This window comes from Mya arenaria, chromosome 9 (assembly GCF_026914265.1).
Source record: "Mya arenaria isolate MELC-2E11 chromosome 9, ASM2691426v1".
Lineage (NCBI taxonomy): Eukaryota > Metazoa > Mollusca > Bivalvia > Myida > Myidae > Mya > Mya arenaria.
Genome location: NC_069130.1, coordinates 73,481,359 through 73,553,447, shown reverse-complemented (window position 1 = coordinate 73,553,447; position 72,089 = coordinate 73,481,359). Strand labels below are relative to the sequence as shown.

General features: G+C 35.4%; 1 protein-coding gene across 2 annotated transcripts; it reads right to left on the bottom strand.

Annotated features, from left to right (window-relative positions):
* Positions 1–50,878: 50,878 nt before the first annotated feature.
* Positions 50,879–65,411, bottom strand: LOC128202974 (paternally-expressed gene 3 protein-like). Of its 2 annotated transcripts, XM_052904191.1 has the most exons (5): positions 64,954–65,411; positions 64,327–64,441; positions 61,305–61,531; positions 58,823–59,011; positions 50,879–53,790 (listed from the first exon to the last, which is right to left on the bottom strand). In XM_052904191.1, exon 5 carries the CDS (start codon positions 51,880–51,882, stop codon positions 51,283–51,285), a length of 600 nt encoding a protein of 199 aa, XP_052760151.1. In that variant the 5' UTR covers positions 51,883–53,790; positions 58,823–59,011; positions 61,305–61,531; positions 64,327–64,441; positions 64,954–65,411; the 3' UTR covers positions 50,879–51,282. The 2 variants fall into 2 exon arrangements, with proteins under 2 accessions (XP_052760151.1, XP_052760150.1); XM_052904190.1 differs by lacking the exons at positions 58,823–59,011; positions 61,305–61,531; positions 64,327–64,441; positions 64,954–65,411 and adding exons at positions 57,362–57,523; positions 58,569–58,766.
* Between the last annotated feature and the right edge of the window lie 6,678 nt (positions 65,412–72,089).

Genomic DNA, 72,089 nt, shown 5'->3' with positions numbered 1-72,089 from the left:
AATTATTGCAAATAAAATAATTGCCCTGAGATTCGTTGCAGAAGAAAACTTCTTTAGTGCCAATCTGGTGTACAGTCCCTTTAATGAAACCGACTCACTTTTTATTTCTTTTGCCTAGAGTGTAAATGTTAAAATGTCAAAACTATAAAAGAAAATAATGTATAATTAATTTATATTATGTATTATTAGATTTACAATTTCATACTCAAACATCAATATTCTTCGGTTAAGCACTGTCAACTGGCCAAATTTCAACCAGATAGCTGTATAATTCCAAAATCCAAATGTCACTGGTGTACGTTACATTCCCGAAATAAGAAAAAAAAACGCTATCTATAGAAAGATAATTATGTTTCAAACATCAGAGGAAGACTCCTAAAGAGATAACTCGGCTGTGCAGATAACTGCATCCACAAGCTCTCAAAGGAGTCCTCCAAGATGAGGATTAACCAAAAGATCAGCAGCCCCTTAAATAAACAAAGTGATATTCCATCAGTGGCTCTAGCAATTAATATGTGCAATACCCTTTGGGTACTCAAACATCAATATTCTTCAGTTAAGCACTGTCAACTGGCCAAATTTCAACCAGATGGCTGTATAATTTCAAAATCCAAATGTCACTGGTATATGTTACATTACCGAAATAAGAAAAAAAAACGCTTTTTATAGAAAAGATAATTATGTTTCAAACATCAGAGGAAGACTCCTAAAGAGATAACTCGGCTGTGCAGATAACTGCATCCACAAGCTCTCAAAGGAGTCCTCCAAGATGAGGATTAACCAAAAGATCAGCAGCCCCTTAAATAAACAAAGTGATATTCCATCAGTGGTTCTAGCAATTAATATGTGCAATACCCTTTGGGTTCATGGAAATGAGCTGGTCCTGTTAATTATTGCAAACAAAATAATTGCCCTGAGATTCGTTGCAGAAGAAAACTTCTTTAGTGCCAATCTGGTGTACAGTCCCTTTAATGAAACCGACTCACTTTTTATTTCTTTTGCCTTGAGTGTAAATGTTAAAATGTCAAAACTATAAAAGAAAATAATGTATAATTAATTTATATTATGTATTATTAGATTTACAATTTCATACTCAAACATCAATATTCTTCAGTTAAGCACTGTCAACTGGCCAAATTTCAACCAGATAGCTGTATAATTCCAAAATCCAAATGTCACTGGTATACGTGTAACATTCCCGAAATAAGAAAAAAAACGCTATCTATAGAAAGATAATTATGTTTCAAACATCAGAGGAAGGCCCCTAAAGAGATAACTCGGCTGTGCAGATAACTGCATCCACAAGCTCTCAAAGGAGTCCTCCAAGATGAGGATTAACCAAAAGATCAGCAGCCCCTTAAATAAATAAAGTGATATTCCATCAGTGGCTCTAGCAATTAATATGTGCAATACCCTTTGGGTTCATGGAAATGAGCTGGTCCTGTCAATTATTGCAAACAAAATAATTGCCCTGAGATTCGTTGCAGAAAAAAACTTCTTTAGTGCCAATCTGGTGTACAGTCCCTTTAATGAAACCGACTCACTTTTTATTTCTTTTGCCTAGAGTGTAAATGTTAAAATGTCAAAACTACATAAGAAAATAATGTATAATTAATTTATATTATTTATTATTAGATTTACAATTTCATACTCAAACATCAATATTCTTCGGTTAAGCACTGTCAACTGGCCAAATTTCAACCAGATAGCTGTATAATTCCAAAATCCAAATGTCACTGGTATACGTTACATTCCCGAAATAAGAAAAAAACGCTATCTATAGAAAGATAATTATGTTTCAAACATCAGAGGAAGGCCCCTAAAGAGATAACTCGGCTGTGCAGATAACTGCATCCACAAGCTCTCAAAGGAGTCCTCCAAGATGAGGATTAACCAAAAGATCAGCAGCCCCTTAAATAAACAAAGTGATATTCCATCAGTGGCTCTAGCAATTAATATGTGCAATACCCTTTGGGTTCATGGAAATGAGCTGGTCCTGTCAATTATTGCAAACAAAATAATTGCCCTCAGATTCGTTGCAGAAGAAAACTTCTTTAGTGCCAATCTGGTGTACAGTCCCTTTAATGAAACCGACTCACTTTTTATTTCTTTTGCATAGAGTGTAAATGTTAAAATGTCAAAACTACATAAGAAAATAATGTATAATTAATTTATATTATGTATTATTAGATTTACAATTTCATACTCAAACATCAATATTCTTCGGTTAAGCACTGTCAACTGGCCAAATTTCAACCAGATAGCTGTATAATTTCAAAATCCAAATGTCACTGGCATATGTTACATTCCCGAAATAAGAAAAAAAAAACGCTATCTATAGAAAGATAATTATGTTTCAAACATCAGAGGAAGGCCCCTAAAGAGATAACTCGGCTGTGCAGATAACTGCATCCACAAGCTCTCAAAGGAGTCCTCCAAGATGAGGATTAACCAAAAGATCAGCAGCCCCTTAAATAAACAATGTGATATTCCATCAGTGGCTCTAGCAATTAATATGTGCAATACCCTTTGGGTTCATGGAAATGAGCTGGTCCTGTCAATTATTGCAAACAAAATAATTGCCCTGAGATTCGTTGCAGAAGAAAACTTCTTTAGTGCCAATCTGGTGTACAGTCCCTTTAATGAAACCGACTCACTTTTTATTTCTTTTGCCTAGAGTGTAAATGTTAAAATGTCAAAACTACATAAGAAAATAATGTATAATTAATTTATATTATGTATTATTAGATTTACAATTTCATACTCAAACATCAATATTCTTCGGTTAAGCACTGTCAACTGGCCAAATTTCAACCAGATAGCTGTATAATTCCAAAATCCAAATGTCACTGGTATATGTTACATTCCCGAAATAAGAAAAAAAACGCTATCTATAGAAAGATAATTATGTTTCAAACATCAGAGGAAGGCCCCTAAAGAGATAACTCGGCTGTGCAGATAACTGCATCCACAAGCTCTCAAAGGAGTCCTCCAAGATGAGGATTAACCAAAAGATCAGCAGCCCCTTAAATAAACAAAGTGATATTCCATCAGTGGTTCTAGCAATTAATATGTGCAATACCCTTTGGGTTCATGGAAATGAGCTGGTCCTGTTAATTATTGCAAACAAAATAATTGCCCTGAGATTCGTTGCAGAAGAAAACTTCTTTAGTGCCAATCTGGTGTACAGTCCCTTTAATGAAACCGACTCACTTTTTATTTCTTTTGCCTTGAGTGTAAATGTTAAAATGTCAAAACTATAAAAGAAAATAATGTATAATTAATTTATATTATGTATTATTAGATTTACAATTTCATACTCAAACATCAATATTCTTCAGTTAAGCACTGTCAACTGGCCAAATTTCAACCAGATAGCTGTATAATTCCAAAATCCAAATGTCACTGGTATACGTGTAACATTCCCGAAATAAGAAAAAAAACGCTATCTATAGAAAGATAATTATGTTTCAAACATCAGAGGAAGGCCCCTAAAGAGATAACTCGGCTGTGCAGATAACTGCATCCACAAGCTCTCAAAGGAGTCCTCCAAGATGAGGATTAACCAAAAGATCAGCAGCCCCTTAAATAAATAAAGTGATATTCCATCAGTGGCTCTAGCAATTAATATGTGCAATACCCTTTGGGTTCATGGAAATGAGCTGGTCCTGTCAATTATTGCAAACAAAATAATTGCCCTGAGATTCGTTGCAGAAAAAACTTCTTTAGTGCCAATCTGGTGTACAGTCCCTTTAATGAAACCGACTCACTTTTTATTTCTTTTGCCTAGAGTGTAAATGTTAAAATGTCAAAACTACATCAGAAAATAATGTATAATTAATTTATATTATTTATTATTAGATTTACAATTTCATACTCAAACATCAATATTCTTCGGTTAAGCACTGTCAACTGGCCAAATTTCAACCAGATAGCTGTATAATTCCAAAATCCAAATGTCACTGGTATACGTTACATTCCCAAAATAAGAAAAAAACGCTATCTATAGAAAGATAATTATGTTTCAAACATCAGAGGAAGGCCCCTAAAGAGATAACTCGGCTGTGCAGATAACTGCATCCACAAGCTCTCAAAGGAGTCCTCCAAGATGAGGATTAACCAAAAGATCAGCAGCCCCTTAAATAAACAAAGTGATATTCCATCAGTGGCTCTAGCAATTAATATGTGCAATACCCTTTGGGTTCATGGAAATGAGCTGGTCCTGTCAATTATTGCAAACAAAATAATTGCCCTCAGATTCGTTGCAGAAGAAAACTTCTTTAGTGCCAATCTGGTGTACAGTCCCTTTAATGAAACCGACTCACTTTTTATTTCTTTTGCATAGAGTGTAAATGTTAAAATGTCAAAACTACATAAGAAAATAATGTATAATTAATTTATATTATGTATTATTAGATTTACAATTTCATACTCAAACATCAATATTCTTCGGTTAAGCACTGTCAACTGGCCAAATTTCAACCAGATAGCTGTATAATTTCAAAATCCAAATGTCACTGGCATATGTTACATTCCCGAAATAAGAAAAAAAAACGCTATCTATAGAAAGATAATTATGTTTCAAACATCAGAGGAAGGCCCCTAAAGAGATAACTCGGCTGTGCAGATAACTGCATCCACAAGCTCTCAAAGGAGTCCTCCAAGATGAGGATTAACCAAAAGATCAGCAGCCCCTTAAATAAACAATGTGATATTCCATCAGTGGCTCTAGCAATTAATATGTGCAATACCCTTTGGGTTCATGGAAATGAGCTGGTCCTGTCAATTATTGCAAACAAAATAATTGCCCTGAGATTCGTTGCAGAAGAAAACTTCTTTAGTGCCATTCTGGTGTACAGTCCCTTTAATGAAACCGACTCACTTTTTATTTCTTTTGCCTAGAGTGTAAATGTTAAAATGTCAAAACTACATAAGAAAATAATGTATAATTAATTTATATTATGTATTATTAGATTTACAATTTCATACTCAAACATCAATATTCTTCGGTTAAGCACTGTCAACTGGCCAAATTTCAACCAGATAGCTGTATAATTCCAAAATCCAAATGTCACTGGTATATGTTACATTCCCGAAATAAGAAAAAAAAACGCTATCTATAGAAAGATAATTATGTTTCAAACATCAGAGGAAGGCCCCTAAAGAGATAACTCGGCTGTGCAGATAACTGCATCCACAAGCTCTCAAAGGAGTCCTCCAAGATGAGGATTAACCAAAAGATCAGCAGCCCCTTAAATAAACAAAGTGATATTCCATCAGTGGCTCTAGCAATTAATATGTGCAATACCCTTTGGGTTCATGGAAATGAGCTGGTCCTGTCAATTATTGCAAACAAAATAATTGCCCTCAGATTCGTTGCAGAAGAAAACTTCTTTAGTGCCAATCTGGTGTACAGTCCCTTTAATGAAACCGACTCACTTTTTATTTCTTTTGCATAGAGTGTAAATGTTAAAATGTCAAAACTACATAAGAAAATAATGTATAATTAATTTATATTATGTATTATTAGATTTACAATTTCATACTCAAACATCAATATTCTTCGGTTAAGCACTGTCAACTGGCCAAATTTCAACCAGATAGCTGTATAATTCCAAAATCCAAATGTCACTGGCATATGTTACATTCCCGAAATAAGAAAAAAAAACGCTATCTATAGAAAGATAATTATGTTTCAAACATCAGAGGAAGGCCCCTAAAGAGATAACTCGGCTGTGCAGATAACTGCATCCACAAGCTCTCAAAGGAGTCCTCCAAGATGAGGATTAACCAAAAGATCAGCAGCCCCTTAAATAAACAAAGTGATATTCCATCAGTGGCTCTAGCAATTAATATGTGCAATACCCTTTGGGTTCATGGAAATGAGCTGGTCCTGTCAATTATTGCAAACAAAATAATTGCCCTGAAATTCGTTGCAGAAGAAAACTTCTTTAGTGCCAATCTGGTGTACAGTCCCTTTAATGAAACCGACTCACTTTTTATTTCTTTTGCATAGAGTGTAAATGTTAAAATGTCAAAACTACATAAGAAAATAATGTATAATTAATTTATATTATGTATTATTAGATTTACAATTTCATACTCAAACATCAATATTCTTCGGTTAAGCACTGTCAACTGGCCAAATTTCAACCAGATAGCTGTATAATTTCAAAATCCAAATGTCACTGGTATACGTTACATTCCCAAAATAAGAAAAAAAAACGCTATCTATAGAAAGATAATTATGTTTCAAACATCAGAGGAAGACCCCTAAAGAGATAACTCGGCTGTGCAGATAACTGCATCCACAAGCTCTCAAAGGAGTCCTCCAAGATGAGGATTAACCAAAAGATCAGCAGCCCCTTAAATAAACAATGTGATATTCCATCAGTGGCTCTAGCAATTAATATGTGCAATACCCTTTGGGTTCATGGAAATGAGCTGGTCCTGTCAATTATTGCAAACAAAATAATTGCGCTGAGATTCGTTGCAGAAGAAAACTTCTTTAGTGCCAATCTGGTGTACAGTCCCTTTAATGAAACCGACTCACTTTTTATTTCTTTTGCCTAGAGTGTAAATGTTAAAATGTCAAAACTACATAAGAAAATAATGTATAATTAATTTATATTATGTATTATTAGATTTACAATTTCATACTCAAACATCAATATTCTTCGGTTAAGCACTGTCAACTGGCCAAATTTCAACCAGATAGCTGTATAATTCCAAAATCCAAATGTCACTGGCATATGTTACATTCCCGAAATAAGAAAAAAAAACGCTATCTATAGAAAGATAATTATGTTTCAAACATCAGAGGAAGGCCCCTAAAGAGATAACTCGGCTGTGCAGATAACTGCATCCACAAGCTCTCAAAGGAGTCCTCCAAGATGAGGATTAACCAAAAGATCAGCAGCCCCTTAAATAAACAATGTGATATTCCATCAGTGGCTCTAGCAATTAATATGTGCAATACCCTTTGGGTTCATGGAAATGAGCTGGTCCTGTCAATTATTGCAAACAAAATAATTGCCCTCAGATTCGTTGCAGAAGAAAACTTCTTTAGTGCCAATCTGGTGTACAGTCCCTTTAATGAAACCGACTCACTTTTTATTTCTTTTGCCTAGAGTGTAAATGTTAAAATGTCAAAACTACATAAGAAAATAATGTATAATTAATTTATATTATGTATTATTAGATTTACAATTTCATACTCAAACATCAATATTCTTCGGTTAAGCACTGTCAACTGGCCAAATTTCAACCAGATAGCTGTATAATTCCAAAATCCAAATGTCACTGGTATACGTTACATTCCCGAAATAAGAAAAAAAACGCTATCTATAGAAAGATAATTATGTTTCAAACATCAGAGGAAGACCCCTAAAGAGATAACTCGGCTGTGCAGATAACTGCATCCACAAGCTCTCAAAGGAGTCCTCCAAGATGAGGATTAACCAAAAGATCAGCAGCCCCTTAAATAAACAAATGTGATATTCCATCAGTGGCTCTAGCAATTAATATGTGCAATACCCTTTGGGTTCATGGAAATGAGCTGGTCCTGTCAATTATTGCAAACAAAATAATTGCCCTGAAATTCGTTGCAGAAGAAAACTTCTTTAGTGCCAATCTGGTGTACAGTCCCTTTAATGAAACCGACTCACTTTTTATTTCTTTTGCCTAGAGTGTAAATGTTAAAATGTCAAAACTACATAAGAAAATAATGTATAATTAATTTATATTATGTATTATTAGATTTACAATTTCATACTCAAACATCAATATTTTTCGGTTAAGCACTGTCAACTGGCCAAATTTCAACCAGATAGCTGTATAATTTCAAAATCCAAATGTCACTGGTATACGTTACATTCCCAAAATAAGAAAAAAAAAACGCTATCTATAGAAAGATAATTATGTTTCAAACATCAGAGGAAGGCCCCTAAAGAGATAACTCGGCTGTGCAGATAACTGCATCCACAAGCTCTCAAAGGAGTCCTCCAAGATGAGGATTAACCAAAAGATCAGCAGCCCCTTAAATAAACAATGTGATATTCCATCAGTGGCTCTAGCAATTAATATGTGCAATACCCTTTGGGTTCATGGAAATGAGCTGGTCCTGTCAATTATTGCAAACAAAATAATTGCCCTGAGATTCGTTGCAGAAAAAAAACTTCTTTAGTGCCAATCTGGTGTACAGTCCCTTTAATGAAACCGACTCACTTTTTATTTCTTTTGCATAGAGTGTAAATGTTAAAATGTCAAAACTACATAAGAAAATAATGTATAATTAATTTATATTATGTATTATTAGATTTACAATTTCATACTCAAACATCAATATTCTTCGGTTAAGCACTGTCAACTGGCCAAATTTCAACCAGATAGCTGTATAATTCCAAAATCCAAATGTCACTGGTATATGTTACATTCCCGAAATAAGAAAAAAAACGCTATCTATAGAAAGATAATTATGTTTCAAACATCAGAGGAAGGCCCCTAAAGAGATAACTCGGCTGTGCAGATAACTGCATCCACAAGCTCTCAAAGGAGTCCTCCAAGATGAGGATTAACCAAAAGATCAGCAGCCCCTTAAATAAACAAAGTGATATTCCATCAGTGGCTCTAGCAATTAATATGTGCAATACCCTTTGGGTTCATGGAAATGAGCTGGTCCTGTCAATTATTGCAAACAAAATAATTGCCCTCAGATTCGTTGCAGAAGAAAACTTCTTTAGTGCCAATCTGGTGTACAGTCCCTTTAATGAAACCGACTCACTTTTTATTTCTTTTGCATTAGAGTGTAAATGTTAAAATGTCAAAACTACATAAAGAAAATAATGTATAATTAATTTATATTATGTATTATTAGATTTACAATTTCATACTCAAACATCAATATTCTTCAGGTTAAGCACTGTCAACTGGCCAAATTTCAACCAGATAGCTGTATAATTCCAAAATCCAAATGTCACTGGTATACGTGTAACATTCCCGAAATAAGAAAAAAAACGCTATCTATAGAAAGATAATTATGTTTCAAACATCAGAGGAAGGCCCCTAAAGAGATAACTCGGCTGTGCAGATAACTGCATCCACAAGCTCTCAAAGGAGTCCTCCAAGATGAGGATTAACCAAAAGATCAGCAGCCCCTTAAATAAATACAATGTGATATTCCATCAGTGGCTCTAGCAATTAATATGTGCAATACCCTTTGGGTTCATGGAAATGAGCTGGTCCTGTCAATTATTGCAAACAAAATAATTGCCCTCAGATTCGTTGCAGAAGAAAACTTCTTTAGTGCCAATCTGGTGTACAGTCCCTTTAATGAAACCGACTCACTTTTTATTTCTTTTGCATAGAGTGTAAATGTTAAAATGTCAAAACTACATAAGAAAATAATGTATAATTAATTTATATTATGTATTATTAGATTTACAATTTCATACTCAAACATCAATATTCTTCGGTTAAGCACTGTCAACTGGCCAAATTTCAACCAGATAGCTGTATAATTCCAAAATCCAAATGTCACTGGTATACGTTACATTCCCGAAATAAGAAAAAAACGCTATCTATAGAAAGATAGTTATGTTTCAAACATCAGAGGAAGGCTCCTAAAGAGATAACTCGGCTGTGCAGATAACTGCATCCACAAGCTCTCAAAGGAGTCCTCCAAGATGAGGATTAACCAAAAGATCAGCAGCCCCTTAAATAAACAAAGTGATATTCCATCAGTGGCTCTAGCAATTAATATGTGCAATACCCTTTGGGTTCATGGAAATGAGCTGGTCCTGTCAATTATTGCAAACAAAATAATTGCCCTCAGATTCGTTGCAGAAGAAAACTTCTTTAGTGCCAATCTGGTGTACAGTCCCTTTAATGAAACCGACTCACTTTTTATTTCTTTTGCATAGAGTGTAAATGTTAAAATGTCAAAACTACATAAGAAAATAATGTATAATTAATTTATATTATGTATTATTAGATTTACAATTTCATACTCAAACATCAATATTCTTCGGTTAAGCACTGTCAACTGGCCAAATTTCAACCAGATAGCTGTATAATTTCAAAATCCAAATGTCACTGGCATATGTTACATTCCCGAAATAAGAAAAAAAAACGCTATCTATAGAAAGATAATTATGTTTCAAACATCAGAGGAAGGCCCCTAAAGAGATAACTCGGCTGTGCAGATAACTGCATCCACAAGCTCTCAAAGGAGTCCTCCAAGATGAGGATTAACCAAAAGATCAGCAGCCCCTTAAATAAACAATGTGATATTCCATCAGTGGCTCTAGCAATTAATATGTGCAATACCCTTTGGGTTCATGGAAATGAGCTGGTCCTGTCAATTATTGCAAACAAAATAATTGCCCTGAAATTCGTTGCAGAAGAAAACTTCTTTAGTGCCAATCTGGTGTACAGTCCCTTTAATGAAACCGACTCACTTTTTATTTCTTTTGCCTAGAGTGTAAATGTTAAAATGTCAAAACTACATAAGAAAATAATGTATAATTAATTTATATTATGTATTATTAGATTTACAATTTCATACTCAAACATCAATATTCTTCGGTTAAGCACTGTCAACTGGCCAAATTTCAACCAGATAGCTGTATAATTCCAAAATCCAAATGTCACTGGTGTACGTTACATTCCCGAAATAAGAAAAAAAAAACGCTATCTATAGAAAGATAATTATGTTTCAAACATCAGAGGAAGGCCCCTAAAGAGATAACTCGGCTGTGCAGATAACTGCATCCACAAGCTCTCAAAGGAGTCCTCCAAGATGAGGATTAACCAAAAGATCAGCAGCCCCTTAAATAAACAAAGTGATATTCCATCAGTGGCTCTAGCAATTAATATGTGCAATACCCTTTGGGTACTCAAACATCAATATTCTTCAGTTAAGCACTGTCAACTGGCCAAATTTCAACCAGATGGCTGTATAATTTCAAAATCCAAATGTCACTGGTATATGTTACATTACCGAAATAAGAAAAAAAACGCTTTTTATAGAAAAGATAATTATGTTTCAAACATCAGAGGAAGACTCCTAAAGAGATAACTCGGCTGTGCAGATAACTGCATCCACAAGCTCTCAAAGGAGTCCTCCAAGATGAGGATTAACCAAAAGATCAGCAGCCCCTTAAATAAACAAAGTGATATTCCATCAGTGGCTTCTAGCAATTAATATGTGCAATACCCTTTGGGTTCATGGAAATGAGCTGGTCCTGTTAATTATTGCAAACAAAATAATTGCCCTGAGATTCGTTGCAGAAGAAAACTTCTTTAGTGCCAATCTGGTGTACAGTCCCTTTAATGAAACCGACTCACTTTTTATTTCTTTTGCCTTGAGTGTAAATGTTAAAATGTCAAAACTATAAAAGAAAATAATGTATAATTAATTTATATTATGTATTATTAGATTTACAATTTCATACTCAAACATCAATATTCTTCAGTTAAGCACTGTCAACTGGCCAAATTTCAACCAGATAGCTGTATAATTCCAAAATCCAAATGTCACTGGTATACGTGTAACATTCCCGAAATAAGAAAAAAAACGCTATCTATAGAAAGATAATTATGTTTCAAACATCAGAGGAAGGCCCCTAAAGAGATAACTCGGCTGCTGCAGATAACTGCATCCACAAGCTCTCAAAGGAGTCCTCCAAGATGAGGATTAACCAAAAGATCAGCAGCCCCTTAAATAAATAAAGTGATATTCCATCAGTGGCTCTAGCAATTAATATGTGCAATACCCTTTGGGTTCATGGAAATGAGCTGGTCCTGTCAATTATTGCAAACAAAATAATTGCCCTGAGATTCGTTGCAGAAAAAAACTTCTTTAGTGCCAATCTGGTGTACAGTCCCTTTAATGAAACCGACTCACTTTTTATTTCTTTTGCCTAGAGTGTAAATGTTAAAATGTCAAAACTACATAAGAAAATAATGTATAATTAATTTATATTATTTATTATTAGATTTACAATTTCATACTCAAACATCAATATTCTTCGGTTAAGCACTGTCAACTGGCCAAATTTCAACCAGATAGCTGTATAATTCCAAAATCCAAATGTCACTGGTATATGTTACATTCCCAAAATAAGAAAAAAAACGCTATCTATAGAAAGATAATTATGTTTCAAACATCAGAGGAAGGCCCCTAAAGAGATAACTCGGCTGTGCAGATAACTGCATCCACAAGCTCTCAAAGGAGTCCTCCAAGATGAGGATTAACCAAAAGATCAGCAGCCCCTTAAATAAACAAAGTGATATTCCATCAGTGGCTCTAGCAATTAATATGTGCAATACCCTTTGGGTTCATGGAAATGAGCTGGTCCTGTCAATTATTGCAAACAAAATAATTGCCCTCAGATTCGTTGCAGAAGAAAACTTCTTTAGTGCCAATCTGGTGTACAGTCCCTTTAATGAAACCGACTCACTTTTTATTTCTTTTGCATAGAGTGTAAATGTTAAAATGTCAAAACTACATAAGAAAATAATGTATAATTAATTTATATTATGTATTATTAGATTTACAATTTCATACTCAAACATCAATATTCTTCGGTTAAGCACTGTCAACTGGCCAAATTTCAACCAGATAGCTGTATAATTTCAAAATCAAAATGTCACTGGCATATGTTACATTCCCGAAATAAGAAAAAAAAAACGCTATCTATAGAAAGATAATTATGTTTCAAACATCAGAGGAAGGCCCCTAAAGAGATAACTCGGCTGTGCAGATAACTGCATCCACAAGCTCTCAAAGGAGTCCTCCAAGATGAGGATTAACCAAAAGATCAGCAGCCCCTTAAATAAACAATGTGATATTCCATCAGTGGCTCTAGCAATTAATATGTGCAATACCCTTTGGGTTCATGGAAATGAGCTGGTCCTGTCAATTATTGCAAACAAAATAATTGCCCTGAAATTCGTTGCAGAAGAAAACTTCTTTAGTGCCAATCTGGTGTACAGTCCCTTTAATGAAACCGACTCACTTTTTATTTCTTTTGCCTAGAGTGTAAATGTTAAAATGTCAAAACTACATAAGAAAATAATGTATAATTAATTTATATTATGTATTATTAGATTTACAATTTCATACTCAAACATCAATATTCTTCGGTTAAGCACTGTCAACTGGCCAAATTTCAACCAGATAGCTGTATAATTCCAAAATCCAAATGTCACTGGTATATGTTACATTCCCGAAATAAGAAAAAAAAACGCTATCTATAGAAAGATAATTATGTTTCAAACATCAGAGGAAGGCCCCTAAAGAGATAACTCGGCTGTGCAGATAACTGCATCCACAAGCTCTCAAAGGAGTCCTCCAAGATGAGGATTAACCAAAAGATCAGCAGCCCCTTAAATAAACAAAGTGATATTCCATCAGTGGCTCTAGCAATTAATATGTGCAATACCCTTTGGGTTCATGGAAATGAGCTGGTCCTGTCAATTATTGCAAACAAAATAATTGCCCTGAGATTCGTTGCAGAAGAAAACTTCTTTAGTGCCAATCTGGTGTACAGTCCCTTTAATGAAACCGACTCACTTTTTATTTCTTTTGCCTAGAGTGTAAATGTTAAAATGTCAAAACTACATAAGAAAATAATGTATAATTAATTTATATTATGTATTATTAGATTTACAATTTCATACTCAAACATCAATATTCTTCGGTTAAGCACTGTCAACTGGCCAAATTTCAACCAGATAGCTGTATAATTCCAAAATCCAAATGTCACTGGCATATGTTACATTCCCGAAATAAGAAAAAAAAACGCTATCTATAGAAAGATAATTATGTTTCAAACATCAGAGGAAGGCCCCTAAAGAGATAACTCGGCTGTGCAGATAACTGCATCCACAAGCTCTCAAAGGAGTCCTCCAAGATGAGGATTAACCAAAAGATCAGCAGCCCCTTAAATAAACAATGTGATATTCCATCAGTGGCTCTAGCAATTAATATGTGCAATACCCTTTGGGTTCATGGAAATGAGCTGGTCCTGTCAATTATTGCAAACAAAATAATTGCCCTGAGATTCGTTGCAGAAGAAAACTTCTTTAGTGCCAATCTGGTGTACAGTCCCTTTAATGAAACCGACTCACTTTTTATTTCTTTTGCCTAGAGTGTAAATGTTAAAATGTCAAAACTACATAAGAAAATAATGTATAATTAATTTATATTATGTATTATTAGATTTACAATTTCATACTCAAACATCAATATTCTTCGGTTAAGCACTGTCAACTGGCCAAATTTCAACCAGATAGCTGTATAATTTCAAAATCCAAATGTCACTGGTATACGTTACATTCCCGAAATAAGAAAAAAAACGCTATCTATAGAAAGATAATTATGTTTCAAACATCAGAGGAAGACCCCTAAAGAGATAACTCGGCTGTGCAGATAACTGCATCCACAAGCTCTCAAAGGAGTCCTCCAAGATGAGGATTAACCAAAAGATCAGCAGCCCCTTAAATAAACAAAGTGATATTCCATCAGTGGCTCTAGCAATTAATATGTGCAATACCCTTTGGGTTCATGGAAATGAGCTGGTCCTGTCAATTATTGCAAACAAAATAATTGCCCTGAAATTCGTTGCAGAAGAAAACTTCTTTAGTGCCAATCTGGTGTACAGTCCCTTTAATGAAACCGACTCACTTTTTATTTCTTTTGCATAGAGTGTAAATGTTAAAATGTCAAAACTACATAAGAAAATAATGTATAATTAATTTATATTATGTATTATTAGATTTACAATTTCATACTCAAACATCAATATTCTTCGGTTAAGCACTGTCAACTGGCCAAATTTCAACCAGATAGCTGTATAATTTCAAAATCCAAATGTCACTGGTATACGTTACATTCCCAAAATAAGAAAAAAAAACGCTATCTATAGAAAGATAATTATGTTTCAAACATCAGAGGAAGACCCCTAAAGAGATAACTCGGCTGTGCAGATAACTGCATCCACAAGCTCTCAAAGGAGTCCTCCAAGATGAGGATTAACCAAAAGATCAGCAGCCCCTTAAATAAACAATGTGATATTCCATCAGTGGCTCTAGCAATTAATATGTGCAATACCCTTTGGGTTCATGGAAATGAGCTGGTCCTGTCAATTATTGCAAACAAAATAATTGCGCTGAGATTCGTTGCAGAAGAAAACTTCTTTAGTGCCAATCTGGTGTACAGTCCCTTTAATGAAACCGACTCACTTTTTATTTCTTTTGCCTAGAGTGTAAATGTTAAAATGTCAAAACTACATAAGAAAATAATGTATAATTAATTTATATTATGTATTATTAGATTTACAATTTCATACTCAAACATCAATATTCTTCGGTTAAGCACTGTCAACTGGCCAAATTTCAACCAGATAGCTGTATAATTCCAAAATCCAAATGTCACTGGTATATGTTACATTCCCGAAATAAGAAAAAAAAACGCTATCTATAGAAAGATAATTATGTTTCAAACATCAGAGGAAGGCCCCTAAAGAGATAACTCGGCTGTGCAGATAACTGCATCCACAAGCTCTCAAAGGAGTCCTCCAAGATGAGGATTAACCAAAAGATCAGCAGCCCCTTAAATAAACAAAGTGATATTCCATCAGTGGCTCTAGCAATTAATATGTGCAATACCCTTTGGGTTCATGGAAATGAGCTGGTCCTGTCAATTATTGCAAACAAAATAATTGCCCTGAGATTCGTTGCAGAAGAAAACTTCTTTAGTGCCAATCTGGTGTACAGTCCCTTTAATGAAACCGACTCACTTTTTATTTCTTTTGCATAGAGTGTAAATGTTAAAATGTCAAAACTACATAAGAAAATAATGTATAATTAATTTATATTATGTATTATTAGATTTACAATTTCATACTCAAACATCAATATTCTTCGGTTAAGCACTGTCAACTGGCCAAATTTCAACCAGATAGCTGTATAATTTCAAAATCCAAATGTCACTGGCATATGTTACATTCCCGAAATAAGAAAAAAAAACGCTATCTATAGAAAGATAATTATGTTTCAAACATCAGAGGAAGGCCCCTAAAGAGATAACTCGGCTGTGCAGATAACTGCATCCACAAGCTCTCAAAGGAGTCCTCCAAGATGAGGATTAACCAAAAGATCAGCAGCCCCTTAAATAAACAATGTGATATTCCATCAGTGGCTCTAGCAATTAATATGTGCAATACCCTTTGGGTTCATGGAAATGAGCTGGTCCTGTCAATTATTGCAAACAAAATAATTGCGCTGAGATTCGTTGCAGAAGAAAACTTCTTTAGTGCCAATCTGGTGTACAGTCCCTTTAATGAAACCGACTCACTTTTTATTTCTTTTGCCTAGAGTGTAAATGTTAAAATGTCAAAACTACATAAGAAAATAATGTATAATTAATTTATATTATGTATTATTAGATTTACAATTTCATACTCAAACATCAATATTCTTCGGTTAAGCACTGTCAACTGGCCAAATTTCAACCAGATAGCTGTATAATTCCAAAATCCAAATGTCACTGGCATATGTTACATTCCCGAAATAAGAAAAAAAAACGCTATCTATAGAAAGATAATTATGTTTCAAACATCAGAGGAAGGCCCCTAAAGAGATAACTCGGCTGTGCAGATAACTGCATCCACAAGCTCTCAAAGGAGTCCTCCAAGATGAGGATTAACCAAAAGATCAGCAGCCCCTTAAATAAACAATGTGATATTCCATCAGTGGCTCTAGCAATTAATATGTGCAATACCCTTTGGGTTCATGGAAATGAGCTGGTCCTGTCAATTATTGCAAACAAAATAATTGCCCTCAGATTCGTTGCAGAAGAAAACTTCTTTAGTGCCAATCTGGTGTACAGTCCCTTTAATGAAACCGACTCACTTTTTATTTCTTTTGCCTAGAGTGTAAATGTTAAAATGTCAAAACTACATAAGAAAATAATGTATAATTAATTTATATTATGTATTATTAGATTTACAATTTCATACTCAAACATCAATATTCTTCGGTTAAGCACTGTCAACTGGCCAAATTTCAACCAGATAGCTGTATAATTCCAAAATCCAAATGTCACTGGTATACGTTACATTCCCGAAATAAGAAAAAAACGCTATCTATAGAAAGATAATTATGTTTCAAACATCAGAGGAAGACCCCTAAAGAGATAACTCGGCTGTGCAGATAACTGCATCCACAAGCTCTCAAAGGAGTCCTCCAAGATGAGGATTAACCAAAAGATCAGCAGCCCCTTAAATAAACAAAGTGATATTCCATCAGTGGCTCTAGCAATTAATATGTGCAATACCCTTTGGGTTCATGGAAATGAGCTGGTCCTGTCAATTATTGCAAACAAAATAATTGCCCTGAAATTCGTTGCAGAAGAAAACTTCTTTAGTGCCAATCTGGTGTACAGTCCCTTTAATGAAACCGACTCACTTTTTATTTCTTTTGCCTAGAGTGTAAATGTTAAAATGTCAAAACTACATAAGAAAATAATGTATAATTAATTTATATTATGTATTATTAGATTTACAATTTCATACTCAAACATCAATATTCTTCGGTTAAGCACTGTCAACTGGCCAAATTTCAACCAGATAGCTGTATAATTTCAAAATCCAAATGTCACTGGTATACGTTACATTCCCAAAATAAGAAAAAAAAAACGCTATCTATAGAAAGATAATTATGTTTCAAACATCAGAGGAAGACCCCTAAAGAGATAACTCGGCTGTGCAGATAACTGCATCCACAAGCTCTCAAAGGAGTCCTCCAAGATGAGGATTAACCAAAAGATCAGCAGCCCCTTAAATAAACAATGTGATATTCCATCAGTGGCTCTAGCAATTAATATGTGCAATACCCTTTGGGTTCATGGAAATGAGCTGGTCCTGTCAATTATTGCAAACAAAATAATTGCCCTGAGATTCGTTGCAGAAAAAAAACTTCTTTAGTGCCAATCTGGTGTACAGTCCCTTTAATGAAACCGACTCACTTTTTATTTCTTTTGCATAGAGTGTAAATGTTAAAATGTCAAAACTACATAAGAAAATAATGTATAATTAATTTATATTATGTATTATTAGATTTACAATTTCATACTCAAACATCAATATTCTTCGGTTAAGCACTGTCAACTGGCCAAATTTCAACCAGATAGCTGTATAATTCCAAAATCCAAATGTCACTGGTATATGTTACATTCCCGAAATAAGAAAAAAAACGCTATCTATAGAAAGATAATTATGTTTCAAACATCAGAGGAAGGCCCCTAAAGAGATAACTCGGCTGTGCAGATAACTGCATCCACAAGCTCTCAAAGGAGTCCTCCAAGATGAGGATTAACCAAAAGATCAGCAGCCCCTTAAATAAACAAAGTGATATTCCATCAGTGGCTCTAGCAATTAATATGTGCAATACCCTTTGGGTTCATGGAAATGAGCTGGTCCTGTCAATTATTGCAAACAAAATAATTGCCCTGAGATTCGTTGCAGAAGAAAACTTCTTTAGTGCCAATCTGGTGTACAGTCCCTTTAATGAAACCGACTCACTTTTTATTTCTTTTGCATAGAGTGTAAATGTTAAAATGTCAAAACTACATAAGAAAATAATGTATAATTAATTTATATTATGTATTATTAGATTTACAATTTCATACTCAAACATCAATATTCTTCGGTTAAGCACTGTCAACTGGCCAAATTTCAACCAGATAGCTGTATAATTTCAAAATCCAAATGTCACTGGCATATGTTACATTCCCGAAATAAGAAAAAAAAACGCTATCTATAGAAAGATAATTATGTTTCAAACATCAGAGGAAGGCCCCTAAAGAGATAACTCGGCTGTGCAGATAACTGCATCCACAAGCTCTCAAAGGAGTCCTCCAAGATGAGGATTAACCAAAAGATCAGCAGCCCCTTAAATAAACAATGTGATATTCCATCAGTGGCTCTAGCAATTAATATGTGCAATACCCTTTGGGTTCATGGAAATGAGCTGGTCCTGTCAATTATTGCAAACAAAATAATTGCCCTGAGATTCGTTGCAGAAGAAAACTTCTTTAGTGCCAATCTGGTGTACAGTCCCTTTAATGAAACCGACTCACTTTTTATTTCTTTTGCCTAGAGTGTAAATGTTAAAATGTCAAAACTACATAAGAAAATAATGTATAATTAATTTATATTATGTATTATTAGATTTACAATTTCATACTCAAACATCAATATTCTTCGGTTGAGCACTGTCAACTGGCCAAATTTCAACCAGATAGCTGTATAATTTCAAAATCCAAATGTCACTGGTATACGTTACATTCCCGAAATAAGAAAAAAATCGCTATCTATAGAAAGATAATTATGTTTCAAACATCAGAGGAAGGCCCCTAAAGAGATAACTCGGCTGTGCAGATAACTGCATCCACAAGCTCTCAAAGGAGTCCTCCAAGATGAGGATTAACCAAAAGATCAGCAGCCCCTTAAATAAACAAAGTGATATTCCATCAGTGGCTCTAGCAATTAATATGTGCAATACCCTTTGGGTTCATGGAAATGAGCTGGTCCTGTCAATTATTGCAAACAAAATAATTGCCCTCAGATTCGTTGCAGAAGAAAACTTCTTTAGTGCCAATCTGGTGTACAGTCCCTTTAATGAAACCGACTCACTTTTTATTTCTTTTGCCTAGAGTGTAAATGTTAAAATGTCAAAACTACATAAGAAAATAATGTATAATTAATTTATATTATGTATTATTAGATTTACAATTTCATACTCAAACATCAATATTCTTCGGTTAAGCACTGTCAACTGGCCAAATTTCAACCAGATAGCTGTATAATTCCAAAATCCAAATGTCACTGGTATACGTTACATTCCCGAAATAAGAAAAAAAACGCTATCTATAGAAAGATAATTATGTTTCAAACATCAGAGGAAGACCCCTAAAGAGATAACTCGGCTGTGCAGATAACTGCATCCACAAGCTCTCAAAGGAGTCCTCCAAGATGAGGATTAACCAAAAGATCAGCAGCCCCTTAAATAAACAAAGTGATATTCCATCAGTGGCTCTAGCAATTAATATGTGCAATACCCTTTGGGTTCATGGAAATGAGCTGGTCCTGTCAATATTGCAAACAAAATAATTGCCCTGAAATTCGTTGCAGAAGAAAACTTCTTTAGTGCCAATCTGGTGTACAGTCCCTTTAATGAAACCGACTCACTTTTTATTTCTTTTGCCTAGAGTGTAAATGTTAAAATGTCAAAACTACATAAGAAAATAATGTATAATTAATTTATATTATGTATTATTAGATTTACAATTTCATACTCAAACATCAATATTCTTCGGTTAAGCACTGTCAACTGGCCAAATTTCAACCAGATAGCTGTATAATTCCAAAATCCAAATGTCACTGGTATACGTTACATTCCCGAAATAAGAAAAAAACGCTATCTATAGAAAGATAATTATGTTTCAAACATCAGAGGAAGACCCCTAAAGAGATAACTCGGCTGTGCAGATAACTGCATCCACAAGCTCTCAAAGGAGTCCTCCAAGATGAGGATTAACCAAAAGATCAGCAGCCCCTTAAATAAACAAAGTGATATTCCATCAGTGGCTCTAGCAATTAATATGTGCAATACCCTTTGGGTTCATGGAAATGAGCTGGTCCTGTCAAATATTGCAAACAAAATAATTGCCCTGAAATTCGTTGCAGAAGAAAACTTCTTTAGTGCCAATCTGGTGTACAGTCCCTTTAATGAAACCGACTCACTTTTTATTTCTTTTGCATAGAGTGTAAATGTTAAAATGTCAAAACTACATAAGAAAATAATGTATAATTAATTTATATTATGTATTATTAGATTTACAATTTCATACTCAAACATCAATATTCTTCGGTTAAGCACTGTCAACTGGCCAAATTTCAACCAGATAGCTGTATAATTCCAAAATCCAAATGTCACTGGTATATGTTACATTCCCGAAATAAGAAAAAAAACGCTATCTATAGAAAGATAATTTTGTTTCAAACATCAGAGGAAGGCCCCTAAAGAGATAACTCGGCTGTGCAGATAACTGCATCCACAAGCTCTCAAAGGAGTCCTCCAAGATGAGGATTAACCAAAAGATCAGCAGCCCCTTAAATAAACAAAGTGATATTCCATCAGTGGCTCTAGCAATTAATATGTGCAATACCCTTTGGGTTCATGGAAATGAGCTGGTCCTGTCAATTATTGCAAACAAAATAATTGCCCTGAGATTCGTTGCAGAAGAAAACTTCTTTAGTGCCAATCTGGTGTACAGTCCCTTTAATGAAACCGACTCACTTTTTATTTCTTTTGCCTAGAGTGTAAATGTTAAAATGTCAAAACTACATAAGAAAATAATGTATAATTAATTTATATTATGTATTATTAGATTTACAATTTCATACTCAAACATCAATATTCTTCGGTTAAGCACTGTCAACTGGCCAAATTTCAACCAGATAGCTGTATAATTCCAAAATCCAAATGTCACTGGTATATGTTACATTCCCGATATAAGAAAAAAAACGCTATCTATAGAAAGATAATTATGTTTCAAACATCAGAGGAAGGCCCCTAAAGAGATAACTCGGCTGTGCAGATAACTGCATCCACAAGCTCTCAAAGGAGTCCTCCAAGATGAGGATTAACCAAAAGATCAGCAGCCCCTTAAATAAACAAAGTGATATTTCATCAGTGGCTCTAGCAATTAATATGTGCAATACCCTTTGGGTTCATGGAAATGAGCTGGTCCTGTCAATTATTGCAAACAAAATAATTGCCCTGAGATTCGTTGCAAAAGAAAACTTCTTTAGTGCCAATCTGGTGTACAGTCCCTTTAATGAAACCGACTCACTTTTTATTTCTTTTGCATAGAGTGTAAATGTTAAAATGTCAAAACTACATAAGAAAATAATGTATAATTAATTTATATTATGTATTATTAGATTTACAATTTCATACTCAAACATCAATATTCTTCGGTTAAGCACTGTCAACTGGCCAAATTTCAACCAGATAGCTGTATAATTTCAAAATCCAAATGTCACTGGTATACGTTACATTCCCGAAATAAGAAAAAAATCGCTATCTATAGAAAGATAATTATGTTTCAAACATCAGAGGAAGGCCCCTAAAGAGATAACTCGGCTGTGCAGATAACTGCATCCACAAGCTCTCAAAGGAGTCCTCCAAGATGAGGATTAACCAAAAGATCAGCAGCCCCTTAAATAAACAAAGTGATATTTCATCAGTGGCTCTAGCAATTAATATGTGCAATACCCTTTGGGTTCATGGAAATGAGCTGGTCCTGTCAATTATTGCAAACAAAATAATTGCCCTGAGATTCGTTGCAAAAGAAAACTTCTTTAGTGCCAATCTGGTGTACAGTCCCTTTAATGAAACCGACTCACTTTTTATTTCTTTTGCATAGAGTGTAAATGTTAAAATGTCAAAACTACATAAGAAAATAATGTATAATTAATTTATATTATGTATTATTAGATTTACAATTTCATACTCAAACATCAATATTCTTCGGTTAAGCACTGTCAACTGGCCAAATTTCAACCAGATAGCTGTATAATTTCAAAATCCAAATGTCACTGGCATATGTTACATTCCCGAAATAAGAAAAAAAAACGCTATCTATAGAAAGATAATTATGTTTCAAACATCAGAGGAAGGCCCCTAAAGAGATAACTCGGCTGTGCAGATAACTGCATCCACAAGCTCTCAAAGGAGTCCTCCAAGATGAGGATTAACCAAAAGATCAGCAGCCCCTTAAATAAACAAAGTGATATTCCATCAGTGGCTCTAGCAATTAATATGTGCAATACCCTTTGGGTTCATGGAAATGAGCTGGTCCCGTCAATTATTGCAAACAAAATAATTGCCCTGAGATTCGTTGCAGAAAAAAACTTCTTTAGTGCCAATCTGGTGTACAGTCCCTTTAATGAAACCGACTCACTTTTTATTTCTTTTGCCTAGAGTGTAAATGTTAAAATGTCAAAACTACATAAGAAAATAATGTATAATTAATTTATATTATGTATTATTAGATTTACAATTTCATACTCAAACATCAATATTCTTCGGTTAAGCACTGTCAACTGGCCAAATTTCAACCAGATAGCTGTATAATTCCAAAATCCAAATGTCACTGGTGTACGTTACATTCCCGAAATAAGAAAAAAAAACGCTATCTATAGAAAGATAATTATGTTTCAAACATCAGAGGAAGGCCCCTAAAGAGATAACTCGGCTGTGCAGATAACTGCATCCACAAGCTCTCAAAGGAGTCCTCAAAGATGAGGATTAACCAAAAGATCAGCAGCCCCTTAAATAAACAATGTGATATTCCATCAGTGGCTCTAGCAATTAATATGTGCAATACCCTTTGGGTTCATGGAAATGAGCTGGTCCCGTCAATTATTGCAAACAAAATAATTGCCCTGAGATTCGTTGCAGAAAAAAACTTCTTTAGTGCCAATCTGGTGTACAGTCCCTTTAATGAAACCGACTCACTTTTTATTTCTTTTGCCTAGAGTGTAAATGTTAAAATGTCAAAACTACATAAGAAAATAATGTATAATTAATTTATATTATGTATTATTAGATTTACAATTTCATACTCAAACATCAATATTCTTCGGTTAAGCACTGTCAACTGGCCAAATTTCAACCAGATAGCTGTATAATTCCAAAATCCAAATGTCACTGGTATACGTTACATTCCCGAAATAAGAAAAAAACGCTATCTATAGAAAGATAGTTATGTTTCAAACATCAGAGGAAGGCTCCTAAAGAGATAACTCGGCTGTGCAGATAACTGCATCCACAAGCTCTCAAAGGAGTCCTCCAAGATGAGGATTAACCAAAAGATCAGCAGCCCCTTAAATAAACAAAGTGATATTCCATCAGTGGCTCTAGCAATTAATATGTGCAATACCCTTTGGGTTCATGGAAATGAGCTGGTCCTGTCAATTATTGCAAACAAAATAATTGCCCTCAGATTCGTTGCAGAAGAAAACTTCTTTAGTGCCAATCTGGTGTACAGTCCCTTTAATGAAACCGACTCACTTTTTATTTCTTTTGCCTAGAGTGTAAATGTTAAAATGTCAAAACTACATAAGAAAATAATGTATAATTAATTTATATTATGTATTATTAGATTTACAATTTCATACTCAAACATCAATATTCTTCGGTTAAGCACTGTCAACTGGCCAAATTTCAACCAGATAGCTGTATAATTTCAAAATCCAAATGTCACTGGCATATGTTACATTCCCGAAATAAGAAAAAAAAAACGCTATCTATAGAAAGATAATTATGTTTCAAACATCAGAGGAAGGCCCCTAAAGAGATAACTCGGCTGTGCAGATAACTGCATCCACAAGCTCTCAAAGGAGTCCTCCAAGATGAGGATTAACCAAAAGATCAGCAGCCCCTTAAATAAACAATGTGATATTCCATCAGTGGCTCTAGCAATTAATATGTGCAATACCCTTTGGGTTCATGGAAATGAGCTGGTCCTGTCAATTATTGCAAACAAAATAATTGCCCTGAGATTCGTTGCAGAAGAAAACTTCTTTAGTGCCAATCTGGTGTACAGTCCCTTTAATGAAACCGACTCACTTTTTATTTCTTTTGCCTAGAGTGTAAATGTTAAAATGTCAAAACTACATAAGAAAATAATGTATAATTAATTTATATTATGTATTATTAGATTTACAATTTCATACTCAAACATCAATATTCTTCGGTTAAGCACTGTCAACTGGCCAAATTTCAACCAGATAGCTGTATAATTCCAAAATCCAAATGTCACTGGTATATGTTACATTCCCGATATAAGAAAAAAAACGCTATCTATAGAAAGATAATTATGTTTCAAACATCAGAGGAAGGCCCCTAAAGAGATAACTCGGCTGTGCAGATAACTGCATCCACAAGCTCTCAAAGGAGTCCTCCAAGATGAGGATTAACCAAAAGATCAGCAGCCCCTTAAATAAACAAAGTGATATTTCATCAGTGGCTCTAGCAATTAATATGTGCAATACCCTTTGGGTTCATGGAAATGAGCTGGTCCTGTCAATTATTGCAAACAAAATAATTGCCCTGAGATTCGTTGCAAAAGAAAACTTCTTTAGTGCCAATCTGGTGTACAGTCCCTTTAATGAAACCGACTCACTTTTTATTTCTTTTGCATAGAGTGTAAATGTTAAAATGTCAAAACTACATAAGAAAATAATGTATAATTAATTTATATTATGTATTATTAGATTTACAATTTCATACTCAAACATCAATATTCTTCGGTTAAGCACTGTCAACTGGCCAAATTTCAACCAGATAGCTGTATAATTTCAAAATCCAAATGTCACTGGCATATGTTACATTCCCGAAATAAGAAAAAAAAACGCTATCTATAGAAAGATAATTATGTTTCAAACATCAGAGGAAGGCCCCTAAAGAGATAACTCGGCTGTGCAGATAACTGCATCCACAAGCTCTCAAAGGAGTCCTCCAAGATGAGGATTAACCAAAAGATCAGCAGCCCCTTAAATAAACAATGTGATATTCCATCAGTGGCTCTAGCAATTAATATGTGCAATACCCTTTGGGTTCATGGAAATGAGCTGGTCCTGTCAATTATTGCAAACAAAATAATTGCCCTGAGATTTGTTGCAGAAGAAAACTTCTTTAGTGCCAATCTGGTGTACAGTCCCTTTAATGAAACCGACTCACTTTTTATTTCTTTTGCCTAGAGTGTAAATGTTAAAATGTCAAAACTACATAAGAAAATAATGTATAATTAATTTATATTATGTATTATTAGATTTACAATTTCATACTCAAACATCAATATTCTTCGGTTAAGCACTGTCAACTGGCCAAATTTCAACCAGATAGCTGTATAATTCCAAAATCCAAATGTCACTGGTATACGTTACATTCCCGAAATAAGAAAAAAAACGCTATCTATAGAAAGATAATTATGTTTCAAACATCAGAGGAAGACCCCTAAAGAGATAACTCGGCTGTGCAGATAACTGCATCCACAAGCTCTCAAAGGAGTCCTCCAAGATGAGGATTAACCAAAAGATCAGCAGCCCCTTAAATAAACAAAGTGATATTCCATCAGTGGCTCTAGCAATTAATATGTGCAATACCCTTTGGGTTCATGGAAATGAGCTGGTCCTGTCAATTATTGCAAACAAAATAATTGCCCTGAGATTCGTTGCAGAAGAAAACTTCTTTAGTGCCAATCTGGTGTACAGTCCCTTTAATGAAACCGACTCACTTTTTATTTCTTTTGCATAGAGTGTAAATGTTAAAATGTCAAAACTACATAAGAAAATAATGTATAATTAATTTATATTATGTATTATTAGATTTACAATTTCATACTCAAACATCAATATTCTTCGGTTAAGCACTGTCAACTGGCCAAATTTCAACCAGATAGCTGTATAATTCCAAAATCCAAATGTCACTGGTATACGTTACATTCCCGAAATAAGAAAAAAAACGCTATCTATAGAAAGATAATTATGTTTCAAACATCAGAGGAAGGCCCCTAAAGAGATAACTCGGCTGTGCAGATAACTGCATCCACAAGCTCTCAAAGGAGTCCTCCAAGATGAGGATTAACCAAAAGATCAGCAGCCCCTTAAATAAACAAAGTGATATTCCATCAGTGGCTCTAGCAATTAATATGTGCAATACCCTTTGGGTTCATGGAAATGAGCTGGTCCTGTCAATTATTGCAAACAAAATAATTGCCCTCAGATTCGTTGCAGAAGAAAACTTCTTTAGTGCCAATCTGGTGTACAGTCCCTTTAATGAAACCGACTCACTTTTTATTTCTTTTGCATAGAGTGTAAATGTTAAAATGTCAAAACTACATAAGAAAATAATGTATAATTAATTTATATTATGTATTATTAGATTTACAATTTCATACTCAAACATCAATATTCTTCGGTTAAGCACTGTCAACTGGCCAAATTTCAACCAGAAAGCTGTATAATTCCAAAATCCAAATGTCACTGGTGTACGTTACATTCCCGAAATAAGAAAAAAAAACGCTATCTATAGAAAGATAATTATGTTTCAAACATCAGAGGAAGGCCCCTAAAGAGATAACTCGGCTGTGCAGATAACTGCATCCACAAGCTCTCAAAGGAGTCCTCCAAGATGAGGATTAACCAAAAGATCAGCAGCCCCTTAAATAAACAATGTGATATTCCATCAGTGGCTCTAGCAATTAATATGTGCAATACCCTTTGGGTTCATGGAAATGAGCTGGTCCTGTCAATTATTGCAAACAAAATAATTGCCCTGAGATTCGTTGCAGAAGAAAACTTCTTTAGTGCCAATCTGGTGTACAGTCCCTTTAATGAAACCGACTCACTTTTTATTTCTTTTGCATAGAGTGTAAATGTTAAAATGTCAAAACTACATAAGAAAATAATGTATAATTAATTTATATTATGTATTATTAGATTTACAATTTCATACTCAAACATCAATATTCTTCGGTTAAGCACTGTCAACTGGCCAAATTTCAACCAGATAGCTGTATAATTCCAAAATCCAAATGTCACTGGTATACTGTTACATTCCCGAAATAAGAAAAAAAAACGCTATCTATAGAAAGATAATTATGTTTCAAACATCAGAGGAAGGCCCCTAAAGAGATAACTCGGCTGTGCAGATAACTGCATCCACAAGCTCTCAAAGGAGTCCTCCAAGATGAGGATTAACCAAAAGATCAGCAGCCCCTTAAATAAACAATGTGATATTCCATCAGTGGCTCTAGCAATTAATATGTGCAATACCCTTTGGGTTCATGGAAATGAGCTGGTCCTGTCAATTATTGCAAACAAAATAATTGCCCTGAGATTCGTTGCAGAAGAAAACTTCTTTAGTGCCAATCTGGTGTACAGTCCCTTTAATGAAACCGACTCACTTTTTATTTCTTTTGCATAGAGTGTAAATGTTAAAATGTCAAAACTACATAAGAAAATAATGTATAATTAATTTATATTATGTATTATTAGATTTACAATTTCATACTCAAACATCAATATTCTTCGGTTAAGCACTGTCAACTGGCCAAATTTCAACCAGAAAGCTGTATAATTCCAAAATCCAAATGTCACTGGTGTACGTTACATTCCCGAAATAAGAAAAAAAAACGCTATCTATAGAAAGATAATTATGTTTCAAACATCAGAGGAAGGCCCCTAAAGAGATAACTCGGCTGTGCAGATAACTGCATCCACAAGCTCTCAAAGGAGTCCTCCAAGATGAGGATTAACCAAAAGATCAGCAGCCCCTTAAATAAACAATGTGATATTCCATCAGTGGCTCTAGCAATTAATATGTGCAATACCCTTTGGGTTCATGGAAATGAGCTGGTCCTGTCAATTATTGCAAACAAAATAATTGCCCTGAGATTCGTTGCAGAAGAAAACTTCTTTAGTGCCAATCTGGTGTACAGTCCCTTTAATGAAACCGACTCACTTTTTATTTCTTTTGCCTAGAGTGTAAATGTTAAAATGTCAAAACTACATAAGAAAATAATGTATAATTAATTTATATTATGTATTATTAGATTTACAATTTCATACTCAAACATCAATATTCTTCGGTTAAGCACTGTCAACTGGCCAAATTTCAACCAGATAGCTGTATAATTTCAAAATCCAAATGTCACTGGCATATGTTACATTCCCGAAATAAGAAAAAAAACGCTATCTATAGAAAGATAATTATGTTTCAAACATCAGAGGAAGGCCCCTAAAGAGATAACTCGGCTGTGCAGATAACTGCATCCACAAGCTCTCAAAGGAGTCCTCCAAGATGAGGATTAACCAAAAGATCAGCAGCCCCTTAAATAAACAAAGTGATATTCCATCAGTGGCTCTAGCAATTAATATGTGCAATACCCTTTGGGTTCATGGAAATGAGCTGGTCCCGTCAATTATTGCAAACAAAATAATTGCCCTGAGATTCGTTGCAGAAGAAAACTTCTTTAGTGCCAATCTGGTGTACAGTCCCTTTAATGAAACCGACTCACTTTTTATTTCTTTTGCCTAGAGTGTAAATGTTAAAATGTCAAAACTACATAAGAAAATAATGTATAATTAATTTATATTATGTATTATTAGATTTACAATTTCATACTCAAACATCAATATTCTTCGGTTAAGCACTGTCAACTGGCCAAATTTCAACCAGATAGCTGTATAATTCCAAAATCCAAATGTCACTGGTATATGTTACATTCCCGAAATAAGAAAAAAAAACGCTATCTATAGAAAGATAATTATGTTTCAAACATCAGAGGAAGGCTCCCTAAAGAGATAACTCGGCTGTGCAGATAACTGCATCCACAAGCTCTCAAAGGAGTCCTCCAAGATGACGGATTAACCACAAGAACAATAGCCCCTTAAATAAATAAAGACAAGAGGATTAAACAAAAGATCAGTAGCCCCTTAAATAAATATAGTGATATTCCATGAGTGGCTTTAGCAATTAATATGTGCAATACCCTTTTGGTTCATTCAAATGAGCTGGTCCTATCAGTTATTGCAAACACCAGAGTTTGGCCCCTGTAATATCCACAAACACTGTTACCTTCTATTTCTAAACAAATGTGATGCATGACTATTGATTGTTATACTCGCCAAACCCTCAGTCACCCAACAGTCATCTCAATTCAGTCGGAACAGCAGCTGTAGATCAATTAGATACAGTCATATAGTACTGTTCTATCACTTTTTGTCACAGCCTCAGCAGAACAAGTCCTAGAAATGTAGATAAAAGTGAAATTGAATAATAAATAGCTATATTTTCTAAAATGGAGATCAGACTCAAGTTGATCTTTCCACAGACATGATTTTAAGATAAACATGAACTAAAATACATGATACAGTGTGTATGTTATCTTTAAATTCCTTTGATTTTTGTGCATATATCATAGAAATACAAATCATAAACAATAGTAAGCTTCAAATTGGTAACTAAAGAAAAGCAAAAACTCTCTGTAAAACAGTTTTAACATTCATATCTCTTCACCCCCCACCAACTAGAGTTGGTCTGCATGATCAAGTGGACCAATCTCTGAGTCAAGAATTTGTTGATCAAACAAATGATTTCAGTGGAACCTGTTGGCCTAAGGCCACAGTTATTTTTACTATGTTTCATCTGGACACTAACCTGGCTTTTCACTTTTTTTCTGTATTTACATCCAGATCTTGGTCAATGGGGGACGGGGGACAGCGAGGTGGGGGGTCTGGCGGAAAACTGTGGTCTTGAGCCTATTTAAATAAAAAATAAAAAAACTGGTCTTGAGCCTATTTAAATAAAAAAAATAAAAACAGGCTACAAAACTCCACTAGTTTTTTTATATAAAAAATGTCATGAAGCCAAACTAAAATGCTTCAACTTGTCAAATTTATGTTTTTCTGATCCACTTATAAACAAAGGTAACAGAACTGTTCAATTTAACAAGAAACAATATTATTAGTGATCAATGTGTTTATAGACAGTAAAAACACCACAATATGCCAAATTGTCAAGGTGACTTGAAAAATAACTCACAAAATATATATAGGCATTTGCAATCTAATATAAACTACAGCTATCACTCTTGCAATGACTACACGATTGGCCTTGGTAGCCATCATAGTTCTGGAAGAGATTTTACAAAAATCCTACACCGTATTGTAAACCATTTCAGCACCAAATATGTCACAGAAAATTCCAGCAAGCGCCAGATTGACTTTAGGCTTTCTCAGAATTTAACGCCTATCTTTTTTAAACTTGCAGATTTTCCTTAATTTTTTGACATATCTTGTTCAAATTTAGACAAGTATTTATAAAAATACAAAAGACACTTTTACTTCTTTTGTACTGCAAATACTGATTGTGTAAATTTTCTTATATAGCAAAATATATTTCAAGAATATACATGAATATGCAATATTTCTTCATCGACAAAAACCAATCAGCATAAATATTTAACACTTGAATGATTTCCATATATAGTTTAAATATACACATGAACATCTAAATAATCCACCAATATTTCTTCGCAACACAAAGTGTGATTAATACCTTTTTCCAATCACACAGTCTGAAACCATTTATTATATCCTTTTTGACTAATATTTAAACAAGAGGGCCAAATGGCCCTGAATCGCTCACCTGTCATATATTGCACATTCTTCCATTATATACAAATATTGAAAACCTAAGCCTATGAACAAGGGGCGTGGCCAATTTTGACCCCAGGGCTAAAGTTTGAACAATCTTAATAGTGGTCCGATAAACGATGCTTCATACCAAATATCTAGGGCCTTCGCCTTTTGGTTTGGGAGAAGAAGATTTTTTAAGTTTTCATCATATACATATATAAGGAAACCCATGAATGCCCGGGTGGGGCCATTTTTTGACCCCAGGGCCAAAGATTGAACAATATTGGTACAAGTCAACTAGATGATATATCATGCCAAATATCTAAGCTCTTGTCACTACTTGATTTTACGTGTGTATCTATATATGTATATTTGTTATTAATTGTTGTATGTGGCCCATATTGAAATTGGTATGTGTATTAAATATGTTATCCAGTTTAAATTAAGACGTTACTTGTCTTTGTGAGTTCGGAGAAGATTTTTTAAGTTTTCACTATAACACATATAGAGAAAACCCATCAGCCCCGGGGTTTGGCCAATTTTGACCCCAGGGCCATAATTTAAACAAACTTTGTAGAGGTCCACTAGACGATGAATCATGCCAAATATCTAAGCTCTAAGCAACGTAAGTTCAGAGGAGATGATTTTTGAAGTTTTCAATATAAACATATAGAGAAAACCCATGACCGGGCGGGGCCAATTTTGACCCCAAGGCCATAGTTTGAACAATCTTTGTAGAGCTCCACTAGACGATGAATCATGCCAAATATCTAAGCTCTAGTCCAAGTAAGTTCAGAGGAGAAGATTTTTTAAGTTTTCACTATAAACATATAGAGAAAATCCATGACCCTCTGGGGCGGGGCCAATTTTGACCCCAGGGCCATAATTTGAACAATCTTGGTAGAGGACCATTTGGTGATCCTACCTACCATATATCAACGGCCTAAACCTTGTGGTTTGGGAGAAGAAGATTTTTAAAGTTTTTCCTTTTGGTTGCCATGGCAACCAAAGTTCTGCATGGAATTGAATTCTTTGAACAACTTTGATAGAAGACCACCCAAGGAACATCCCTATGAAGTTTTATTAATATTGGCCCAACGGTTAAGGAGATGTCTTTTAAGTAAATTGTTGACGGACGACGCACGACGCACGCCGCACGACGGACAAAAGGCGATCACAAAAGCTCACCATGTCACAAAGTGACAGGTGAGCTAAAAATATACAAAATCCGGCTTGTTTGATGTTTTTATGTAAATGGTAAAACTCATTGGATTGCATGAAGCACATAGGAATGTCAGTCAGGTTAATTTTTAGTGTTATCCTACTATCCACAAACATTGACTCATCGGTGACCAAGGCCTCCAGGAGCACGGCCTCCACCACGAGCACGCCATCGTTGCCTCATGGGGACAGGAATTTCATGATCCACTGCATCGTAGGAATCTGAAATATTAATAAGCAATATTACCTGGTATACATAAATGTTTATGTAGAATGCATTTCTGAAACAGTTTGATGATAACACAAGAAACATGGTGCTTATTTCTTGGCCAAACTTTATTTTTCCATTACTGTACATACATAGCATATGAATTAAATAAACACTACTCTGATCTGTAGCAAAATTAAAACAAACATGCATAAATCATTTTATTATTTTAAGGCAACAAATAATACAAACAAGAGCCGTCGTAAGACAGCGCGCTCGACTACGCCGCTTTGACTTAGAATACAATAACAATGTAATAATACCAAGTTTGGTCTCTTTATGTCAAACCTAACTAAAATTATTTGATACATAAGGTGACTTTGATGCTGCCCTCCCACCAGCCCGCCCAAACAATGACGCAAGTCATTCAAACAACTTGATTTCCCATTATGAAAATGTGGTTAAGAATATACAAATATGCCTTTCAAAGGGAGAAAAAAAAATAAAAAAAAATGGCCATAACTTGTATTTAGGCTTAAAACGGAGTTATGTTTCTTGTTGTAAGATGGTCGTAAATAATTTTGAATTTTATTAAGAGCATGTAATGAACGGTATATACAGTTTTTTTTATTAAAATCCCAACTTGCCCTTAACTTTTACTTGCCTAAAACTTTAACCTAAGTCAATCAGGGGCCATAACTTGAATTAGGGATATGGAATTATGTAACCTCATTGGGTGATGGTCCTGAACAATTGAGTGAAGTATTAAGTCAATTGAATGAAGGGTAAAGAAGTTATTAAACAATATCCCAACCTGCCCTAAGATTAAAGTTCCATAGTCAATCAGGGGCCATAATTTGTATAAAAGATAATATGGAGTTATCTAACCTCATTATGTGATGGCTCTGAACATCTGTGTGAAGTATTAAGTCAATTGAATGAATGGTATTGGAGTTTTAAGTGAAAATCCCAACTTGCCCTAAAACTTTAACCTGCCCTAAAACTTTAACCTAAGTCAATCAGGGGCCATAACATGTATTTAGGATAATATGGAGTTATGTAACCTCATTGTGGGATGGTCCTGAACAACTGTGTGAAGTATTAAGTCATTTGAACAAAGGATATGGCAGATTTCACGTTTTGGTGACCAAAAAGTTCCCGGCGAATATTGATTTTTAAAATTTATTGCAGATTTGTGATTTCAACATAATCTTTTACAGCAATATCTTATCTATCATATTTTAGAACATTTGCAATGATTTATTCATGCATTTTTATAAAAAAAAGAATTTTGTATCACCATACCATTTGTGCTAGTGTTACAATATTGCCGGTAAAAACTTGTTTTTTTTTAATATTTTGATCCAAAGAAGTATTTTGTCTTGCACTAAATGGTTCATTTATCTATAAAACAGATTGTACAGACAAAAAATAAAGATTGTTTCGTTTTTCTCAAATAAATTTATTGAAACAAACCCTAATTGGACAACAAGACAGAAAATGCTTTCTGCAAACATAGGTTTTCTTTTTATATCAGATCAGATAAGCTATAAACATAAATGTTTTGTTGTGGTAATATAAATGTCTCTAGTATGGTGCAATTATCATTACCTTTGATATTAAACATATATATTATAAATTGCTAATTGCAGTATGTGCTAGTGTTACCACAAAACAGAATGAGTAACATTAGCAGTATGTCACATTAGCAGTTGGACAGAATGTTTCACAACAAATTAAAATACAGACCTACCACAGACTGTTTGAGCTTGATACAGTATAAAACAAACTATATAAATGATTGATAAACACGGTCAATTGATAATCACAAAAATTCTTAATTCTGTCCAATAAATAACGATATCAAACACAAAAGCGGTATGAATTCAATATAAACTACGTACCTAATGAATGAATACTTACAAACGATAGTTTACAGACGACATTGTTATGTTCGAATAATTGACTCTGGGAAAGTCATCAAATTTCAACGATTTTCTTGCTTTATTAAGCGCTTGTCTTAATGCTAGCGTGACATAATGTTAACGTTACATCGAAGGCCAGAATGAGCCAAACTTGCATTAAGTTTTTATCAACGGTATTCACCACTATTTTTATCATTTCAATGTCAACTGTGAACCAATCCAATATAAAAGTAATCACTACCCGGATGTTAACCCTCAGTCGGTGTAAATTATTCATGAATAGAAAAGGTGCTATCGTCATGCTAAAATGGGACAAAATCGATTTTGAGTAACATTAACACATTTTTAGACCTAAAAAACTTTATGATCGGGAATGACCAATTTCTTGTTACATGCAATACTGTTTTTATCCGACACGTAGTCTTTGTTTTCAGTGATTTAATAAAGGTGTGTTTAGGCTTAAAACAGTTAGCAGTGGATCATGTCTGCTAATGTTACACAACAATTCGAGGACAGATTACCGTAACGTTATCACCATGCGCAATTACCGAAAATTTAAGTATATTACGAACGAAATGCAATCATTTTAGATATATTATTGTTTTAATTAACATTTCTTGCAAACATTATTCAACAGACAAGAATAAAATACTTACCAGATGTTATTGAAAAGCATCCTCAAAAAAGTGGTATATTGGTACCGGGAAGATTTTCTGTCTTTTTTGTCCTAAATATCGGCATATTTTTACATTTTTTTACCTTATTTAACACAATATTTTCATTATTTTAATACAAATCACTTCTATTAGGTGTTCTTATTGGGTTGGGAAAGGCAATTGCTGTATATATGACGTTGACATGCAATAACAATAAATGAAAGCAAATGGGCCAAATAATTGCCTTTTTTGTGAAATCTGCCATATAGAAGTTATTAATAAATATTCCAACTTGCTCTAAAACTTTAACCCAAGTTCCATAGTCAATCAGGGGCCATAATCTGTGGAAAGAATAATATGGAGTTATCTAACCTCATCATGTGATGGCCCTGAACAACTGTGTGAAGTATTAAGTCAGTTGAATGTAAGGTATTGGACTTATAAGTGAAAATCCCAACTTGCCCTTAAACTTTAACCGGACGCCGACGCCGGGGCGAGTAGTATAGCCCACCTATTCTTCGAATAGTCGAGCTAAAAATACATCATATTTGCTAACAACAAAGAGGTTAAAATACACACCTGAAGTTTTTAATTGGACAGGTGTAGTAGGTATAAATGACCAATTGGAAACAGTCTTTTCAAGGTAACGGTCATCCAAATTCCCGTCAAACATGTCCAAACCAAATTCAACCTTTGGATAATCACTGTCATTCAAGATGAAATTCAGCACTTCTTGCCCAGTATATGTACGTTTACTTTAAGCGGAGCCAAATTAAACTAGAGCTATCACTGAAGGCGATTAATACCCCCGAACGTTGCCTCTCATTATGATTTATCATTGTATGAAGTTTTATGCTATTCCATCTAGTAGTTTTCAAGTTACTGTCCAGACAAAAGTTTGACAAAAAAACACACAGAAAAAGGCAATAACTCTGTAATTTGCAAAAATAGTGTAGTGATTCATGTACACTGAACTCCTTCTCATTGTGCTGTACCATTGTATAATGTTTTATTACATTCCATCCAATAGTTTTCAAGTTATGCTCCGCACAAGAAAAAAGTAACAAAGGGCAGTAACTCTGTAATTGGCTGAAAAAGAATTGCGGTTCCTGTACATTACACTTCCTCTCATTATGATCTATCACTGTATGAAGTTTTATTAAATTCCATCTAAAGTTATGCTTCGGACAAGAAAAAGTAACAAAGGGCAGTAACTCTGTAATTAGCTTAAATAGATTTGCGGTTCCTGTACACTGCACTCCCTCTCATTATGATCTATCACTGTATGAAGTTTTATTAAATTCCATCCAATAGTTATCTCCCGTCTTTATTACGTCAAGTCAAGTTTTAAACAGCGCGAATTTTAAACAATCAAAAATGGCGTCACCGAATAGTCCCTTATGATATAGTGAATTCAAATTCAACCTGCTGACCAAACACTGGGATGAGGCTCAAGTTTCAAGTTTCCAACAAGGTATACTTATAATTACCGTATTTTCTCGACTATAAGAAAGGAATATTCAACATAAGGTATTCAACCGACTGATTTATTGTTTGTGGATGACACCCCAATAAAAGTGACACGATCACACCCATCGGATTAAGACGACCATAGATCTGCTTTGTTTCGCTACGATGAACACTCAAAATAACACAGTCATGTTATCGGTCCAAACACATTGTTTTTTACAGGAGACAATTTTTTTTTTCAAAATGCATTGTTATTTTTTCTATGTCGTAAATAAAACTTACTTTTTCCTTACTATAAGGCTTTGCATATATCATGTAACTAGCAGATTTCAATACATGTTTCATTAATCGGTTCATTAATTTCAATGGTTATTTATTACTCAAAATTTAAGTCCCATCAACTGCAATCCAAACTAACACTTGTGAAAATATAACCCATTAACATATGTAATGGAATTTGTTCTGTTTGTCGGCTGCAGATCAAACAGTACAATTTGTGACGTCACAGCACGAGCTGTGTAAAGATCAAAGATGCACTACAATGGTTTGTATTTAAATAGGTCAATCAAATACTGTATAAACCCACTTAAATCCCAAAATTGTGTCTAGGATGGTTCAAACATACCATACCATCGGAAAATAAAAATCAATAATCCCAAGCAAATGAACAAATTTAGTTGATATTTGTCTGTTAAGCTTGAACATTATCACAGACTTGGAGAATTTCAAGTGCTGGATTTGCTTTAAAAATCTACCTCGTCTTATAAACGAGTCTAGACAAAAACACCAGATTTCATGGGCAAAGTAGGGAGGTCGTCTTATAAGCGGATCGCCTTATAGTCGGGAAATTACGTTATTTATAAAAATACACACACTACTGTAGTGTATTTTAGTAACACTTAACTGAAATACTTAAATTAATTTTGTAAGAGGAAATTCAAATGAATCAATAGTTTAATAGCATGTGTTTTTGTTAATTTGGTGACATTTTCAGATCAAGAATTTATAAAAATATAATACAATTTGATAGTCAAATTCGGCCATAAATCGCTTGAGATAATTAAAAAGTTATAAATGACTTTTCACAAGTCCCTGTGGCGTAACGGTTAGCGTCGAGGACTCGTAAACCAACAACTCAAGTTCGAATCTGGAGAGAGTACATTTATTTTTTAAAATTATTTATACATCTTTATTGTTATCTTAAATTGTTATTATTTTATTCTTCTTCTTAATTTATTATATTATTGTTGTTGTTGTTGTTGTTGTTGTAGAAAACAATTTGTATTGCCCATTTTGAAGCAAACCTGATTAGGAACATTATCTTTAAATTTAGGTATGCTCAAGGACGGTTTTGCACCCTTCAATCAAAGTATTTCGTGTCATTTATCCATAGCTACGCTATTCTGTGGTCAATGATTGTGTCTACTGCACCCAATGCCATCTGTTTGCTGGCCCTGATGCTTGCGTGAAAACATTAGTCACCATAGTATTGAGAGATTGGAGCAACATATCCAAGGTAGTTTTGAGCCACATGAAATCAGAGGCCCACCTGTCTAACTGTGATTCAGCAGATCATTTCTTAGCAATAATGAAGGGCGAAAAAAAGACATACTATGTAGCATGTCATCCCAATACAATGTGATCGTTGAAAAGAACAGAAAGATCCTTGTTAGTATAACAGAAGCGATAGTGATCTGTGGGAAACAGAACATTGCCTTGAGGGGGCATGAATGCGATAAGGGAAATTTTCAGGCCCTATTGAGCTTTCAGGCCAAGCAGGATCCCATATTAAAAGATCATCTAGAACACGGAGATCCAAGATCTATGTACCTTAGCCCCGATATACAAAATGAGCTTATTTCCATTTGTGGAAAACAAATCGCAGACTTTATCGTGTCAAAGTGCAACAGCGCACCCTGCTTCGGGTTTATGGCTGACCAGGCAACTGATGCCAGCACTATCGAACAGATGGCCATGTGCCTTAGATACTTCGACGGAGCTGATTTACGCGAAGCTTTTACGTTGGCCAATGCCATCTTAGCAAATCTTGAACTGGCGGGTGTTGACGTAAACAAAATGCGTGGCCAGGGATATGATGGCGCTGCCAATATATCCAAAGAGGCGTACAGGCAAGGATCCAACAGCGTATTCCTGGGGCTGTGTACACCCACTGCAAAGCCCACTGCCTCAACCTGGCTATTATCCACGCATCAAAAGAAATGTATGCAAGGAACATGATGGCTACCGTACAACAAATAGCGTTTGCTTTTAACTACTCCGCTAAACGCCTCCTACGCTTCCAGGAAAACCTTGACAACGATGAAGTTGCCTGTGTCAAAATGGATAAACGCACTAAACTGCAATCTCTGTGCGAGACCCGCTGGGCAGCTAGGGCGGATGCTTTGCACACTTTCCTATGCTCATTTAGGTTATCTTAAAAGTAAACATACTTAAATTATACAATGCCTAAATGCTCTATATCAATATTCTTCAAAGTGTTTATTGTATTTTTTCCTAATTATGTGATATTTCTTAGTCTGTTATCTTATCACTTTTTTATTTAAAATAATGTACGTCTGAATAGAAAGGCTTTTGATGTTCATATTGTTTGCTCACAAACCATTCTCGAAACATTGATTTAATTGTGCGATGAATTTCCAGAGTTGTTGTAAGTTCCTTGGACGAACTCGCTAGCGGCTATGGTGACAGCAAAGCTGCGGGATACAGTCGCTCTATTCAGAACTTTGAGTTCATCACTACCCTAGTGGCTGTCGAACAGGCGTTGTCAGGGCTCGTACACCTGTCGAAACTCCTCCAGAAGAAGACGTGTGATTTACTGGAGGCAACAGAAGAAGCACGTGTTGTTGTCGCTATGTTAGAGATTTGTTAATTAATTCATTTTCCTAGCGGCTAGTTGTGGGATGAATTCATTTCGTTATGACAGAAAAGTTATAGAATATATTAATCACGCCTCGGTTAACCGACGAAATCATATGTAAGTCAATATGTACCAGTATACTTGATCTTATTTTGGGTCGGACTATAGTTATTCTTTTCATCGGCGTAAATGGCCATGTATATTTTTTTCCTAGACCCGTCACTCATAAACAGTGCACTAATTTCATAGCTTGTATATATGTTTACAGAAACAATTCAATTCTTGTGTGTGTACATATGAACTGAACTTATTTGCAGTCATATGTTATTAAATGTTTTTCCCATCTTTTGACTTACAAAAAGAAAGTTGAACGTTGCCGTGCGCTTTACTAATGCGTTGTTTAATGTTACGTCACTATCAAATATCATTTCAGTCTGAACGCATTGATCCAACAGTATGGGATAACCTGTACGAAAAGGCTATGTCACTACAGTACACTCAACGAGTTAGACCCACTTTCCGTTTCCCTCCGCGGATTTTTGCTATCGCGGCCAACACAATGTTTTATCAAATGTCCACGTTCCTCGGAGTTTGAATTTAAGGCCCTCAGAGGGTGATCAGTCGACCGAAGAATAACGAACTCTGCGTTCCTCGGAGGGGTTAACTCCGCGAAACTCTGCGGACACTAGATAAGAATCTATGCTAAAGTTATATTTATTTTATTAAAATTTTCAACCGATTACAACGGCTCCAGTAAATTGCTATTATTATTTTTCCTCTGCCCGTTTTGCATGCAGTTAGCTTACCACAAGAATGCAGTCATATTTCACTAGTTGCACATGTATCTTATAAACGTGTTTTTGCTAATGACTGATAAACACATTTCTTCCGAGAAATTCTAGGTTACACATTTTCGGAGAATCAGGAGGTCAAACACGCGTTCAAAGTTCACAGCGCATGGTTTTGAAGGCCTTCTTGCCTCGTTTTCTGTGGAAAATTCCATGAAACGTCATAGCTATTTTTAACCACCAATAATAAATAGTATATTCTACATTGTATTGATCACGCGCTTGACGTCAGAGGTCATGGTTCAGAATCGTGTCAATAGTCGGCTGCTTTATGATGCAATAACTTAGTGGATATACTAAGGGTATACTTACATGATTAATAACATGATTCAATGTTTATAATTCAAGACAATATTCAATTGGCGTTTACAGACATAAATACAAATTAAACGTTGGTACATGTAAGAATCTTTTACGCTTAACAATGTGGATAAGCATAAAATAAATAACTTTAAAACAAAAATGATTTCTTGCTTATCTGATTAGACTCGGAGTCCCGCCGCGGGATCGTAAAATCGGACGATTCTCAGCACTATCGTTCATATTAAACTCGGCGGTAAGCCAGCCACTCGGAGGAACTCGGGGGGATTTTAGCGAGGGCAACAATTTTACCCTCGGAGAAAACTCGCGATCATCAACTTTATCCCTCGGAGTGAGCGAGGAAAGTGGGTGTAACTCGTCGAGTGTACTGTAGCAGTATAAATATGTTTCGAATATTTATTGCTCAATCTTGCAGTTTTCCTTTTTTGCTTCAGTTATTATTAACTTAATACTTGCATTTCAAGTTACCAGATATGTGTCAAATGCCACCAAATCGCAAAAACAAAATCAAATTAGGGGGAGGACCCCCACACCCCCCGCTAAAAATGAGAGTACTTCAAATTGGGTTCCAGCTACACCCCTGCCTACCCACAATAATATGCAATCTCTGACATAGCATGGTAATAACATAATACTCAACAGATACTGGCAGTCTGATCCATCCAGATACTCTCTCTAGAAGCATCACCATACTTGTAGCTGCTAGACAACCCATTCACATCCAGGGAGATGACACTGCAAACAGAGGTACCACATTACTTTTCTCTTCATAATAAGGAAAGTAGTTTTCTCTTCATAATAAGGAAAGTATTATTCCTATACCTATCACAACCGGGCCCTTCCGCCAATCCAACAGCATAATCATCATTCCTACACGCTTGTTTAGTATTAGTTTAGTAGGTAAATGGTATTGGTAAATTTCTTCTAAATGCATATTTGCTTTTGTATATATAAACCGTGTAGAAATTGTGTCAACTGTGTCAAAAGTTACAGTATTAAAAATGTTGAAATGTTATATTTTTAAGTAACATTTTTATGCATTTTATTCCACCAAAGATACTCCAAAATGCTGGAAATCGGTTCTTTCAAAAACAAATTCTGGAGGGGGGGCATGCCCCCGGATCCCCCTAGACCGTTCTGCCTCGGTGATATTTTAAAGTCTGGATACGACACTGCACATGGCTAAAAATGACCACGACAAATATAGGATATAAATTAAGCATAAATAACACCCTATTGTAGTTACAATAATGAGTGTTTCAAGTCTGCTGTAGTCAAATCTCATTGACGGCCATTTCACTTGACTAACCATGCAAAATGCGCCATTTTAAAATTTGCAACTGAAATTGTTCATGGTTCGACAGAAACAAACAAGCACCTGTACATTAAAAACATATTGTAACGGGACATACTTTATTCCATTTCACTTAGCGGTGCCTCGCAGACACATTGAGATATGATATTTAAGGGGAAAAGAGAAGAAAAGTTAAGATCACGATGTTTACCATTTTCTCTTCGCGCGCAATTTCATTAGGCAAAACGTATCTATATAGTCACAAACGGATAAAACCGGAACACGGCGAAACAGAAATACGGTGTATTCGTGTAACAGGAATACAATCGGATTTATAGGATTCCACTGATAATTCATTTATATTTGACAATTGACGTTTTTATTTTATGCATATTGGAATATACTTCATAAGGGATTTATAATTCAAATTAAAATAAAATTTACCCCAAATCGACGTAGTAAAAGCAAAATAACCATTTATTATACAACAGGAATCCAATTGGATTACCCGAATCCAGTATGTTGATGAGAGGTCCAATTTAAAAATGCAAATACCGTTTATCTATTTCATAAACTTGTAAAATAGGATTATGTAAATGATAATTAAATTTATGGATTAAGGAATCTTGATCTTTATATTTACAATGATATAACATATTCCATTGAATTTTCCATGGACCATTTCGAGGGCTCAACGCAATAGTGTCGTAACGCCATTTTTTTCACAAAATGATGTTTTTGCATTTTTCACATGCTTTAACAGTTTTCCATCTGTCATAAAAATATTTTTGAAAAATATTGATTTTTAAGTACTTAAAATGACAAGTTGTCCAAAAGTCGTATCTTAATTTGACTATTTTCATTTATGCAACACTGTCGTAACTTGAGTTACATACAGTGTTGCACTGAAAACTATGCTAAGTTTGATTTAAACAAATATGCAACACTGTAGTAACTCAATGAATTTCAACAAAATGATGTCATACTAATGATGTTATAGTGCTGTGATGTCACTTTTCTCAGAAAAGAGTACAGCAACAGTAAACATATACATGTACATGTTAAAAATTATGAAATCCAAAGAAATTTGAAGATTTATTTACACCACATCTGAAGATAACAGTATTATAGTGAATTATTCCTTATCCTAGTTATGTATTGTAACTTGTGTTTAAAGAAGTTAAATGATTACCTAAATATTTGATATTCTGAGGCGATATAAGTTATTGCAGTAGCATTTTAAGTGAATGAAGTCCTATCCTAATAAAACTGACTTTTTACATAACTTACTTATCAAACTTATAGGATATTTATGGTAGCATTTTGATAAATAAATGAGTCTTACTACTACTTCTATATCATAGTAGTTAAAATAGCTTGCATTTTTATTGTGGTTTTGGAAATATAATATTTGTAGAAAAAAAATACTGGGTACTTAAGGGAAATTATTGTGATTTGGATAAGAATTTTTGCTCCCTGAACTTAATAAGTAAAAATGGTTGGGAATCAAATAATGCTAATTCAAATAAGTTCTTGTCATGTTTTTGTTATCAATCTTTAGATTTCACATCATGTTCTAAGCAAAAGCTACTAGGCATCAAGGAAGCAAAGTGTTTTGTTGCAGAGGGAAACAATGTGTAGCAAATTCGGTGTGCGCATTAGTAACATCCTATACATTTCAACCAACAAACTGGAATGAGAAAACGATGGATGAAATTTTATTTAGGGGTGACAAACTTTATAGGGATGTCAATTTGAAAAGGCTATACTGGTCAACAGATGACCAGTATGTGATGGGTCAGCTGTCCTGATAGGCCATGAAGATATTGAGAGTATGACATAGTTTATTGACTAGTTAGCCGATTCTCTTGAGCCTAGGACAAGTGGAAATGTACCGTTTAAAGTACTCAAGGTCAAAATGAAATGAATACTGAAGAAGATACTGATTCAGATTGGTCAGGGTTTAGTGAGATGAGGGAGGGAGAGATAACTTGCAAACCATATTTAGCTAATAAGTTTGTTTGCTTACGCATGGCTCAGTAAGTGTAAGATATATCTGACGTCAGCAGTGAATAATGAGGTTTTATAGATGATGAGGACACAGACAGCTACATTTTAGATGATTTGTTTCTAAAAGAGGCAAAGACAGACTTAAATAACAGTTCAGAATTCTTTCAAACATTTGATTTGATTAGAGATGCTTGTGAAAATAATGTTAATGTGTGTGAGAGCTAGTACAATAATGATGTTACAGTTCACATTGTATGACAGCATTGATGGGCATGATATTGAGGGAGCTGATGTTGATGGTTATGATGTTGAAAGTTATGATGGTGATGTTGAGAGTTGTGATGTTGAAGGAATTGGTATGGATAGTAATGTTATTGATGGGAATACTGTTGGTGGGAATGCTGTTGATGGGGTTCATGGCAATGATGTTGACGAGGGATGTGTTTATTGTTATGATGCTGATGTGGTTGATGGAAATGATGTTGATGGGGGAGGTGTAAATGGTTATGATGCTGATGTGGTTGATGACAATAATGCTAATGGAGGATATGTTCATGGTAATGATGCTGGTGTAGTTGGTGTGAATGCTGTTGATGGGGTTGATGGCAAAGATGATGATGATGATGGGGGACGTGTTAATGGTTATGATGCTGATGTGGTTGATGGAAATGGTGTTTATGGGAGAGATGTTAATGGTTATGATACTGATGTGGTTGATGGCAATGCTGTTGATGGGGTTGATGGCAACGATGATGATGATGATGGGGGAGGTGTTAATGGTTATGACGCTGATGTCTTTGATGGCAATGATGTTGATGGGGTTGGTGTAATTGGTTATGATTTGGTTGATGGGGGAGATGTTAATGGTTATGATGCTGATGTGGTTGAAGGCAATGATGTTAATGGTTATGGCGCTGATGTCATTGATGGCAATGATGTTGATGGGGTTGGTGTTAATGGTTATGATGTGGTTGATGGGGGAGATGTTAATGGTTATGATGCTGATGTGGTTGATGGCAATGCTGTTGATGGGTTTGATGGCAACGATGATGATGATGGGGGAGGTGTTAATGGTTATGACGCTGATGTATTTGATGGCAATGATGTTGATGGGGTTGGTGTAAATGGTTATGATGTGGTTGATGGGGGTGATGTTAATGGTTATGATGCTGATGTGGTTGAAGGCAATGGTGTTAATGGTTATGACGCTGATGTCGTTGATGGCAATGAGGTTGATGTGGTTGGTGTTAGTGTGGTTATGATGTGGTTGATGGGGTTGATGTAAATGGATATGATGCTGATGTGGTTGAAGGCAATGATGTTGATGGAGGAGATATTCATGGTTATGATGCTGATGTGGTTGGTGGCAATGCTGTTGATGTTGGTAATGTTAATGATTATGATGCTGATTGGGGTGATGGCAATGATGCTGATGTTGATGATTATGATGGGTTTTTTTTAGGAAGATGATGATATACCGTGGATTTATCTTGTTGACAAAGGTGAAATTCCATTAGTTAATGAAAGTCAAATCCCAATTTAAAAAACCAACCAATGTTATAAATAGATTTGTTAAGCTTGTGCATACAGTAAATCATTCCAGATGTCCACCACCCCTTTTTCCTCTGACTCCCGCATGACACTGCAGTGTCAAAGTCCAGGGTAGTCAACGCAAATAAGAAAACCTGATTGTTTTTATTGATGCTTGAAACACATACATTCCACATATTTTATAGTCTGAAAATAGTTTTTCAAAGTCATCTGGAAACAAATAGTTAATTTGTTTTTCCTGTTTTAATTGGTGTAATGCTGCTTTGGCTAAAACATATTTTCTGGTAATGACCTAATGTGTTTTTAAACCAGTTGAGTAGAGCTATTAGGACAAGTGAACTTGTGTATATTAATAAGAACTTCCCCTTTATGGTAACAAACCAAATATTTAAAAACAATGGTCAATATTGTCATTATTAGATTCCTTTGAAGGTCATTTTTTCTGATATTTTCAAAAACATTTTTGCTGATTTTTTTTAAACGAAATTTAATTAGGCAGTCAGATGGAATTATCAAGAAATTTGCCAATTTTTGTAAAGTAAAGAATAAAAAATAAATGTTCACTATTTTAAAATTAAATGATAATATTGAAAGTATGCCTTAAAGCTTTGCGAAAATGATGTTAATTTTAGCTGTTTTGAATTTATGTTTAAATCATGAATCTATGCTTTGTAAAAGCTTAAACTGTCTCCGTGGCCTAGTGGTTACGGCATCCTCCTACGGAGTGGGAAGTTGTGGGTTTGATCCCTGGCCACATCATATCGAAAGACGTTAAAAGTTGGTACAAGTAGCTCCCTTGCCTGGCGCTCGGCATTTAAAGGGTTGTGTTTGGAAATGTGGTGTACTAAGAACTGGTTTAACCGAGGAAAGTTGTACCCCGTGTATCGTTGCTTTACACCGAGCACGTTAAAGAACCAAGGTGTCTCTTCAAAAAAGAGCTAAGGTATCACACCCGGACTTCCGTGTATCCCATCACTGTCCCTTCAGCGTGCTGTCCCTTCAGCAAAAACAAAGGACCCCGTTGGAAATAAGTGCTTGCACTTTCACGGTTTATCTTTTACCGCAAGGTCTAAATAAATACATACATACATACAAACATTGTTGTTAAATTTTAAACACAGGATGAACAAAATCTTGTGCAAGTTAAATACTTGAGTAATTAAATGTTCAAAAGTAATACAGTAATGTTGAGTTATGTTCTGATTGTAGCTTCATGTTTTACAGCTCATACAGCCTGACCCTTTCCCATTATTTAAGTGTTAAATTAGACCTCTATTCAACTCAAATTATGAGCAATTTCAAAAAGTGAAGCACTACCTGGTTTTAACAATTATCAAACATAAAAGTTGTTATAAACCATATTAAACATTGATTATGCCTAAGACAAAAAGTGCTACAGTGTTGCATAAATATATTTTCTCAAATTGAAATAATTTCAGGTGGAAAACTGTCGTAAGTCAAGTTACGACAGTGTTGCATAAATTTATACTTTAATGAAATCTGACTTTTGAAGTGGAAAACTGTAGTAAGTCAAATTTTCATTAAATTCATCTTTTGTGTTCAATGTTTGAAGATAATATATGTTTTGATTTAAAACTAACATACAGTACAGCATTGTTATTTTCAAATATTATAAATATATCCAACACAAAGAAATTAAGACAGTTTTTTCCTTCTCCTGAACAATTTTGAAAAATGGAGTTACGACAGTATTGCGTTGAGCCCTCGATTTGTGAATGTCTACATAACAATTCAAACTAAAGTCAAGATAATAAATGCCATGTCGTTATACATTTTTTCTACGCGGTGAGCTGTTATATAGTTCACTTACTTTCTTCCCTCAAAAGGGTAAAAACAACCGACTTAAGAAAACACAAAGTCAATATCAAGACGAACACAATGACTAAGAATGTGTGTCACCTTTTTAACCGTTAGGGTATTTTCTTAGCATTGTTTATTATTTTTAACCAATCATTTGACTAGATTTTATCACGTGACACGCCTAAGCCAATGACATTGTTCTTGGCCATTCTCAGATAGTTTTCGGCGTGGGCGATTGCCTCGCCAAATTTAATAAATTTTTGATTACCTCCTCCTCCCCTCCTCCTTCTATGCGGTTTTATTATAGAGTATGCTTATTTCATTTTATTTACATTTTTTCCTGTTCATGATTTCTATGTTTAACTTTTATTTCCTTTATGTCAAACCTACATTTGTATATATATATTGGTTCTTAACACTTTTATGGGGCGGTTTTATCCACCCAGATATGATCTTTTTGAAAAACTACACGTGTATATATATATTAGTTTAGAACACTTTTATGGCATTTTGAATAAATGCCCTTTTTTCATTCAATCAACGTGTTTGTTTTTCCCTTCGTCCATACTAGTTCGCCTTAGATTGGTTTTCGTTCTACCTAACCTTGGTCAATATATAAAAGCCCATTGCATATTTTCGTGATGTTGTCATTTGCAATGCACGGCAACGTCTTAGATGTCCTGTTTTGGTTTTGCACACGCCAAGACTGTTCCTTTTCAAGCCCAGCAGGGACCCTCACGAAGTACCATTGTTAATTTTCGTGTTGGTATTATCTTTCGCCATCAACGTCATTTTTATACATGTTGTTTTTCATTGAAGGAATGAATTGCAGAGTTGATGTCATTATCGGGGTATGAACGCAATTGGGCTGTTCTAATTGTGTGGAGCCCGAAGGACTCCACGCGTACTTTGACCAGCCCAATTGCGTTCATATCCCCGATAATGACATCAACCCCGCAATTCATTGCTTATATTTACACCAATAGTTCATTACTTTATTCAATAAACGTTAAAAAATACTTCATTTTATTTCGGATTACCTTTCAGTAATCCTTTCTTACCCATTCTGTAAATAGGACGGCCCGACTGTTACCGGAAACGATTGATGAACGGTTACGCAATTGCCGAAAGGCAGTTCATTTAAGGAATGGAAGTTTGAGGTGTAAATATTATTGTAAACCAACATGTAACATTGTCCGACAATAATAGTTATCCATTTTCCTAGTATCCGGAAACTTACTGAATTTATTCTCTCTTTTTTAATATAAAAATAGTTATATGGTTAAATTGTCTGTCCGTCTGTATACACTGCTTGTATGTTATGATAAATAAACTGTATTATTATGCACGATTATAAACGTACATTGTAAATATAACCAAGAACCAACGTAAATAGAAATACAGACAAAGCAAACATTATTGCAGAAAACAAACATAATAATGCATGTGTATCGATGATATAACACTTTTTTTTAAAATTGCAATATAAACAGGGCCATGAGTGATGCCCCATCATACTAAGGCCTGGGTGTGTATGGAAGTTGTGGATTTCTGAAATAAAGTTTTGTACCTTTTCTGCACACAAAATAAAACAACACAACATATGTGCATAAACAGAACGCCTTAAAATTCGTCGTAAATTCGAAAAATATATGTGCGTGGATTCCTGTAATACAAAATCTGTTTCCCTTGAATTTCCGTACATTTTCTTGTTCAAGTCTTTATAGCTTCGGCATTGTTGGATCAATTTCATCAGATTTAAAATATAAACCCCTTATCCAGTATATTCCATTATGCATACAATGAATCAAATACATGCGAGTAATAAGTGGGTTCCTAAATCCGATTGGATTCGTTCCCGGATAACAACAATAAATAGATAAAACGTCCATTCTACAAACGATCTAGATTTTTATACATGTACTGTATTATTCAATAATTCATGGTTACAAAATTAATTTGAAAGATATGTTTTTATTGTTTTGCTATAGTTCAAAATCATTCAGATCCAAGTAAGTTGACTCTTGCTCCGGAGCGCGAACGATGCCACCGAGACAGGCTTGGAGTGTGCCCGCCCCACGGCACTGCCAGGGGCACACTGGACCAGATTCCTGATTGTGCAAGTAGGGGGCGGCCATGGGCATATCTTGAAGGATTTCGAAATAATCCACAGTATCTTATTGCAGTATAAATCAAGTTAACATCGGATCATATATTTAGTTTCTCTTGATCTGAGTTTAGATCTACCACATTGTTTTTTTGACTTCGAGATTACCCTATATTGTCTTAAAGGTCAATGTCAACAGAGAAACAGGAAATGTTTGTCCGTTAGGTGATTACACATACTGTTTTTAAGGCCAAGAACAACATACTCATGAAAATGCAGGTTTGAAGTAGAAAGAGGAAATGTTTGTCCGTGAAGTGATTATTCATACTGTTTTTAAGGCCAAGAACAACATACTCATGAAACGCAGGTGAGAAGAGGAAACAGGAAATGTTTGTCCGTGAGGTGATTTAAATACTCATGCTGTTTTTAAGGCCAAGAACAGCATACTCATGAAACGTAGGTTTGAAGAGGAAACAGGAAATGTTTGTCCGTGAGGTGATTTAAATACTCATGCTGTTTTTAAGGCCAGGAACAGCATACTCATGAAACGCAGGTTTGAAGTAGAAAGAGGAAATGTTTGTTCTTAAGTCTTTAAAGTCGAAAGTTTCATGAAAACTTATTTTGTTTTAAAGATGAAATGTTTGTCTTCAATATCCTGAACCCTATGGAATACTCATAAATTAGTAATCGATGCACAGGGGGCATGATGGTTGATAAAATCACCCTTTTCCAGTTTATGTACATACTTATTTAGTGTCCTTAAATTCATTTATATATAACTCATTCAAATTTTGAAAACTTCCAATTACTTGGAGTTATCACAATTCTTTGGAAATCATGTGCACCTTTTATTTTTAATCTGTCTTATGAACTTAATTTCTTCAATTCAAATCATGAATGAATTCAGTAAGGTTAAAAGGAATATCTTTTACACACCAATTTCTTGAAACTTCTCAAGTCCCTTATAACAGGATTCAGCTAATCTGTTTTTGTTGTTCTATAAAAGTGTTATATCGACAAGATTTTTTAGAAATTATGAAGGAATAATATGTATGATTATCAGAATAAACCATTTTTCATTTATCAAAATTCCTTTTCAGTAATTGAAATAAGTGACTTTATTAAAGCCTGTTACACTTAAAAAGTTTCGAGAAATTGGGGCCATATGATTATGGACTGTTCTCAATAAAAAGTATAACATTATTAAAGAGAAATTACATTTGTATGTATCATCTGGGACCAATACAAATCTTACTTCAAGCTATCATGTATTGCCGAGTAACACTAATTCTCAACTCAGTTTATTGCTTAGAACATAAAAATATGCTTTTAATAAATACAACCTATTCATAGCCATAATTTTAAGCAATATCAAACTTGTTTATGTTTTACATCAAGTAAGATTTCAGGTAAGTCTGTTGACAATCTCCATGGCAATCCACTGCTTGTCTCCCTGTCTCCATGGCCAGCCTCTGTGTGTCCTGTCTCCATGGCAAGTCTCTACTTGTTATGTCCCAATGGCCAGTCTTTGCATGTCCTGTCTCCATGGCCAGTCTTTGCATTTTCTTCTGTCTCCATGGCCAGTATCTGCATGTCCTTCTGTCTCCATGGCCAGTCTTTGCATGTCATTTTGTCTCCATGGTCAGTCACTGCATATTCTTCTGTCTGCATGGCCAGTCTCTGCATGTCCTGTCACCATGGCCAGCCTCTGTGTGTCATCCCGTCTCCATGGCCAGCCTCTGCATGTCCTTCTGTCTCCATGGCCAGTCTCTGTGTGTCCTTTTGTCTCCATGGCCAGCCTCTGCATGTCCTATCACCATGGCCAGCCTCTGCATGTATTCTGTCTACATGGCCAGTCTCTGCATGTCTTATGTCTACATGGCCAGCCTCTGCATGTCTTCCGTCTCCATGGCCAGCCTCTGCATGTCTTTCAATCTCCATGGCCAGTCTCTGTGTGTCCTTCCGTCTCCATAACCAGCCTCTGTATGTCCTTCTGTCACCATGGCCAGCCTCTGCATGTCTTCTGTCTCCATGGCCAGCCTCTGGTTGTACTTCTGTCTCCATGGCCAGCCTCTGCATGTCATTCTGTCTACATGGCCAGTATCTGCACGTCCTTCTGTCACCATGACCAGCCTCTGCATGTCTTCTGTCTACATGTCCAGCCTTTGCATGTCTTCTGTATACATGGCCAGCCTCTGTATGTCTTCTGTCTACATGGTCAGCCTCTGCATGTATTCTGTCTCCATGGCAAGCCTCTGTGTGTCCTTCTATCACCATAGCCAGCCTCTGCATGTCCTTCTGTCACCATGGCCAGCCTCTGCATGTCTTCTGTCTCCATGGCCAGCATCTGCATGTCTTCTGTCTACATGGCCAGCCTTTGTATGTCTTCTGTCTACATGGCCAGCCTCTGCATGTCTTCTGTCTACATGGCCAGCCTCTGCATGTCCTGTCCCAATGGCCAGTCTCTGGGTGTCCTTCTGTCTCCATGGTCAGTCTCTTGGTGTCCTTCTGTCTCCATGGTCAGTCTCTTGGTGTCCTTCTGTCACCATGGTCAGTCTCTGGATGTACTTCTGTCTCCATGGCCAGTCTTTGCATGTCATGTCTCCATGGTCAGTCTCTGGGTGTACTTCTGTCTCCATGGCCAGTCTCTGCATGTCCTGTCTCCATGGTCAGTCTCTGCATGTCCTCTCTCTGGGTTTACTCCTGTCTCCATGGTCAGTCTCTGCATGTCCTGTCACCATGGCTAGTCTCTGGGTGTACTTCTGTCTCCATGGTCAGTCTCTGAGTGTACTTCTGTCTCCATGGCCAGTCTCTGCATGTCCTGTCACCATGGTCAGTCTCCGAGTGTACTTCTGTCTCCAAGGCCAGTCTATGCATGCCCTGTCTCCATGGTCAGTCTCTGTGTGTCTTTCTGTCTCCATGGCCAGGCCCTGCATTAGTGTTGTGCCGATGATTGATTATAATCGATAATTGATCAGAAAGGCCTACATCATCAACAACAATCGATAGTGAAATTTGAACAATGGATTATAGAAACAAGGGACGTAACCGCTGTCAACAAATTTACTTATTTCTTGTTAATGCTTGTTTATGTTAAAATGTTTATGTGTTACTATGTTAAGTTTTGTAGTCATTATCTTATCAAGTCAATAAGTCGCTACAGTACCTTATTTCAAATTTTCTTTGTAATTCCATGCTAAATGATTCATTCTTAACTTCTCATGTTTGTGGTTTAAAAGTGATTTTTTTTTTTTTTGATATCTTTCTTTGTGTTTATTTTACACAGGTATACACTACTAAATGTAAGACAAAAACTAGAGCCTGTCGTCTCATGCTCTGTAACTTGTAAACAATGAACATTGTTGCTTCCTGAATTAATAATGTAAATTTGTATATATAGAAATCTACAAACAAAATTGTAAGGGAACATTGGTGCTTAAATAATAATTAAGCAATTAATAATCGATCATTATATTGCCTTTTGTTTAAAGCCTCTGTTTGTAAATCCTTTCTCATGCCAGTCTCTGCATGCCATTTTGTCTATATGGCAAGCCTCTGCTAGTCCTTTTGTCCAGTGCCTCCTTGTTCTTCTGTCTCCATGGCAAGTCTTTGCTGGCCTTCTGTCTCTATAGCCAGCCTCTGCTTGAGCTGTCTCTGTGGTAAGTCTTTGATTGTCTATCCGTCTCCATGGTAAGTCTCTACTTATCCTGTTTCTATGGCAAACATTTGCTTATTATTAAGTATCCATGGTTAGTGTCTGGTTGTCCTCCTGTCTCAATGGTAAGCCACTGCTTGTCTTTTGGTCACCACAGCCAGTCTCTGCTTGTCCTTATGTATCCAAGGTCAGTCTTTACATTACTTCCTGTCTCAATGGTCAGCCTCTGCTTGACCTTCTGTCTCAATGTCCATTCTCTACTTGTTGTCTGGTCCCCAAGGTTAGACTCTACTTGTCATATGGTCTCCATGTCTAGTCTCTGTTTGCCATTCTGTATCCATGACAAGTCTCTGCTTGTCCTTCCCTCCCCACAGCCAGTCTCTGTGTGTCCATCTCCATGTCCAGTCTCTGCTTGACATTCTGTCTTCAACTTACTTCAAGTCAGACTCTGTTTGTCCTTCTGTTTCCAACAAGTTTCCACTTCTACCTTTCGACTCATCACCATATTTGTGCAGTGCACAATGTCAAGGAAGTCCATTTATCTCCTGTAACATGAATAAAGAAAGTTTAAACTTGGTTACATAGTATAAACAATAAATAATGTACAGAGCTTAAGTTGTACGAGGTGCAGTCAAAAAGTTCCTGGACTGCCTTTGTACTGTTGTCATTTTTGGGATTAGAAAAAATACTAGAACTCCGCGAGTCGGATGTGTCGCCTGACGAATTATTTACTGTCAATATTATAGCTGTTAGATTGGCATTTTATTCATTTATAGAAAATGATGTTGCCATTTAACTTTCAAGTGTAGGTGGCATTTGAACTGAAGGTAACAACATTAAGCCAGGAGCAAGCAATTGGTTATATAAGCAAAAATGAGCACAATAAATACTGAAGTCAATGACATTGAGAAATAATTTGAAGATAATGGATTAATACGTTTTCAGGTGTGAAATGAGCATCTCTGTCTTGCTTCTGTCTAAACTGCTGTCCAGACCGGTTTATGATGGCTGAAGTAAGACACCAATTCACCAACAGATATGCCCCGGACAAAACTTTAAGCATGAAAATTAACAAAGGGCAATGATTCTAAACATATAGATGCAAGAGTCACGGTTTTTGTGCACTGCACTTTCCCTCAATCAGATATACCTACGGAAGAAGTTTCAGGTTGATACCTCTTATAGTTTACGAGATATGCCCCGGACAAAACTTAAAGCAAGAAAATTAACAAAGGGCAATAACTCTAAAAATATGGCAGCAAGAGTTACGGTTCTTGTGCACTGCACTTGCCCTCAATGAGATCTATCTAGCTATGAAGTTTCAAGTTGATACCTCTTATATTCTTCAAGATATGCCCCGGACAAAACTTTAAGCATGAAAAATAACAAAGGGCAATAACTTTAAAACTAAGAAAGCAAGAGTTACGGTTCTTGTGCACTGCACTTGCCCTCAATGAGATCTATCTAGCTATGAAGTTTCAAGTTGATACTTCTTATATTCTTCAAGATATGCCCCGGACAAAACTTTAAGCATGAAAATTAACAAAGGGCAATAACTCTAAAAATATGGCAGCAAGAGTTACTGTTATTGTGCACTGCACTTGCCCTCTATGAGATCTATCTAAATATGAAGTTTCAAGTTGATAACTCTTATATTCTACAAGATATGCCCCGGACAAAACTTTAAGCATGAAAAATAACAAAGGGAAATAACTCTAAAAATATGGAAGCAACAGTTCTTGTGCACTGCACTTGCCCTCAATTAGATCTATCTACATATGAAATTTCAAGTTGATACCACTAATAGTTTAGGAGATATACCCCGGACAAGCGAAAATGGGACGCGGACGCCGCCGCCGACGACAAAAGTAACCCCTATATGTCGTCTTTTCAGACGACACAAAAATTGCATCAAACTAAAGCAAAAACTAAATTCTACAGGACTGAACATATATTACTTTTAAATAACACATAAAACAATCAAGTTTTACACAGCAAATAAACACATCTCACTTCGTACGGATCACTTCGTACGGAAATGACGTACTGTTAACGTCACGTCAGCGTAGGCGCTTGTATACTAGTCAATGTTTTTCAAAGTATATTGCCCTTGAAATTAAATACATTTTCTGTGCCAATCTACACACTTATTAAAACTGTCTGTGTACCACCCCTTTTCGCAGCTGCTTACGGTCCCCCTTACGGTCGACCTGATGGAAAATTTCATTTCTTCTTCAGACTCAAATCTGCGACCTCGTAATACGGCATTTAATATTGGAAATACACAAAAGTCCAAAGGCGCTAGGTCGACACTATAAGGCAGCTAATGCAGTCTTTTATACCCCCAAAAGTTATTGTTTTTTATGCGTCTTCAACCCGATGTGCAGGAGCATTGTCCTGATGAAAGATAAAATTTCGCAGTCCAGACGTTTCTTTCTCAATGTGTTAGTGAGATGTCTCTGCACGGCTTAAATGTCACAAACATATGTTAACTCAATGTGAACCTAAATCATATCATAAGAAATGCCTGAAATTAATTAGAAATAAATAATTGTCAAGATGTTATATATATTTCCATGGCTTAATCCGACACATCCGCTATTTCGTCGATTGATTTCTGCCGATCTACTCGAAACTGCCACCCTGCTGTTCCCTTATTGTCAGTTATGTCGTCACAAGAGTCCTGGAAATGCTTGTGCCAATCCAATACGAGTGTCCACGAACATTTACATAATCCATACACCAGATTTATAAATTTTCATGTGTCCGTTGTTATCATTTCCGGTCACAGAGTATTTAATGACTGTCCGTTGGTCCGTTCGATCGGATGACGTTGATGTTTCTTCACTGGCGATTTCTTCCATGGCTTCAAACAATGCATACTAATTCAATATATTTTAAGCGATGATGTTTGTTTTGGGCGTGTGTTTAGAAATGACATTGATGTGACGTCATGTAAATTTACGTCATCAAACAACGCCAAAATATTGCATATCTAGCTTTAATAACAGTGATTTTTTTTTACAATCGTTAATAATTCAAAGTGATCCGTAGCGTAGGTTATATACTATAAAAAACATATTTTTCTATCAAGATATGGATGCTTTGTAAATAATTTTGCTTACAAAATGTAAAAATGTTGATAGGATTTATGTGTGACAAATATCGTCATAGTCAGGGAACTTTTTGACTGCACCTTGTAAATCAAATAAATGGAATGAACCTTAGTCAGAAATATTTGATATTGATGGTAATATTTTCTAAACTTGCATTTATAAAGTATCAGGGGAACCTTTCTCAGCTTTTTATCAATTTTAATAACAAAAAACTTCCACTGCCCTATGTTGTTCAGTTTGTATGGCACATTCTCCAAATACTGGTTAACAACCTGCACAACACACTTGCCCTGGACAAAATAAAATAATAATTTATATAATTATTTCATCAAGGCAAGTACTCTGATTAAGTTTGTGCAGATTGGATGGATATATTACAAAAATAAGTTTTTTTTCTTCGATTAGACCTAGTGACCTAGTTTTTGAGCTCATCTGACCTAGTTTCAAACTATTTTTTAAGATTTTATTGAGACAAATATTATGATTAAGTTTAATGAAGATTGGAGCAGATAAACTGCCTCTTTTTGTAACTAATGACCCAGTTTTTTTAACAAAATTAGCCACTTAAAATGCAATGAGATGTCTTGGAGGGTAACACTCTTTCCAAGTTTGAACATAATCGGCCAATCATAACCAATGTTTGATCCAATGATATGATTTCTCACAAAGAACTTTCAAGATTTTACCAAGATATACAATTTTTCATCACATGAGACTTAAATTTGTCCAAGACATCAACAATCTGATAAAGTTGTTCTTTTGACCTTGTGACCTAGTTTTTGATTTGATGTGAACTTCTTTAACAAGCGATCAAGGTTTCAAGGGAAACGTTCTGACCAAGTTTAAACATGATTTTACCAATCACTAACGAAATGGTTCCCGACGGTTTCTGACAGATCAACCATGCCAATACTATACCCCCTCCCAAAACTGCCAGGGAATAATAAGTAAACTTAAGTTAAAAATATATCTTGTGAAAACTTTTATATCCCCAACCCACCATCTTCAGTCTGTATGTCACCCCTCTCAGACAGGTTGATCCACTGATACTATTGTATAGTTCTACAGCCTAAATCATGCTGGATGGGGCTGTGTTCAGGTAGAACTGCTAAGTGCCTGATGTTCCGTTTTCTGCAATGGCTTGAATTACAGGACTTTGGCGCTAAAATGTACAGTTATTTCTTTGATATAATCCTAAATGCCCTACATACAATCATACAGCATTTAGAAATGTATAAATGGAGCTGTTCAATTGCATATTTGAATACCCAGTAATTTGATCAATCCTTACTTTAATTTGATCAAAGGATTATAAATATCTTCCATGGCCGCTCGTGTAAGATAGATCCATTCCGACCCGAGCGTAGGGTGTTTTGCGGAAACGAGGTTAACCAAGTTTCCACAAAACACCCTGCGCGAGGTCGGGATGAAACCATCTTACACGAGCGGCTATGGTAGATGCTTTTTCTCCCACTTCAGTTAAACAAAATCAAGTAAAAATGTATTTTTTGCTGGAACTCTTTTGTGCTTAATGAAAATAATTGCGTATGGATATGCGATAGTTCATGGTTGTCATGGATATGCGCGCAGTGATACAGTTCATGTTAATATTAAAATCGGTCTTTCTAAATAGTTCTAAGAAGAATAAAGCATTATTTCTTAAATGGTACGTGAAAACTGTTTTATGGTGACATTTAAAGCGAGAAATAATTAATTAGCGTTCTAAATATTACCACAAGACAAGATTTCCTTGATGCTACTGACGACAGTCTTCAACAAGGGAGATAATTACAATGTTGTGACCATTAGAAAGGAGTTCCATACGGGCATTTTATCTTCGCCCGTGGGCAAAATAAGAATATCTAGCATGGTTAAATTATTTGATCTACTTATCTGAGGTGGGAGAACGGACATCTTAACCTCAGTGTAATCTAACTTCATACATACAAAGACTACAACTAATAATTAAGGTAAGAACAAAAGCAGTCACACTACCATATCCCATATAAACTGTATCAACAACCCCTTACGACCAAGGATAACAAAAAATTAATAAAGCAATAACTAAAAAAATACTGCAGCCAGATTTATGAGATCATTCTGTATAAGGAGTTTAAAGTATAAACCTTTAAAACGTTTTTAGTCATGCTTTGGACAAAAAATAAGTATGATATTAACAAAGGTCAATAACTAAAAAAATACTGCACCCAGAGTGTGGCTTTCCTGACATTGTTTCCTAGAGTCAGTGTATTCTGGGCAGCATCAGAGCGGACAACTGTCCCGAGCCTACATGCAGTCATGATTCATTGGTTATTAGTTTTAAATGCAAATGAGGTAAAACTTAAAGCTGAACAAAAGTGCACTTTGACAATACTGGTTTTGCATTTAGATATTTAATTTTGCATGAACTCTTGATACGAATTTCAGTGTAAAAGTGAAAAAAGTCACACAAAAAGCAAACCTTTCACAGTGAGTTTAGCATAACTGGACTTGATGTCAAAGATGATTGTGTGTTCTGCACCATTGTCAGGGGAAACCTTTTTAGGTGCAGGGAATGGTGGGTCTTGCCATGACTGATGTCATAGGCGTCTGACACTGTGATTGTCTCCTGCAACATGCTTCAGTGGGGCAACCAACTCAACCAGCGGGTCTGAAATATTACCAAATGCAACATAAAGATAAACATTTATCAGTAACAACAAACGGTCAAAATCATTTATTCAAAATATAATAGAAGAATAAAAAAAACTTCAAGAGTTTCTCCATCATTACTTTTTTCATTTTCAGTATCAGGTTGATTTTACTATAGTGTCAAATAAATGCAGTATCAAAGTTGACTTTTTGTGGGCACTTATATTTGTAAGACATCATAAATTTTAACATCTGAATTAATTATCCTAATGTACTTTTCACTTTGTGGTTTGCCAAACACCGGTATCACCAAAATTGCTGCGTTTGCCTTCATCATGCAATACAAAATTCTTAGCAATAAGTTTTTTCACCAGACCTTTACATGTGACCTCATACAAGCCATATTTCCCAGTGGGTGAAAAAATCCCAAGGAATTTTAATCAAACCCCAGGTCAGGGACAAAAATCCCCCCCCCCCCTGAATTAAAAAATAAACGCAAATTCTATCAGAGAGTTGATTTTATCCCCATGTTTACAAGAAATGCCCTCTCTGCTATGAAGCTTAATTGGATGATCAACGTATGGTGCAAAATCAATCAGCAGACACATGTGTTGCATTGTTTTATTAGAAACTGAGAAATAAGTGTCAAGTAGACTTTTCAGATGAGAGAAGGATTTTTATTTGTTTTCAACTACGGTACATTTTTTTGTTCCAATCAGAGAGCATGTACCATTTTAAGAGTCCTTCACAATGTGATAAAAACTTATGCCACTTAAAAAATAATGATTCATAATTATCAAGTAGACTGTATAGATTATTTGGTACATAATGCGATTAGAATAACTGATAGAAAAGGCTGTTTCTTTGTCATGCTGCACTACGTTAATTTACATGTGTGACATTGACATTTATCAGAAAATGACAGAATGAAACTGTAAGATAAAACAATGAAAAAATTACTTTATACATTACAAATATGTTTATTTTTTCTGTGAATGCCATAATGAAACATGTGCATGAACTTTTACAAAAATGGTTGTATTTTGTGAAATTAACTTGCTCTTCAGAAGGTTTATAGTCAGATAATATTATACACAAAATGTGCTCAGTATGCATGATATGGATGGAATCTTCTTTATGTATATATTGATGATCCAAGAAACATTGTGTAACAAATAAATTCAATCAATATACATCATATAAAATCCAAAGTATGCTTATTGTCAGGTAATTTATTCCACATAAAACTGTTTAAAGCCTGCATAAGGTATACAAGCCAAAGCTTTTCTATATAAATTATTGTAACATGAAAGTGCAAGCTAAATTTCACTGGGCGACATTTCCTTTTGGCGGTTTTTGTCCACTCAGATATGTTTATCAGACAACTTTTCTAAATTACCTTTTGAATAACTTAGCAATATTTATGGCATTTTAATAAATGCCTGTTTTTCATTCAAATGGTGTTTGTTTTCCTTCAATCCATACTAGTTTATGCAAACATAAAACTATTTATGACTTTGTACAATTTATTTCTTTACGTCTGTGGCACGGGATTTAGGTAATATCTCGGGAATTAGCCATACGGTCACTTTATCCCAGGAGCCAATCAATTCTCCCCTTTTGTGCCATGTGACACTACAGGCCAATCAGAAGGCGTCTGAAATTCTTCTTTGTTCTCTCTGGCGTATGCTAAGCGCTCGCCAGTCTCTGAAATTTATTTTTACCACCACCTCCTACATTTTTCTAATTTTATGGACGCTCTTTCCAAGGTCTACCTTATTTCTTTTCTCCGTTTCTTTCACTTACCGCCTTGTACCTTAAGATATTCCAATTGTTGTTGTAATTGTTTTGTTTTTATGGGCAAGGTTTTGTATTTTCCATTGCCTTATACTGTTCTTCCAAATGTGCTCACCAAATTTGTTAATTTCGAGATTTCATGTTGATTTGTAATTATATGTTTTTATTTTCTGACCACTTTGTTAATATATGCATCTACTGGGTGGGTAGTTTTTGTCCATCCAGATATGTTTTTCGGACCACTTTTCTAAATTACCTTTTGAATAACTTAGCAATATTTATGGCATTTTAATAAATGCCTGTTTTTCATTCAAACAGTGTTTGTTTTCCTTCAATCCATACTAGTTTGACTTCCCTGTACATAATGTAACTTTGACCTTGGACAATTACATAAAAATTATAATAACATAAAAGACAGTGCAAGCTAAATTTCAGAGTTGTGATCATCATAAATGCTTTAGACTTTAGATTTTTCAAAATTGAAAATGAAATATTATGCAGTATAATTTACTTACCTCCAACAGTAAGGGAAGCTGATGTCAAAACATCACCACAGGCACATGTTTATTTCCCAGCATCCTGCAGTATTATGTCAGGGATTGTGAATATGCGTCCATGACAACCTTGTGGTTCCTGTTTGTCCAGACTGGTTTACCGTCCATCAGGCAATTGACTGGTTTATTCAGCTTGATGAGCTCAAACATCTGTCTGACTGTCTTGTCCTTGTCCTGGGCTTTAGTGTCTGCTGAAATCAAACAACATATTGACTCTCTAGCAATTCTATGTTTTGCTAAAAATAGCATTTTTGGTTCATTTAAGGTCCATAATCCAGTCATGGAAGGGTAGATCTAGCTGATCATAGATATTGAACTAGTACTGTACAAATTTCAGTGTGTGTATACCACATGATAAATGAGGTCATATATGCTACGTCGGAAGGCAATATTTTGCTTAAAATGAAGACTTAAATCAAAGATAACTTTTCTTTTACTACACCATTTTAAATAAAACAAAGGGCAGTCTGTGCCGCTTAAAGAGCCCCGCCTTTGTCCTATTACCGAAGTTTGATAAGGTAAATAGTTTAATCAAACACTTCAGCAAACCTGTTTCCAAAATAATGTTTTGACAGTGCTCTGTCAGACGGTTGTATTGTGAAAAGGTTTGTCGAAGTGTTTGAAAAAACTAAACTCTCAATCAAACTCTGGTAAAAGGCAGGGCTCATTAAGAGGCATAGACTGCCCTATGTTTCATCGCAAGTGGTGAAGAAATAGTGAAGTTATTTTTGTTTAAAGTCTTCATTTGAAGCAAAATATTGCCTTCCGACGTAGCATTTATGACGTAATTTATCACGGGGGCAAAAGGCATTGCAATGAAAGGTCTCAATGACTTTTTCCTATATACCAAGTTTGGTCACATTATGTCAACCATTACATTAGTTATTCAGTACTAACCATTTTTCCAATTTTAGCAACAGTGAGCTTGACCTTGACCATACTCTTGGGGTCCAAAACAAAATCTCATGAAAGGTCTCTGGCAAAAATTTTATTATATATTAAGTTTGGTAGCAATATGTCGACCCTTACTTCAGTTATTCACTACTAACTATTTTTCTTTAAATAGTAACTTTGACCTTGACCTTGATCATAGGGGCCTCAAACGCAATCCCATGATAGGTCTCAATAAACTCTTCCTATATACCAAGTTTGGTCACTATATGTCAAGCTAGCTAAAATAATTTGATACATAAGGTGACTTCTAGCCTGCCCGAACAATGATGCAAGTCATTTTTATAAATAGTTTTCCCTTTGAGAAAACCTGGTTAAGAATATAACAAAAGCTGTCACAGAGACAGCGCGCTTGACCATCAACCCCTTTTCAGTGTAAGGATTGCAAACTTTAACGTAAATTCTAAGTAGAAAAAGGGGCACAACTTTGTCAAAATGCTTGTTAGAGTTACCTCCTCCTGTGTACAGGTTGAGGGCTGGATTGTGAACAAGTGTCCAAAGTTTCAAAGCCAGATGTCAATGGACATTGAAAATATTTGAGCTTGTACGCAAACTTTAACATAAATTCTAAGTTGAAAAAGGGGCATAATTTTGTCAAAATGCTTGATAGAGTTACCTCCTCCTCTTTATAGGTTGGGGGCATGATGGTGAACAAGTGTGCAAAGTTTCAAAGCCAGATGTCAATGGACTTTGAAAATAATTGAAGTGGTACGCAAACTTTAACGTAAATTCTTAGTAGAAAAAGAGGCATAATTTTGTCAAAAGGCTTGATAGAGTTACCTCTTCCTGTTTATAATTGGGGGCATGATGGTGAACAAGTGTGCAAAGTTTCTAAGCCATATGTCAATGGACTTTGAAAATATTTGAGGTGGTACGCACACTTTTAACATAAATACTAAGTAGAAAAAGGGGGATAATTTTATCAAAAGGCTTGATAGAGTTACCTCCTCCTGTGTACAGGTTTGGGGCATGATGGTGAACAAGCGTGCAAAGTTTCAAAGCCATATGTCAATGGACTTTGAAAATATTTGAGGTGGTACGCAAACTTTAACATATTAAGTGGTTACGCCGACGCTGGCGCTCGGGTGAGTCGGATAGCTCTCCTTATTCTTCGAATAGTCGAAATGTCAAAATAAAAAATAATAAATAAAACAAGTCTATCAAGGGCCAAAATTAGTATTTAGGGTTAAAATGGAATTTTGTGACTTTATTATAAGATGTTCATCAATAATTTCGCAAAGTATCTAGTCAATTGAATGAAGGGAATATTAGTTCTTTATTAAAATACCAACTTGCCCATAAAACTTTTAACCTGCCCTAAAATTTTAACTTGATTTAAGGATAACAAGGAGTTATGTAACCTCATTGCGTGATGGTACCGAACAACTGTGTAAAATATTAAATGCATTGAATGTAGGATAAAGAAGGTTTTTAATATATATCCAAACCTGCCCTAAAACTTCAACCCATGGTCCATAGTCAATCATGGGCCATAATATGTATAAACGATACCATGGAGTTATCTAACCTTATTATGTGATGGCCTGAACAAATGTATGAAGTATGAACTGAATTTAATGAAGGGTATTAGAGTTATTATTGAAAATGCCAACTTGCCCTAAAACTTTAACCAGACACTGACACAGACACTGATGCTAGGCTGGGGCAACTAGTAAAGCCCTCCTTATTCTTCGAATATTCGAGCATAACATACACCCGAAAGCGTTCATCAAACTATACAACAAGAATACACTTGTAAAAATATGACTTTTTTCTAAACTGAACTTATGAAACTAACAATGTATTTTTTTCAAAAGATAGCCGTTTCAGCATAAAAACTGTCTAAATAATCAATGCATATGAATTATGAGATTTGATGAACAGTAAAAGGTACCCTTTAAGCAATTGCTATCAAAACTCCATATTATTTTATTCATATTTATTTGAGAATTTCACTTAACGGTTTAAAGAATACATACAGATCCATAACCTTTTTTATTCGATAAAGAGATGAATATTTGATTTCATTTACCGTGTAAAAACCCAACTCCAGTGGGTCTGACATTGGGAAGTAACGTACAATCAGCACCAATGTCAAAGAACTGCATGCACAGGAAGTTTACAACCACATTGGACAATAAGGCGCCCTGGAATATGAAATATATAGAACATTTTGCTTTTTCAGATAAAGAACATGCATATTGTTTAATTTCATTGTAGCATATAATTATAATTATTATTCCAGTTGATTGAGCCACCATTGCAATGCTGGAGACAATGCTTGTTATTAACAGCTTCTAGTGAGGATCATATAGAGTTATCTCACAAAGCTACATTTACATGTGTATGTTCACATCATGTTTTAAAACTTCTCTGTTGTTCCTTCACTGTCACATACAGATACAGATAATTTAAAAACCTGAAATATTACTGTTTCTTGGCCTCTCAAATGTACTTCTCAAGTAATCCAATATGCAAATGCATAATAAGGCCTAATATAAGTAATCTAAGATCATACTTTTATGAATACTAGAATTCTAAAATATGTGCATAAAAGACAATTCATGTTCTGTGCAGTGAGGAAAGGTTTTTTTATAATATATAATGCCCCGAGTCAAGGTTACGAATCAGCTGAGCTCATATTCTGTGCCAATAGTACCTGTGCATTGCTTCAGGAAAAGGAAGGGAGCGGTCTCTCTGTATTGTCAGCGTAATAACACACAACAATCCTTCTGTAAACCAAACTGTAATGTGACAGGACAAAGGCTCTAAAATAAGTGTGCTTAAGTTTTACAATTCATTATACATCTAGACTATCCAGAAAAAGACCCCCAAAAAATCACTGGTAATTTTTTATAACAGTCAGAAACAACTTAACACTCCAGGTATGTCTGAATATACAAGTTCCTTGTCATGTAATAAATAATCCTTTAAATCATTCCCAATAATACTAGATGCACCACAATGTGACAAAACCAGGTTTTTCATATGGGCAATCAGGAATTAATTTCTTGTAAAAGTTTGAAAAAAGCAGTAGCCTTTCTCTTAAAGTTTATGAAAAAGAGACATAACTGAAATTTATTCTAGCTATGTATTCAGTTTTGCTGCAACATTCATACTAAGTTTCATGGCATTGACCCCACCACCCTCAAAATCAATTCTTAGCTTGCTCTCATAAGCTACCTTACTTGCTGAGTTTATTCACTATTCTTTAATGAACATGGATTTATTCATGAATACAAATTCTGACAGTTGAGGTCTATCCTGTTGATTACGTCACAGCACCTGCGCACGCGACATGCGCACGTACTGTTTGGCGCGTTTTCCTGTTTGGCAACAATGCTACTCGCCTAAACTTCTGATTTAGTTTGAATAACCCTAAACAAATATTGAAATCAATTGTGATTAATTTTTTTTTCTTTCATTTCAGTTACCTACCATTGGCAAGGCTGTGAAGAAGAAGCGGCAGTATGACAAAGGATTAATAGCGAAGGCATACCAGGAGAATGTTGAATCAGGGATGTCTGTGTACAAGGCAGCCATACTGTATGGGCTACCAGAGTCAACCCTGCGTGATAGGACCCTTGGATTGCAGCCAGTGACCAATAAATACGATAATTTGCCAAGCTTAGGTCAGCCACTCACATTTACTGCTAATGAAGAGAGGCAGCTAGTTGAACACCTGACATACGTGGCAAGCATTGGCTATGGTTACACCCAGTCAGAGCTGCTTAGCCTAGCCACAGACTGGGCAATTACACTCCACCGGAAGAAGCAGAGTGACCCACAATTTGCTTCTTCATGGTATACTGGCTTCAAGCGAAGAAACCCTGATGTAACATTAAACTCTCAGTGCTCCGAGCAAAGTGCACGTCAGAGCAACCTCACCTTATCTGCATGGGGAGAAGCCAACAATGTTGTATTTTTTTGTCCTTCCACTACACACTTCTCATGTGACTCAGCCCCTTGATGTTGGGTGTTTCCGGCCTCTTAAGAATATATATCACAGCGAGTGCCAGTCTTATATGCGAAGAAATCCGGGAATGCAAATTAACCATTACAGCATTGCTGAGATTTCAAGCAAAGCATACAACAAGGGTGTCTGTGCTGAAAACTTAATAAGCGCCTTAAGGAAGACTGGAGTATTTCAACGAAGGAGATATTCAATAACTCGACCTGCCAAAACTGCTCCTTCTGCCATCTACACTATCGACCATACGTGCATTCTATAGTGAACAGTCAAGACGTACAGCCGCAGTCCTTTATAGAAAGAAGAAAAATACTGAAAGTAGTGGAGACAACCAAAAAGGCAAGAAAAAGGAAGCCAACCATCATGGGAGATATAACATCTCCATAAATGAAAGAGCTGATGAAGCCAAATGAAAATGTCAAGAAACCAAAGAAGACAGTCATAGAGAAGAAAACCAAGAATGCACACCCTTCACCTGTGCCTGGTCCATCTGGCTATTGTAAACTTCTGGCTTCAAGTGACACTGAGAGTGAATGTTCATATGAAGTTGCAGAGGTGGACTTGTGCTGTGTCTGCCGGAAGTTTTCACCAGAGCCCATGAACGTTGCCTACACGATAGAACTGGTGAAATGGGGCGAGTGTGACAAATGCGGCCACCGGACTCACCTTAAATACTGCAGTCAAGTGAAAGTTGTACAGAGGCATGATGAGTTTTTGTGTCCATGCTGTGAATAAGGACTCCTTGCTATGATGAGTTACTGACTGTGGTGCATTTCATTTTGTGATATTTTCTGTTATACATAATTAATTGTTACTTGTTAATATTAATATGCACTTTATTCCTAAACCTAGAACTGTCTTCTGTGTTGACTTATAAAGCTCATTAGCACATTAACGATTTCTAGATGCCTTTAATTTGTTTACTAACCTGATGGCCGCCATCTTGGATTTTTTCGGTTACCAAATTCCGGGGGAATTGTGGGTAATGATGCTACTGCATTAAACGTCCATTCAGTAAGCTTATATTTATCGTTAATGTGCTTCCCTGTTATAAACAAGAGCTATCACAGTATGTGACGAATGCCCCCTAATGTGACATAGACCTATGAACAAGGTCAGTACATGAAAAATTGATCTTGCCTTTACGTGTCAAATACATATGACAAGTTATTTTAAATTACCTCTGAAAATAAAAAAATACCACCCATACTTGACAACCTACACTGTTATGTCCTTATATTCAGAATGCCCTTGTGAATAAACACTTAGTGTATCTTTCACCTTAGAGGTAGCCATTGTAAATAAACACTAAGTGTGACCTTGACCTTTGAGGTAGGGACACGGGTCTTTACAGCGACACGTCCTCTTGGTATGTGGAACACATGTGGTAAGATATTTTAAAATCTGTCCATACAAGAGAAAGTTACAGCCCGGACACGACAACCTATACTCTATGTCCTTATATGCAGCACTCCATTGTGAATAAACACTAAGTGTGACCTTGACCTTTGAGGTAGGGACACGGGTCTTGCAAGTGACACGTCGTCTTGGTATGTGGAACACATGTGGCAGGTTATTTTAAAATCTGTCCATACAAGAGAACGTTACAGCCGGGACACGACAACCTATACTCTATGTCCTTATATGCAGCACTCCATTGTGAATAAACACTAAGTGTGACCTTGACCTTTGAGGTAGGGACACGGGTCTTGCACGCGACACGTCGTCTTGGTATGTGGAACACATGTGGCAAGTTATTTTAAAATCTGTCCATACAAGGGAAAGTTACAGAGCCAGCCGGACGGACGGAAGGACAGTGCAATTTTAATATGCCCACCTTCGGGGGCATAAAAACTTACTGTTATTGATGGGAAAATTGTTGTTTATTCATATAAGTGAAACTTTAAGAGGATAGCATATTTTCTGGCATAAATTACGTTGGATTGCTTCTTAATACACCGGTATTCTGTACATTCAGGACAGTCTTCCCGAAATTGTAAAAATTCTGCCTGTCCACCGGACAGGCACTTTGGAAGTTTTTGCCTGTCCGAAAAATTATTTGTCTGTCCGAACAAATATGTCATAGACTTGGTATACATAAAGAGTAAAAAAAATGAATGTCAACTGTTTTTAATGCTTTCCTGATTTAGTTCACAAAAAAAACAAAACATATAAACACTACATTGACATGTCGTTTAGTAAAAATAAACACACTTGGTCTCGCAAAAAAATAATTCAACACCTCCGCCTTTAAGGTGCTTTCTGGTTTTTCGGCCATCCGGTAATTCCACCAACCGCCGCCATTTTGACTGCAGACGAAGTAAATTGAGTGCTGACGATTTTGATTGTACTTTGTTGCAAACCAAGAACAAATCAAAACTGTTGTAATAAAATGCCTTTACTGATGAATCGTATTTACTCGTTTATCCCGAGAATATATACATATCATGATAGCATATCGGAAATCCGAAATGGCAGACTTTTGGCGATGTTATATGACGTCAATACCAGTATGGGATCAACTAACTACCGTAAAGGCAAATAATCAGCAAAAGTTTTTATAGACATTTCGCTTTCAAATACTTTTTCGCTATTTAGTCGTCTCATAATATGTCGGTCATCCGGACCCTCATTTTCGGTAGATCTGCCGGACCTGTACAAAATTTGCCAGACATGTCCGGCAGACCGGCACATTTCGGGAAAACTGCCAGGATACATTACAGCAAATTTCAGTTTCAGAACAGCAAAATAAAGATGACATGTAGTCCGAATGTGGAGTTAGCATGAAGCAAACGAATTGTTCGCCACATAATATTTTATTTAAACTGCAAAAAAATGACGAATGAAAAGAACTGTCCGAATTTAAAGCAGGTTGCCCAGTGCAAGCAGACGAATTTTACGCCACTGGATGGTTTACCGATTTGTAAAATAATACCTTGAAAATGACATGACATACGTAGGAACGTATCTATGTGTTTTAATAGTAGCAGAATTATCAAGGGAATTGAAAGAAAGTTAAGATATAAGTTTTATAATAAGCCAGAAACAAAACCCACACCCGAATCGTCGGTCTGTACATTTACATTACCTCCCTTGAATTGAGTTTTTAACGCCTAAGAAAAATATTTTTAACGCCTAAGAAAAATATTTTTATTTTAACGCCTAAGAAAAAATACAAGTCAATAGGCTACACACAACCAACCGTTATATGAACTATTAATATATGTTCTAAGGTTAACTTTATATATCGAGTATGTCAACACAGTAGTTTATGGGAATATAATCAGAAATAAATGCTTTGGAAATTACGTTTAGTTACCATATTTTGTTTTCAAGGGTCCTGTTTTCATGGTGATTTTGTTTTGTTTCACTCTAGACCTTCAATAAGTTAACTTTTTTTTTCTTTCAAAATCGCAGTTTAACAAAGAAAGTAGTTTTTCCACTACTCACTACTAAAACACATGAACCAGGGACTAATATTTAGAGTCCCCCAACTAAAGCAGCAAGCACAACCTGTGGCATACGGTCCTCAAACTTGGCAAGGAGGTTTTGATTTTGAGTAGGTCAGTAGGTCATTGTGATCTATGACACAAAAAGCTTGTTCGATTAAAAATTAGAGTGTGGTTAGTTACAAGGTCCTCACACTTGTAGGGATGTCGGTCATAACGAACCTTAAATTACACACAAACATTTAATGTGAAATGGCTTATTGGCTGTCATTCGGGTGAGGGGGAGGCAATAGGTGTGTGTGCGTGCGTGCATGCGAGGGTGGGGGGGACTATATGTTTAGTATGTATAATGTTTGAAAGCTCTTTACGTCATGCCTTTGTGATATAAGTTTAGATGAATAATAGTATCATGGCACTTCACTTGTCAGGAAGTTTGCTCTTCATACACATCTTTCCAGTTTGGTACGTTGACCTTCCATATAATTATTAGTTTTTCAAATACACCCTTGGGTATGAAAATGGAAATCGTCAGGAAAAAATTAAGCAATTCATTAGAAAGCCTGAATATGTCGTCGTCAGTTGGTGTTTAAAATCTGATTTCCTTTATTAATGTAGACAGGTCAACTTCACCCCAACAGTCCGTTTTGTTTTGTCACTTGTGCTGTCCATGTAATTGTCATTCGTTCAGTCTATGTAATCTTCATGTATGTACAATGTTCTGTATGGGGTGATGTCTTAAACAGTTTTTAAATATTTCATTTACAATTTCTTTGGTCGATCTTTATATCTTCACTGCACCTCTAACCACTTGTTACCATTCATTACGTTGAACTGCAAAGTTTGACAGTACTTTCGTTATCAATTTAAGTTATACTCAGTTAATAAGAGAACTGTTTTAAATTTTAATCATTATATCATATCCTGGTTTTACCACAGTATAAAAGAACCACCAGAAGTGTTGAAGTATATCACCTACATTAACCTATAAAGACAATCTCCTTCAGTATGATCAAAATGAAATAAAAATAAAAAATATATGGCGAGTTAAAAGCTGCACTCTCACAGATTGAACGTTTTGACAACTTTTTTTTTATTTTTTGTCTAGGAACGAGCAAATTTATGCGGAAATGCATGTAAACCAGTCGTATAAGACAACTGATAAAACATTACGTCAGATGATTTATTTTTAAGTTCAAAAAATTATGTTTTATGCATTTTTCTTAAACCGTTAGTAACACTTTAGCCATAAAACATTAATTTTGTACTTTGAACACGGCATCCAGGAACTACTTTTTTGGGGCTTCACACATTTCTGTTGACCCAGTGATGTCAAGTTTCTCCACAAGTCTGTTCACCTTAATCAGATGGGCTGCTTGTTTTGTTTTCATGGAGATGAGAACTTCTCCTGTGGACCCGCATTTATCATATACAGCTGATAATCTGCAGCATTTTTTCTCAAAAAGTCTAGTCAACGAATTCTAACTGTCACTGTGTCAAACCAATATTTCATGTTTCAATAATCTCCATCCATTTTTTTTCAAGTTCCAGACAAAAGTTTGATAACAAAGAACAGAAAAGGGCTTTAACTCTGTAATTTGCTAAAACAGGAGTTATAGTTATTGTAAACTGCATATTCTCTCAAGGTTGTCCGGTTGGTGCAGTGGTTAGCGCATTCACTTCTCACCAAGGCGACCCGGGTTCGATGCCCGGCCTGGGGCCATGTTTCTATCACACACACACACACGCACGCACACACACACACACGCGCGCGCGCGCACGCATGCGCGCACGCTTCACACACACACACACGCACACACAGAGTTTCTTTTTTCTAAATATACCTAATATATCTTTACTTGTTTTACATAAGCTATAAAATGAAATAACAAGTACAAATTTCTTATGTCCATAATCATAATGACATAGAAATTGTACACAAAACACATTTGGTTGCTATGGTAACTTATGATAATGCTATTTCCAGTCATTTTTGAAAGTCTGTCGCAAAAAAAATAATCTTTAATTAAACTGTTTTTAAAGTTATTGACATGATACCCAGTACGGTATGTCTAAAAATAAAGTCTGAAGTTTCACGTCAAATTTCAAAAGTCAAAGCAAAACTTTGTTGCCATGGTAACTTAGGATTATGCCACTTCCTATTATTTTTGAAAGTCTGCCAAAGTTTGATTTTCTTTTCAATGTATATATGCTTTATGCTGTACTGGTTTATTCAACATCCTAAAAAAATATGTGATGTAAAGTTTTGGGGATAATTGAATTCAGACTTTTCATCACATTCTGAGATCAGTTTGAAATATTATCTGTCAGGATTTATTGCACTAGATACTTACACCCCAAGAATTGATATTTCGGCCG

Excerpts from the sequence above, each read along its gene's own strand:
- LOC128202974 (XM_052904191.1), bottom strand. The coding sequence starts at position 51,882 with ATGCAGAGGCTGGCTATGGTGATAGAAGGACACACAGAGGCTTGCCAT.